Source organism: Chelonoidis abingdonii, chromosome 10 (genome assembly GCF_003597395.2).
Source record: "Chelonoidis abingdonii isolate Lonesome George chromosome 10, CheloAbing_2.0, whole genome shotgun sequence".
In the NCBI taxonomy this organism is placed as follows: Eukaryota; Metazoa; Chordata; order Testudines; family Testudinidae; genus Chelonoidis; species Chelonoidis abingdonii.
In genome coordinates, this window is record NC_133778.1 from 49,507,390 (window position 1) to 49,579,478 (window position 72,089).

A 72,089-nucleotide genomic window follows, 5' to 3' on the forward strand; every position below is an offset into this window, starting at 1 on the left:
AGTTTTATAAAGTTGTTTTTGCTGGTTTCTAAAGCACCATTCTACCTATAGTATGTTCTATATGAGAAATAGAACCAATTATTAGTTGCCTTGTATAAAATAAAATCATCTTAACAGCATATTGCAAGCTATATATTTGTGATTTGAAATACTGTGGTAAGGATCATTTCTTGAGACAGATTTGTCTTCATGAAGTTTTTAGAAAGATGTAAACGTCCCTTTTATTAGACTGTACCAGTACAGGGAAATAAGCGTTAAAAAGTACAAAATATTTCTACAGTAGGAGACATTCAATAAATTGTATCCAAAGGCTTTGAATGTATTTTGTGGATAAATGGACTGAATGCATTTTAGTGACTAACTTCTCTTTGGGGACTGAGCTCCATAAAATGTATAGTGTTTGTCAATGTACAAGTCTCTGTATAAGCTGTGCATTTTATAGAAATATTAATATTTTATCTAGAGATAACAGAATATTTTAGAACTTGGTAAAGTACCTAAAAGTGATTAAATCAACCTTCATACTGTAAAATATCTAACTTAGCATATACTGTAGCAAGTAAAAAATATTTATTTTTTAAAAAATGGTTAATATTCTTGCTTAATATTGCAGCTGCCTCTGGATGTAAATAGTTTGTTTAAATGTTGTATTTTATATGCATAATTCACATATTAGATTTTCAGAAACTGGCAATTGTAATAAATTAAGTAGTTCACCATTGTTTCTGTGAAGCCTAAAATTCTATTTTAAATTAATTAAAAAAACAAGAGTTGTATTGTCTGGAGCTTGGATAATGCTTTCTGCATTGTTGCATTCTCTTTCAATAATGGGTCCTGGAAACCCCTTTCTATAGAAAAGGGCTTAGGAGTTTGAGCATACTGGGTTACATCTTCCCTGGCATGCAAAACTTAAATTAAAATGTTTGCGTAAGATGCAATGTCACCTGTCTCTCTGCCACAACTTCCTCTCTAATAGGGGAGACTGTGTAGTGGGCCCCACACACCTCACTTTGCTGGATCCTAAAGCTCATGCTCTGTGCATACCCATAGATTTTAGGCTCTCAATGGGGATGCTCCACTCTTCCCCAGAATCCAGTGACAGATTGGCTAAAAAGGCTGCTAAATTGCCACTGGCTGCCTTTCTGCCCATTCTCTATGGTTTCTGAATGCTGGGTATGGGGGATGTTTACTGATGCCCTGAGCAGCAGTGACTTATCATTTGCATCCTCTGTTCCAGAGCCCCGAGTAGTCTGCTTTCCCTAAAGCATCACCCATGAGTTTTGCACATTGTTTGGGCTTCAGTATGAAGCTGATGAGACAAATTTTCTTCTCAGTTATAACAGTGTAAATCCGGAGTACTCCATTGATTTCACTGGAGTTGGTCTGGAGTAAGAGTCTGTTTAGCAGAAATTAGCCTGCACTTAAGTAGCACTTTTTAAAGTCTATGCATATGAGTCCCTATTGGACTCTGTCACTATTGTCCCTGGATTTTAGTAACACATTTAAATACATATAGAAATGTATATTGTCAGCATATGAGCCTGAGAAAATGGTTTGGACTAGGAAGAAGAAGCAGAGAAGGGGCCCATAGGTGGGAAAGGAGAGGACCCCGAGTAGAAAAGATTAAAGAAGGTGTGACAAAGTCAGGCTGTATGGCTGCAAGAGGGTGCTGGAAGGCCAGTATGTTAGCCCTAGAACGTTAAAGGCCCTTTTCCCCTACAAGCTGAGAAGTGGTTACCTCAGGTCAATTAGGGACACCTGAATCTAATTAAGGGCTGCCTGAGACCTTTTAAATCCCAACCCCCTCCAGCGAAAGGAGAGGGAGAGAGACAAGCTGCTGCCAGGCTAGTTGCAGCAGGGAAATATGCTTCTTCAGGCAGGGCCGGCTTTAGGAAGTGTGGGGCCCAATTCGAACATTTTCGGTGGGGCCCCGACAGGGATGACTGGAAAAAAAAAAGGTAAAAAAAAAAAAGAAGCCTTTCATTTCTTAGCAACTGGTTCCCTATAAAAAGTTCTGATTTAAGGGATGTTCCACAGTATGTATTTTTTGTACCAATAGGGTTACCGTATGTCCATATTTTCCTCCCGGATGGCGATTTAAGAATCAAAAAGCCTGACATGTCTGGGAAAATACGGATGTGTGTTAACCCTACCTAAAGTTCTTTTTTAAAAAGATGGGCCTGAACTAGAAATTAGCTCCGTTTTACATGTGTGGGTCCCCACCACTCCCTGGGGGTGTGCTAGGGTGACCAGATGTCCCAATTTTATTGGGACAGTCCTGATTTTTTGGGTCTTTTTCTTATATAGGATCCTATCACCCCCCACCCCATCCCGATTTTTCACACTTGCTGTCTGGTCACCTTAGGTTGTGCAAATATATGGGTCCCAGCTGTTCCCTGCCCCCCTCATTGAAGCAGGTGTGCAAGGTTACTGCCCTGGGAACTGCACTGCACCAGTGGACATGGGGCTGGCTGGAGGCAAGGCAGGGGCTGACTGGAAGGGTCTGGCTGCAGGCAGGGCAAGGGGTGCAGGGCTGGCTGGAGACAGGGGGCTGTGAGGTGAAGTGGGCTGGCTAGCTTCAGGCAGGGCCACAAGGGGGTGAGGTGGGGTTGGCAGGGCTGGAGACAGAGAAGTGCAGGACTGGCTGGCTTCAGGCAGGGGTGTGTGGCAGGGGTTGGCTGGAGACAGGGCAGGGGGTGCGTCAAGGGTTGGCTGGAGACAGGGCAGGGGGTGCGTCAGGGGCTGGCTGTGGGCAGTGGGTGCGGGGCTGGATGGAGACGGGCTGGTGCGGGCAGGGCAGGGGGTGTGTGGTAAGGGCTGGCTAGAGATGGGCTGGCTGCGGGCAGGGGGTGTGGGGCTGGCTGGAGACGGGCTGGTGCAGAGCTTCAGGCAGGGGCTGGTGTGGGCAGGGCAGGGGGTGCTGGTACAGGGAGTACAGCCCACCCTGTACGGTGAGTGCCCCCTTCTCCTCCCTCCCCCACCGCGGTAGCAGCAGCAGCCCAAGGCTCAGGGGTTGTTTAAAGGGACTGGGGCTCCCCTGCTTCTACCACCCTGACCCTTTAAATAGCCGCGGGAGCCCTGGGGAAGCGCTGGGCTTTGGCGGCTGTTTAAAGGGCCGGGGCAGTAGAAGCAACGGGAGCCCTAGACTTTTTAAATAGCCACCAGAGCCTTGCAGCCCTACCCCAGGGCTCCAGCAGTGGAACTCTGGTGGCAATTTAAAGGGCCGGGGGAAGCCGGGTCACCCCGGTACGCCGTACTGGGGCTTGGGCGCGGGCCCTCTTAGGGCCGGGGCCTGATTCAGGGGAATTGGTTGAATTGGCCTAAACCCGGCCCTGTCTTCAGGGTGAGAGGCTGTGATCCCTCTCATAGGGAAAAAGCCAACTCTGAGTGTCTGCTAGGAGAAGGACTGACACTCCAGGGGCAAACAGGACAACACCCTGCGCCAGTGAGGAGACAGGGAAAAAGGTATCCTGCTGTGTGTCTGTTTGTAAGACTGTTTCCTTTTTGTTTGGTGGAGGATTGCCCCTTAGGCTAGGGTTGCCAACCTTCTACTTGCACAAAACCAAACACCTCTGTCCCATGTGCTGCCCCTACCCCCCACTCACTCCATCCTCCCCCCTTCCCTCTCTTGCTCACTCTTTCCACCCTCACTTTCACTGGGCTGGGGAAGAGGGTTGGGGTGCGGGAGGGGGTGAGGATTCTGGCTGGGGATGTGGGCTCTGGGGTGGGACCAGAAATGAGGAGTTCAGAGTATGGGAGGGGGCTCCAGGCTGAGGCAGTGGGTTGGGATGAGAGAGGTGATGAGGGTTCTGGCTGGGGATCTGGGCTCTGGAGTGGGGCCAGGGATGAGGAGTTTGGGGTGCAGGAGGGGGCTCGGGTGGAGTGGAGGTGTTTGGAATATGAGAGGGGAGCTCTCGGCTGAGGCAGGGGGTTGGGGTGTGGGAGGAGGTATGGGCTTTGGGCTGGGGGTGCAGGTTTTGGGGTGGGGCCAGAAATGAGGTGTTTGGAGGGTGGGAGGAAGAACATGGCTCGGGACGGGGGTTGAGGCATGGGGAGAGTGAGGGATCTGGCTTGGAGTGTGGGCTCTGATGTGAGGCTGGGGCTGAGGGATTTGGAGTGTCTGAGGGGGCTCTGGACTGGGGCTGAGGGGTTCAGAATGCAGGAGGGGGCTCTGGGCTGAGACAGGAGGTTGAGGGACGGAGATGTTTGAGGGGTTTCTAGCTCGGAGTGTGGGCTCTGGGGTGGGGCAGGGGATGAAGGGTTTGGGGTACAGTAGGGGGCTCCAGGCTGGGACTGAGGAGTTTGGAGGGCAGCAGGGAGGATCAGGGCAGGGGGTTGGGGCTTGGGAGGGGATCAGGGGTGTAAACTCCATGTGGCGCTTACCTCAAGCAGCACCTGGAAGCAGTGGCATGTCCCCTCTCCGGCTCCTATGCAGAGGCTTGGTCAGGCGGCTTTTCATGCTGCCCTGTCTGCAGGTGCTCTTCTGTGGCTCTGTGTGCTACGCCATCCACAGGTGCTGCCCCTGCAGCTCCCATTGGCTGTAGTTCCCGGCCAATGGGAGCTGTGGGGGTGGTGCCTGGGACGGGGGCAGAGTGCAGGGCCCCCTGGCTGCATGTATCTTAGGAGACGGAGACGGGACATGCTGGCTGCTTCCTGGGAGTTGCACGGTGTGGGAGGCTAGCAGAGTGCCTGCCAGCCCCGCTGCGCAGCACTGCCAACCGGACATTCAACAGCCTGGTCAGCGGTGCTGACCTGAGTCACCAGGATCCCTTTTTGACAGGTGTTCTGGTTGAAAACTGAACACCTGGTCACCCTAACTTAGGCCGACCCTGATGCCTACCCTGAAAATATGGTCAAAGGGGGAGAGGCAAATGCTGCCCAGAGTTGGGCTGATTTATCCCAGGCCCGCCACTGACAGAGGGAGAAATGCTAAGTCTGGTGGGATGAAGGAGGTACCTTGCCACAAAGGGAATTGATGTCCTGACAGTGGTGGCAGTGCCTATGAGTGTGAGTGACACTGATGAGGCATGAAATCACCCAAAACAAAATGCAGAACATTTAGCATGGAATTCAGTGAAATCATCATCCTTCTTCTCATGCTTCTGAAGACTAGGTACAATAATCACAATTCCCAAGTGATAACATAATATAATGGAACTTCATAATTGCTTGCAAACATGAACTAAGCAACATTAAAGAGGCAACTGGTGTCAGAACATTTAAGGCAAAGATTTCCAAAAATAGCCACAGAATTTAGGAGCACATGTCCAATTGACTTTCAGTAAGATTTGTGCTCCTCAGCCCCTTAGGTACTTTTGAAAATTTTTCCCTAAATAACTGTTGTGGTTGCAATTATCCATGATTTTAAAAAGGCCTAATTCAAATGTGTAGAGCTTGTATGTATGTATGTTTACCAGCTCTACAAATTTATATGTATATAAAAACAAAAAGGTAGGACATAGCTCTTTCTGATATCTGGAAAATGCCAACCTCACTCTGGGCACTCTCCACACAATCATACTAATAATCACACCCTACATATTCTAGGGAACTCTTTGCTTGCCGCATATGCCTCTGTTTTAAAAACAGGTTTTTAAGTTCTTAAATTGAACTAGGAGTTCTGAACAGTGTCTAATCTTTGGTTGTTTCACTAGCAAGGCGCTCGCTGTCTGCTGCTTGTTAGTGAGAGCAGTCTGCCATCTGCTGGAGTACAGTAAGATGTCATCCCATCTCTTTTCAGACAGCTGTTGGGTTAATGATGGATGAAAAAATCTTGTGTGTAAAGGAAATCAAGTTTTGCCCTTTGGCTGCGTGAGTAAATTTTCTCTTTCAGATTTTTTTTTTTTACCATGAAGGAAAAAGAGCAGCTTTGCTGTTTGGTGAAAGGAAGCCCTATGTTGTTGTAGTGTATGTATGTACGTACAGAGTGTTTTTGATGAGTATAGCTCCTCAAACAAAATAATCTATACAGGAAAACCCATTTTTGGTGGGATAATTGCATCTACAATGAGGGCTTTTGCCTACATAAAAATGTCATAAAACCCATCATACACCTAGAGATATTACTACGCCAGCAAAAGATTTAAGTATGGACTTGGCCTTAGTGGTTCAGCATATAATACGTCATGTGTTTGTGATGAAAGGTGTTAGAGAAATGTAAGGTATTGGAGAGAGTTTTTTAAGCAGCCGAAGGGCTGTGCACAATTGTGTGCCCTACGTAGTGTCTGTAGTTCTCACTTTTGCAACCACAAATCAGGAATGTATTTGTCAGCAACCCTGAGGTTTTTAAATCTGGCTCTTGTTAATGCCATTTTTGTTTTCTTTTAATTTGTATGGTTTATTTATTAGGGTTTTTGAGGGGCTGATGGATAGTGGTATTTAGGGAAGTGTGTGAGCTTAAGAGTGCCGGCGAAAGTATGAAGTAAAAGCCTTCAAAGAAAATAAAAAGAGACAAAAGAGCAGAACTAAAGCAAGAATTATCCAGAACCAATGGGTCTGTACCACATCTTTATTATGTTCTGGATATGGACTCAATTTCTTTCCTCAATTTATTTCACTTGCTTTTAAATGAATTGTAGCATTTCACTATGGCCTCTGTAAATACCTCTGTATCCTTTGCTGAATGTAGCTTATATTCCAGCAATGGAAATCACAAGACAGCAACTTACGAATTTTTCTCTTAGGCAGTGCACTCTACAATGCCTTTGGAAGTTAGAGGTGCGAGACTACATTTTAAGGTTCTGTCACTTACTAACAGAGTTCAGGGATAGGACCAGATCCTGCGCTCACTTATACTGTGTGAATAGGAGCAGGATGTGGCCCATAGTTGTTCCGTGTTTGGAACCAGAAGAAATAAAAACTAACTCTAAAGAGAAGGCAGGAATTTTCTTTAAAATCATTCTACGCTTGTGCTTTTCAAAAGCGTAATATTCATTTCTTCCAGAGGTTTAAGTGAATTTGTAATAACTTAATTAACTCAATGTTCCACATATTGTATATTAACTTGCAAAGATGTTCTTTTGATATGTCACAACCTACCTTTTAATAAAATAAGCTCCCAAGGGCAGGTTTCTGAGCACATGGTTGGCACTCAATAAATAATGAAGGTACGACTAAGTTGAAAAATTCAGAGCTGAATCCAGATCCAGCCTTAGGGAATGGGGCAGTGTCTGAAGTTAGATTTGGTTCAAGCCAGTCTGAGAAAATGAGGGATAGTCTATTGAAAACTGCTCTCGTGGCACAGGTGTGTTGCAGTATCAACAACAGCATTACATTTCCTGTTTTAGAAATTTATTTCTAGAGACATAAAGATTAAAAACATAGTAGGAAAAAAGTAGGGTTAGATAGTTGTAGGCCATCTGGTGGATTGACCAAGACATTGCAGTAGTGTTGTATACAGGGAAGTTTGAAGAGTTTACCTTAATCTAGCTTCAGCAGGGAAAGAAGTGAGATGAGACAGGCAAGGCTTGTGCAAGGTCATGCTCATTATAGATTTTTGTAATGATATTAACATTCTTTGAATACCCACAATAATATCAGCAGACTGGACTGTAATGTGGTTTTTCATTTCAACCCCACAGGGAAAGGAATAGAGGTAATGGTTGAATAAGCAAAGCAAACACCTTTTGGTACTAAGCCAGAATTGCTGAGTCTGATTCACTAGCAGCAGAAAAGAACATTAACAGGTACACTACAGCAAGTAAAGAAATACTAAACAGCATATGCAAAACATTTTGTTGGCCTTTTCCCATGAATACAAAGCTATTTCTTCCTTCAGCTGACCCCTAATAATATGGTGAAATCTTCAATTCCAGATCCTGTTTTATATACCAAGTTCCTTCTTGCAAATCTGGTTGGTATTTGCTAAGACACAAATATAAACTTTCCTGCTGTGGAAGTGAAACTTCAAATGACTAGGAGACAAAATGCAAGGCGATATTTTTTTTTTTTTTTAGAGTGCTTCACTAAGTAATGAAATGAGTATCTGCATTTTTTCTGTTCTTAATATTGTGTTATGTAGCAGGTGCTAGAACATAAAACTACAGGAGAGGAAACAGCTACAAAATTTGTATGGGAAGTGAAAGATGGGGTGCAGAAAAGTTACATGAAATTTCTGGGGTTGGTATGAAATTCAAGTTCAGACGGACTTTCATAGCAGGGAAAAATTCAAATATATTGAGTTTAAAATAAATCTACCTTTCAGATGTTTCATGATTTTTTTTTTTATTTTGGGGGGGGGCATAATTTTCATGGCCCACATCTTATTACCACCTCAGCACTCAGCTTCTCCTGTTTTCTTCTTCAATCAAGTCACAATGCTGAGTTATTAGATTATATTTTTACATCAAACTAATATGTCAGTGATACAGGGCTGTGACAACACTGCAAGAACAAATAGGAGAAGGTGGACACTAGAGGAAAATATTTTTATTGAAACATTAATGTAATACAGGTACTATAACAGCAATACTGAAACTGGCTCATGACAGTCATCTTGTGTAAACATTGCAATGAACTAATGTGTGTGTGGAGGGTGTGCATGTGTACACATGCTCTTGCCTGCTGGTGGGTGGAATCAGAACTGTTAAGCCATGTGTCATTAGGTCTATACTGTCAACAGCTAACACAGATTCTGGTAGGGAGCTGTGCTTTTAAACCAGGATCTAAGTTCTGTCCCTGCTGTTAACAAAATGGCTATAAACTTTCGTCCTTTCTGTTGAAGTTCCATGTAGCCATGGCATGCAGGAAAGTGATGACAATCATGATGTTCCTATGTGTCCATAGATTTGTTACAGTATTAGTTTGCTCCACTTTGGAAACCTTTTTTTAGCTTTATACATATTTTGCTTGGCAATTTCAATGAGATGTTCTAAAAATCATTTATAAATTGTGAAATCATGATACACTGATCAAGCTTTCACTGCAGCATTGGTCTAAATCAGGGGTGAGCAAAGTCTTTGGCCCGAGGGCCACATCTGGGTGTGGAAATTGTGTGGGCCATGAATGCTCACAAAATTGGGGGTTGGGGTGTGGGAGGAGGTGAGGGCTCCAGCTGGGGTGCAGGCTCTGGGATGGGGCTAGGGATGAGGGGTTGGGGGTGCAGGAGGGTGCTCCAGGCTGGGACCTGAGGGGTTTAGAGGGCAGGAGGGTGATCAGGGCTGGAACAGGGGGTTGGGGTGTGGAAGGGAGTCAGAGGTGCAGGCTCCAAGCAACACTTACTTCAAGCAGCTCCCAGAAGCAGTGGCATGTCTCCACCTTGGCTCCTATGTGGAGGCACAGCCAAGCAGCTCTGCGCTCTGCCCTGTCTGCAGACGCTGTTCCTGCAGTTCCCATCGGCCATCGTTCCAGCCAATGGGAGCTGGGGGGGGGGCAGTGCTTGGGGCAGGGGCAGTGTGCGGAGCACCCTGGCTGCCCCTACACATACAAGCTGGAGAGGGGACATGCTGCTACTTCTGGGAGCCAAGCAGAGCCATGGCACATGTGGAGTGGGGCAAGCCCCCAACCCTGCTCCCCGGCTGGAGCGCGCGAACAGGGCAAGCCCCAGACCTCACTTCCTAGCGAGAGCTCAAGGGCCGGGGAATATAAAAACTTCTGAAGGGCTGTAGTTTTCCCACCCCGGTCTAGATTTTCAGTTGGGGTAGCTCCATTGACTTCAGTGACATGACAGCAATTTATACCAGCAGGGGATTTGGCTGATTGGTTTTTGATGCAGTGTTTGCCTCTGGATGATTTACACCCACAAGTTTAATTATTTCCCTAAGCTGTGCGGCACTTGAGTTGGTTTGTATTAGTTTAAAACTGCATTACACGGGTTGTGTGAATTGCTGCTGAAGCCCTCGATAAAACACTTGCTTATTAGATTTATTTTGAAATGACACGGTTCTTTCCTTCTAAATGTAAAGCTCTGTTTAAAATTCACTTACCATAAAAGACCTGACCAAAACATCTTGTACTTTTTTAGATATTTGCAAATCTGAGATGTAAACATAAACTAGAGTTACGTGGAGACTAGTGACCTGATTTTCAGAGCATCTGCAACTCTCATTTAAGTTAATAAGATTGAGAGTGTTCTGGGCCTCTTGAAAATCTGGCTATTTGTCTCATAATAAAATCTATTGTGTAAAAGTTCTAAACTTGATTGGGAAAGCAGATATAGCTGCATATGTTAAATTTGGGTTGTAGAATTAGTTGGCATGCTAGGAACTGAACTGAATGCCACTTGACTTACTCATTTAGGTACTCAAACCGTTATTCTGAGTCATTGCATGGTTCATATGTTACTTATGAGATGGAAATTTTTGTGGTCCAAGAGACAAGGCGCCACTTTCTGTAAAATGTGCTTCCGAAGCTGAAATATGACAGTTTGAGTTTAGATTTTATGTATAAACAAAACCTTATAGGACACTTCTGTGGGTTTTTCTACGTTTAGAACATGATACATGGAGCATAGATACCTTTTTGATGTTACACAGCAGTTTTCAGCATCTATCCACTGCAGTAAAACTAGACTGTTTCACAATGTATGGAAATTTTCAGACTAGACCGACTGAGACATTTTTATTTTACCTTTCCAATAAGATCACTTAGGGGCTGAATTCTTCTTTCAGTTACAGGGTACAACTCATGTTGATGTCAGTGGGAGTTGCACCCAAGAAGTTTAATGCAGAATCTGGCCTCTAATGTCCCAATATTTCTCAGCTTTGTTGTAGAACAACTAGAAATAAGGCTCAGTAAATAAGACGAAGGACACTAGGGAAAGCAAAGTATTTTCCCAGTAAGAAAAGGATGACTGAGAAATTGAATATGGATGGGACAATACAGGCAGCTGATATAGAAATAATGGTACTGAGAAAGAAAATGATAGTTCTTTTGATATACTTGCAATAGAGCAGCAACTGGTTGCAGTTGGCTGCTGGTCAATATCAGATTATTTAAAAGGTTTCACAGATTGCATAGTTTACCAGGATAATATTTGTCCCCTACCCATCCCAAAATAGGGCTGGCTACAGAAATCAGAGCTGGCCCTACAACTGACTGGACTTTCTGACCTCTGGCACTGCAGAGTCTGCAGGATTTAAAGCTACAGACTATCTGGAGGGCCCAGCATGTGTCAGATGCCAGAAATTGCTTTAAAGTCCATAAAGTACACTCCTCTAGGGCAGACATTCTGCTGCTGAGGGCCTAGAGTTCATGTTCAGCTCGGGCCTAATATCTTCATGTTACAGGTGGGAAACTGAGGAGGAAAGTTTTAAGTGACTTTCCATGGTCACAGAGTAAAAGGATGGTGGAGCAAGGATTAGCACTGCCTCCAGCTGGCTGAAACTCAGGATTTCCAGTTTGCGAGAAATTTAGGCATTTAAAAATTTGGTTTTGTTCCAATTTGGAACAAAAACTACTACATTTTTCAAAATTTCTTGCAAACCAAAAATCCTCTACCTTTTGTTCCGGAAGCACTAACACATGGTGTTTCTGAAATGAAATATGCTCCTGGGACTGACTGCTGCTGACTGAAATTGGCATTCTATTGCAGCGCTGAAAATGATAATGCCAATTGCACTCTGCAGCTGCCAGGGCTCCCAGGATCTGCTGTCCCAGGGACCCCAGGGCTTCCAGACTCCTGGGCTAGCTGGGTATTTGGGCTGCCTGACTCTTGACACAGCTGGCCTAGGAGTCCTGAACCTCTGGGGTCCTCAGACTGCCTTGGAGCCATGGATTCTGGAAAGCCGGGGCTCTGACAGGTGAGGTGGCAAGGAACCCAAACTTGCAAAGAATTTTGGGTTTGTCGAACTGGCAGGAGACTTGTTGGTTCTGATTAGCTCTGTTCCTGTCTGCTGACCTTCTGCTGATTCCTCTGGTCCACGCTGTCTCCTAAATTAATCATGGTTCTAGGTATCAGGACTTTGACAGCCAGGCAGTGTAGGAACGAGAGCTCATATATTAAAGACAGAGACCATAAACCGACAGCATGCTGTGCTTATTCATATGATGTACTGTTTAGTAAGGACTCAAGTTTGTGAGAAGAGAAGGCACAGCATATTTTTTAAGTGCACAAATATTCAGCTCAGTCTGACTCTGCTCAACCTTCTGGAATCATCTAGTTCACATTGAACTGAATCCAACATATTAGCATAGTTACGCCCACATTAATATTACATCATCTTACTTGTATAATCCCATTCTGGTAACATTATACACCCTGACATACATCAGCGGCAGCAACACAACTAAATGATCCTGAAAATCTTCATGTTTGTACGTTTGTGTTGCTTAGTTACTGGGCACTTTGTTGTCTCCTGTTAATACTCAGTTGCCAGAGTTGCAAGTTGACTAAATTTGTGTGTTTATTTTCTGGTGGGAGATCTTATTTTTTTTCTCCAGTGTGTCAGGAGATGAGTCACTTGATTTTAAAAAAGGTAAAATGAAACAAAATCACTCAAGGAACTGAAATGCACAGTTTATTTGCAGAGATAATTAGCAAAATAATAGCAAATAGGAAAGATATAATAGGGATTGAGTCACAGAGGAACTGTACCTTACTCATCTTGTGTTAGCAAGTAAAGAGATGTCACTGCTGAGATAACTATCTAGTTTGTATTAAGAGAAATAGGCTCTTTCTGGTCTATCATAATTTGTTTCCTTTTACTTTAGCTGCATTCATGTAATCAAGTGGTGTGGAGGAGGAAGACTGGAAGATGTGTAAACTGCTCTTAATAAATGTAAGTGGAATGAGTGCTGAAAGGAGCTAGGATGAAGAACTCTATTTACCACAGAATAGGGCCAGCATGGACAGTGGCAATGAAAGCTGTTTCACCCCTTCTACTCCAATTTTGATCCAGAGAAACTATTTCCTGTCTCTGAAGTTATTTCAGCTTTTATGTGCACTCTAATACCTGTCACCTCCCTTTTCTGAGGTGAGGGGCCTGAACCTGATGATTTTGTTTTGATTTTTATGTATAATGTGCACACTTGTCCACTAGAAAAAGGACAGAGACCACCGTGAGTCGTTATACATCAGCCATCCAGATGCATTTATACAGTGCTTTTCACTTGGAATGATCTCAAACACTTTATAGCCTATTGATATACAATAAAATGCAGCAACCTCTAGGGTTGAACACAGCCACTACCTAATTGTAAATCTGTTTGAAAATATTCCATTGGCACTGCTTTGGGACAACAAATGGGTTTAGACTAAATTAATTTTTTGTATGTGGAAAGTGTCTGCCTTCCATAGAAAAAAAATAGGTATTTTTGGCTGAAAAATTGAATACCTGAAAAACAAAATATTTAAATTTGGAAATGCAGATGAGGTGGCTCATAGGAGTTTCTTTGGCTGCCTTATGTCCCCCTTCTCCTTTTTGGGCTGGGCTGCATCTTCCACCATGCACCATGATCGGGGTCTCCAAGGTGCATCATTTCCACTCTCCAAAGGGGAGCCCATAGTGCTTCATGGGAGATGTAGTTTGACCAACAACCCTGGTATATAAAGGAGAACAGGAATTAAGGCATCTGAACTATAACTCCCACTAGGCCTTGCAACAGCATTTCCAAACTGAAATATTTTGGGTTTTGAAAAAAGTGTTTAGGTTTTCAGTTGAATTTTTTGGTGTTTGAATTTCTGCCAAAATTCAAAATCTTCCATTGGAAACAAACCATATTTCTGGCCACTTCAACTTACTAATGTACACGAATACTACACAAACCTTTAAGAAGAGACATGAAGAAAATGATATCCAATAGGAGCTGCAGGGGGTTTTAGACAGGCAAAATTACCCAAACTAAGACTTGATCAGTAGACTAAGGCTAACTTCCCTGCTATTGGGAAAAGAATTTATAGGATGATTAATGCCCACAAGTGATCAGGACTTCAATTTTATTTCTCATTAGAGAGATGGGACTTCCTTCAACACACAGCCTCCATGCACCAATCTGGAATGTTATTTTGGTAATGACTTAGAGGGAAGAGTTCTGTTTCCATCTAGTGAATCACCAACACTGCTTTCTTTAAAACCAGGGTTTTCCTTCGGCCCTGTCCTTACTAGAATTTTGATCATGTTTTATCTCCAGTTAACTGATTTCCAGTTAACTAGCACTATTGTAGACAGTCTATAAACATTAGTTCCATGACATGCAGATTTGTTCTGGGTCCAGGGCCAGTGCAACCATTTAGGCGACCTAGGTTCTCGCCTAGGGCACTGGCATTTGGGGGGCGCCATTTTCTTCAGCAGCGACCGTGGCAGACGGATCTTTGGCTCCCCCGGTAGCCGCAGGCATTTAGACGGAGGGAGCTGGGGCAGGGGAGCGCGGGGAGGGCCGCCTGCATCAAGTAAGGGGGGGGGCAGCACAGAGGGGAACTCCCCGCCCCAGCTCACCCCTGCTCTGCCTCCTCCCCAAGCCACGGCATGCTCGGGGAGGAGGCGGGGCAGGGGTGAGCTGCTTCACTTCTCCCGCCTCCCAGACTTCCGGAGCCAATCAGCTTAGGCGCCGCAAGCCTGGAAAGCGGGAGAAGTGAAGCGGCCAGGCCTTCTCGGGGTGCTTGTGCTCATGTGCGGAGCAGGGGTGAGCTGGGGCGCTCGGGGGTGCCTAAGGGTGGAGGGGAGGGAGCTGCCGCGGGGGGGCACAAGGTGGAAGCTTCGCCTAGGGCGCGAAACATACTTGCACCATCTCTGTCTGGATCCTTGGTTCATGTGGCCCTAGCCAAGCACGAGGGTGATCCTCAACTAGGAACAAATCTTTGTGGAGTGTTACATTTGCATATTGAATCAAATTAGTTATTTAATGGTCAATAAATTAACGCAATTAACTAATATAAAATCAAGGGGACTCATACAAGAAGAAGGGGACATTCAATAACATCGAAAGGCAGCAAATTCAAAACCAAAATGTAGAAATTCTTTTATGCACAATGAACAATTAGATTCTGGAACTCATTGCCATAGGATGTTGCTGAAGCTTGCGCTTAGCAAGATTCAAAGTGATATTGGACATTTATATTGATAATAAGAATATCCAGAGTTATGTTAGTAAATAAATAAAAAATAAAAGGAATAAAACCCCATATGCTTCAGGTTTTAAACCAATCTCTAACTGTTAGGGGTTAAGTGGAGACTCTGCTGGAGAGCAGATTATTCCAAATCTGTTTATAGCATGTTATCTTGCACTTTCCTTTGAAGCATTTGATGCTGGCCACTGTTAGTGTCAGGATACTGAACTGATACTAGCTGGATCTCAGATCTGAGTCAGTAAGGGAATTCTTATGTTCCTATGAGTTAGTCATTAACACAAAATGTAGGTTAGACAGAACCTTAAAAATTTCCCAAGTAATGAGTTGTTTTAACTCTGCTTCACTTGTGAAATCTGACTAGGTTGCATAGGAAAACTGTGGCAGAGCAAGGAACAGATCTCAGTTCCTTCTGCATTCAAGTGCTATATCTTAACTACAAAGGTATCCTTTATCTCCATCTTGTTTTCAGAGTCTAGTCAGGGAAAGGTCATGTCTGCGTTAGAATATTACCAGCTAAATTACGGAATGGGTTTTAAACCGAATGAAATATTTATACTCTAATCAGGGTTTGTTAGTTAGATCAGTTTGCTGCCATTCATGGACCTATAGTTCCACTAGTTTTTGCCTGGTTCTTTCAGTGTTTTTCCATTTACTGTTTGTATTAAGATAACATATAGGAGCCCTGTCACAGATCAGGACCCTATTGTGTTAGGTGCTGTACAAACACAGAACAAAAAGAGAGTCCCTGCCCCAAAGATATTAGTCTAGAGAACTGTAGAATCCAGCACTACTGAGAGAACAGCGTTCATTCAAATCCATCCTATCATTGATTTTTGTTGGTCCACGGGCAAGGACTGAGCACTGAAAGGACTGATTTGTTAGACTGCTAGAATCTCTCTAATCTGAAACTATTAATGCCATGCTAAGACCTATAGAAGACACCTGGAATGCCAGCACCAGCACTTTCTTTGGAAGATCCTCTATATAAAGTGGCACTAATGTCAGTTTCCTCACAGAGGCCAACCTCTTCAGTGTTGAAGCCTTGATTATCCAGCACCAGCTGAGGTGTAGTGGGCACCATGTGTGTACGTCTGATGTACGCCCAACTCACCAAAGGAGAAAAGAAACAGGGAGGCCAAAAGAAAAGCTTTAAAGACACCCTCAAGATAAACATCAAGAGATGTGGCATTGACGCCACACACTGGGAGACAGCTGCCCAGGATAGAGATAACCAGCGAAGACTTGTCAGAGAAGAAATGTCCGCTTTTGAGGAAAATCACCTCAAATGGCCTTGCTCTGGTCACAGAAAAATGTCAGAAAAGAAAGGACAGACTACTGTCACGCAACAATCATGGCCCAACCTGGCCTTCCAACACTACCTGCAATGTCTGCCAACGAGCTTGTGGCTCAAGGATCGGACTCCTCAGTCATCAAAAGATCCATGAAAAATAAAACTGTGAAAGAGATCATCCTCGACCTCGAGGGATCGCCGATGATGTGAAAAGCAGTTTTATCATATGTTGGGTTTTTAGTCAGTCTACTTCTTGGGAACTCATATACTGGGCAGTTAAAATTGTAGTTCAGGTCGGTTCTTTTCTTTATCATCTCTACTGGTCTGATTTGCCAGAATGTTTACATTTTGGTCTTGCTAAGCAGACTACAGCATGCAATGGTTCTAACGTTCACCCTCTGGGGATATTGATGGAACTAGGAGACTGGTTTGTAAATTCTCAGTTTTCTGCATTCCATGGGGCTTGTTTGCAGAGAGAATTTAGCTGCATGAAAAAAGCCTGATGGCAATGATTTGGACTACAAGAAATGAAAATACAAATCTTTGTTTTTTTTCTGGCATAGTTACATCCTTCAATTGCAGAGGGGATGTATTCCGTTCTTTAAGATTTGTCTGGATCTTCTGCAATTGGAAGATAATTTAGGTGGAATAAATTCTTTGTAGATGTGAGACATTGCCTCCAAGTTTATGAGATGGCTGCACAATTTTTAGGGGCGTTTCTTCCAATTAAAATCCAGTGTTTGCTTTTCTTTTTATTCACCGTAGCATATTCAGATAGCTAACCCTAATCTGTAATCCCTGACAGTACTCCTGGGAAAGTGGAGAGATGGTCATGAAGGCTCCATTCCTACAAACACTTGCACACATATTTAACTTCACTATGATAGTAGTCCCATTGATTCAAGAGTTGCAGGGGTGGGGCCTAAGGTATACCAGGATGTAGTTATTGTGAAGGATGGTTGAATCCCCTCTATTTAAATCTAGAAGGGAACAGCAATGGTCCTGAATGGAAAAATTGTAGCCTGGTTTTCTTCTGTGTTATTAGTAGGAGTAGTGTATCCAGGGTAAACCCAGGTAAGTGGAATTTACCCACTTCTCATTTGGTGAATATGGTGTGTAGGTTAGGTTAATTTACTTGCTTCTTCTTTTACCACAACACTACTGAGTAGTAGGTATTTCGGTAGAGCCTGGAAGCTCTAAACAAAATTAGGATACCATTGTTCTAGTCACTGTGCAAGTAAGAAACAGTCCATATCCCAAAGACCTGTCAATCTAATTATATGAGCCAGACAATGGATGGGAGAATGAAGTAGTTATTATCTGGGTCTGGTTCTTTTAGAGCCAGGAGTCAGTATGGCCCATTATGGAGATAAGGGTTAGCTACAAAGCTCAATCCAATCTGGATCCAGCTTGTAACCCCACCAAAGTTCTATGTTCTGCTCTGGGCTATCATTTGGGCCCATCTCTATCCACATTATACACAAAGGGAAAATAATCCATCTGTGCCAAGTACAGGAAAATAACTGCATCAATGCCAAGGTTAGAACATCATGAAGAAACTTAAATCTGCCGATAGGGTTTCTGTGACAGATAGTCACCCTTTGGTAATGCTGCGAGAGCAGGAACTTGTAGAAGACAGGGAAGAAATGGCTGAAACAAATGAGCTGTATCGGGTACCTGGGGAATATCTGATTTGCTTTACCGATTTTTCTGAATTAAAACTGCAAACTTGGGCAAAATTTTGTGAAACTGGTTAAAAAACAAAACAACCCCCCACAAGTAATTGGTGGGATTTCACCACTGTGCAGATCCAGCATCTGGGCTTGTGCAGGAAACTTAAGGCCTGGGAAAGTCTGTGGAAAAATTCAGTGACCGTAAAAGACATTGGATTTGGATGATGGAGTTCAACCCCCAACTCATGGGCAGTTCATGATACTACAGTACAGTTATTCTATGGTCACTGTTTTAACCTAGGGGTTGGAACATCAGGGTCTGTGTGGAGAATCTGGGTCAAGAGCAAATTCATTATCATTATTTTTATGTTCATTTGGCAGTGCTAGAGACCAGCCAAGATCCAGACTTCACTGTACTAGGCACCATATAAACATAGAGTAGCAGATGGACACAGAACGGGGGAAGGGGTATATAACACAAGCAGAGTGAACAATATGATAGCAGCAAATGTCACGATAATGCCACCGTTTAAAAACAAATTTGGGGTAGTGTTTGGAGCCAGCATAAAGACTTCTTCCATGGCACGTAAGCATCTGCTTTGTAGCTGCTATGCAGACCCTGCATAGGACTTTAAATGGTGTGGAAAGTCTTGTGTAGGCTATCAGTGCTTAGGAAATTTCACCCTTTTAGAAATCTTACACTGGTTTAAATAAACAAGTCAATTTGTGAGGATTCTGACACCTTTCTCCGAAGCATCAAGAAGTGGCCACTTGTAGCCCATTGGTAATTTTGCCAGTCTGGAAATTCCTATCGGTCTTAAATCTGATTTTACATTTTTGTGACTTTTTTTGATTTTGGTGATTTGACCCCCTGCCTTTCAAAAACTTTTTGTGCTACTGAAACTTGTCTTCGTTGGTGTTCATTTTGAACAGCACCAGTATACAAGCACCACAGGAAAGGATTTGTGAATGTGAAGGACTTCAGAATAATGTCTGGGAAATGGCTGGATGAGGCTTCAAATCTCTTCAGTATGTAAAATGAATGCTAGGTAGTTCAGGTCATACTTCAAGCCATTTGAGGTTTCCTTCCTAGCACAAAAGATTGTGTGCTCTACATTGCTGCAAACTTTTAAAACAATACAGTAATTGTCCAAAGCATATAACAACACACTTGTAACCTGCCATGTTTTGTACTGCTATTGCAGAACACTGTGGGTTTGTCCTGAAGTCACTGGGAATTTTTCTTGAGAAGGAATGCAAGATCAGGCCCTATATTATTTTTTAAAAAATTGAATAAGGGAATTCCCTAGCAACTCTAATGATGATTATGTGAAGTAGATGTTTCCCTGGCTATCCAGTAGAGCAGTGGTTCTCAATCTTTTTTCATTTGCAGACCCCTACAAAATTTCAAATGGAGATCCGGACCCCTTTGAAAATCTACTGTCTGTAGAGTTGAATTCTGTTCAGTCAGTTTTCAGTCTGTCTTTCACAGACCCCTTAGATACAGTCCATAGACTCCTGGGGGGTCCGCAGACCACAGGTTGGGAACCACTACGTTAGAGTAGCTTGCAGAATTCACATATGTGCTGCAGTGCAAAGAACATCTTGAAGGCGGCTTTACTGGTCTTCACACTCTGGTGCTTGTGGCCGGTTTTCAGTTGATTCACAGTTGCACAGGAAACTAGAGCTAAGGCAAATCTCCTTTTGAGCTAGACACTGGAAACAGTTGAGTTCAGATCAGACAGGGGGAAAATAGACTTACTACAGCTGAAAAGAGATTAACAGCAGCTAAGAAAATGAATTCTGCTAGCAATTACATTCTACTTGCTTTATATTTTTGAAAGGGGGCCCTCATTCACTGCTTCCCAAATACATTGTTACTGACTTAAAGCTTCTGTTTTGCCTTTCTAATTTTCAGGGTGATAAAGGGATCAGAGCTCTGCTTTAAAATGAATATATAGCTGCTGTGTCCTCCACAATGCATCATTTAGAGCCAGTAATCTTTTTGAGAGATTCCACTCTCTCCCCCAGGGCGTTTTACTAAAACTGAACAAGTAAAAGGGAAGTACAAACCAGATTTAAATCAAACGTTGTATCAGATTCCACCCTGCATAATATGGATACTAAAAAGAATGCATTGAAAATCCATATGGCTAGCAGAAGATGAGGAATTAGAATCTGTAACTTCTGCCCTAGTCTGAAGTTTTGGCAGAGTTCTCTACCCTTCTTGTACTTAGCTCACCACTATCCATATTCTGTGTGATCCATGACCCCGTGATTTTATGTGCTGGAATTTCCTTTTGGTGGTTGGGAATTCAAGACACATGTAGTTTTTTAAAGGTACATAGGAAGGACGTGTTGAGAAAAAATAAGGTAACTTCTGAGATTCTGTGATAGTCTGAAGCCCTAGATCTTCTGTTCAAGATCTCAAGAACCTGGTAGTACTAATCACTATAAATGACAAATGCTGATGACTTTAATGTTCGTTTCACAGACATCCATGAGTCTCAAGTGTTCATCTTCATACATTGAACAAAAATGAAAGTTAATTTCAGAGAACTTCCATCAGACCGTTCAGATTCCCCCAGAGGCTGGTTTTGGCCATCAGAAAATGGCATTCTTGGCAGAGCAGCAGTTCTGGGCTGGCAGGCTAGACAGGATTTCTTGCATTAATCAGCTTCAGAACTCTGGTGAAGCATAGGTAATTCCTTGTTTTCTCTCACACATGTTTTCGGCTGTTAGGTTCAAAGGAGGTAAGGCTGATGGATCTGGCAAGCATCTCAGGCTTGTATTATACTTGTATTGACATCTTCACACTCCATCTTTCTGCTTTGTTGATGACTGAAAGTGGTAATGTCAACTTTTATACAGGAGCTATAAGAAACACAAAGAGCTGATTTTATGTGTGTGTGTGTGTGTGGTGTTTGGAAAGTTCCTTATTTTATCCTCTTTCTCTTCTTGAACTGTTTAACTGTAGCTAATTGGTAGCTGGGCTCTCTCAAATTTGGGTTTATGAAATGTTATTTGCCCCTTTTCTATTTGTGACGTACTTCTGAAATTGTGGTCTATGGACTTCTTTGTTTCCCCATAAATAAAATATTTTGAGAACCAAGCAGTGAAGAGGCTGCGCTAGACAGTTTAAAAAAACCCAACCAAACAAAAAACAGAATAAAAAAACCCCAAACAAAACAACCCCAATCAACTGTGACCAATTCACATGTACCAGCAGCAAGTGGAAACAATACCAGCAAAAATGTGCAAGGAAAAGGAACCAGTTATAAAATTCCATCTTCAAGCTATGATATTTACAAAAATCAACCATCTGTGTGGCAGACTATGTAAAAGTGAATGGTGGTTCCAGTCCTGCTCTGACTTAACACTAGGTGAGAGATCCTCTCTATCTGGCCACATACAACCTGTAACATGCCCTTTTGTATCACGAGAGAGGTATAAAGGAGTCCGATCAGGGGAGAGAGTCTGAGCCATTGTTTGCAATGTGGTGCTCAATATCTTGTGAGTATGCAGTGTGATGGGTGATATGTGTGGTAGAGCCTCCTCAGAGGTGCTAAAACTAGGGGAGATGGAGTTGCTGTTATGCCCCATGGCTTGAAGTGGTTTCCATAATATACAGGGTTTATAGATTGGTCCAGTGGCACTCAGCACCCCGACTATACAAATTGTTCCAGCACCCCTGCCTCTGGGACCTTGGGGTGCCTTTAGGTAGCACTGTAGCTGATACCCATTTGAGCCCACTTGATGAGGGACCAATTTGGAAGGGACAGTTTTCTGATTTCCTTGTCTGTCTGTGGCTTGCCTGGTGTCACCATCCTTCTCAGGACCCACCTACCAGCAAACTGACCATCAGCTGTGAAATACCTAACTTTATCCTCATGCCATGGCCCTCTCTGACTGTGAACTGACTGGCATGCTCCTCTTCCCCTCATGGGTCTGTCTATGGGTTACCTGGTATCGCCTTCCTGCTTGCCTGGAATTACATACATTTTTCTTTTTGGAACAGAATTGATAATTAACAGAAAAATGCAGTTTCTCTTTTAAGAGCACCACTGTGCAGGAATAGTGCTTTCTTGCAATGAATACTTTCTGAGAAGTCCTTTTAATTCTTTCTGATGTCCCTAACTCTTCACTGAAGTCATTATTTGCAAAAACATTAATTATTTTATGTCAATGATATTTTGAGGGACATGAAGGGACATGGAGCAAATGTAAGAATGAATATGTCAAATTCAGGGACATTTTTAAAGCAAGATGGTCTTTTAAACACAAACCATCATAGAACATAAAAACTACATGATGGGAGTTCTGCTTGTATCCAGGAGTGGAAAAACAAGCAGATTTCTTTAGTTGCAAAACACATCTCCTAGCTCTCCAATGAGCTTAAAAAAACCATTCAGTAATGTTGGCGATCTGCGAGACGTGATTTATGTAATATGCACCTAAACCACAAGTCACATGGGCTCTTTCTGTTTGCTACTTTTGATTGCTTGCAGAGGAGGTTATAGTTTTAGTTTCCTCAGCCAAGCAATGTTCTTTAGCAATGCCAGTCTAAGTGCTCTTCGTCCAACATGTCCTTAAGAAAGCTCATTCAGCAAAACCGCAATGCCAATTTTGTGGGCTACTGTGTTAGTCCAAGTTACACACCTTACTTAGATCCGATGTGCAGTCCCCAGATGGATAATAGAAGAATTCAGAGTCTGGCAAACACAGTGGGGACGTTACCAAGGGGACGCAAACAGGTACGTTTTCAGTTTTTGACATTGTGGAAGGTCCAATTTTTGCAGGACAGATAACTTGTTTTTCTGTGTGGTTTCTTTTTTAATTTCTAAGTATGAGCTACAAGGTTATCAACGTGATTTTTAATGCTTTGTTGTAGAATGTAGCAGGCCACATTCTACCTTGGTTTAACTTTAATACAGTCAGTGGAATTACACCAGGGGGAATTTGTTTTCTTGGATTATGTTTAAAACCTTTAAAACAAAACGCTAATATGGTAAGTTTCTAGGGCAACTCGGAACATAAAGTTCTTTTGCAGCTAAGTCACTAGCCGTGCTGCATTAGGGTTTATTCTGTTTACAGCTGTGTTGAGAAAACTCTCTTGATTTCTGGGTTTTTCTGATCATTTAATTTACTTTGCTCCGGTATTTGGGCTTTTGGTTCCCTCATGAACTGCCTTCTAAATCTATGATTGAAAGCACCTCTCATTAGTTGTGTCCATCTGGTGTGAAGTATTTTGCTAGAAGTGATTCTGATTTGAATTGTTTCTCAATACAGTATTCTTTGTTTTTCTTTCTTTTTCTTTCAGAGCATGATAGATTTCTGTTGGCAATTGGCTTCTAAGAGAGCCCATTTCTATTCTTGCTAATGCTGTGAATTGGCAAATAAGCACTTATAGGATATATCTAACAATCTAATGTAAAGCAGTCTAAATTGAAAGTACATAAAACATATTAACACAAATTATCAAAGAATATGTACATACTGATTGTGCACTTAAGCATTCACTTTGTATAACAATATAAGTGCACTTAATCCTTCTCTTTGTACTATCCTGGAGAAGATAAAGCAGAACCAGACCTAAAGAGATTAATGTATTTCTGTGGAATGCTGTTGATGATTCTTTGTTAAGTTACAACTGTTTGTGATAGGCACAGTTTTCTATGGTTTTCTGTGGCAATCATGACTGATTTAGAGATAATATCTACGGTAATGGTTGTGACGTGACCATGTTTGTTAAAAATAAATTGCAACACATGTATTTGCTATGAGAACCACCCTATGCAAAGAAGATGGATACTTTAGAGAAGTAGATCAGTTTAAAGTTATGTGCCTATTTAACTCTCACAAACAACTGCATCTAACACTCTTCCTCAACGTACATCTAACACTCTTCCCCAAAAACAAATACATGTTTCTGAAATAAGATTTGAACAGAGATGGTTGTTTTATGATGAGGCACAGTTTTATCGCTCTGAAGTCTGTCATATGTTTTATTATTTTAGCTTGCAGTCCATAGACATTTTTGTGATACAGGCCAGTAGTTCCTCATGTGTAATTTATATTTTGGCAAGAATCTTTGCTTAAAATTAATGTTAGCCTTTTCAGAATCCTTCTGATTTCTTAAATACTTTTCTATTTGGCTGAAATATCAAGTTATGTTTTTCTGGCATCGTGAATATGTGTAAGCTGTTGGACTCCACCATGCATGGAGATGAGAGTATTCCTGTAACAATGAGTGGTGTCACACAGACACTCCGATACCCGTTCACACATGGGGATTTAGTCACTCCAATAACTCTCGGTGAAACCTAGATCTGCTTTTAGAAATGCTGAAATTAGCATTAGCAAATCAGCATTTCCCTTGCTGTCACAGCATTTCTGGAAGTACTGCTGTGTGGATGCAATACTCCTATTGTGGGGTTTTCAAAAGTGCTCTGCATTGGCCTAATCCTACTCCAATTGAAGAAAATGGAAAATGGACTTCAGTGGGCGCGGAGTTAGGCCAAAACTGTGGGCTTCTGAATCCCAACCCAGGTGGTCTGTTCTTTTGATATATCTCTATTTCTCATTAGTATCAGTAGAGAAGGTAATAGGCCCATTTGGCTACTCGTGGATGAATGCTGGTAGAGATAAGAGTGGCTTTGTGGTAAAAGCACAAGAGTGGGAGTCAAAAACATTTGAGTCCTACTGCTGGTTCTTGTGTGATCTTGGTCAATTAATTATCTTTGCCTCAGTTTCCCAATTTGTAAAACAGGGATCATTCTACTTGAGTTTCTCATGGGGCGAGATATGGTGGGTGATGTAATATCTTTTACTGGACCAACTTGTGTTGGTGAGAGAGGCACACTTTGAGCTTACAAAGAGCTTTTCTTCTTTTCATGGGGTGTCAAGTATTAATGTTTGTAAAAGGCTTTCAAGTCCTCTGCTGGAAGGTGCCAGAGAGGTATAAAAAGTATTCGTGCTATTAAAATACACTGTTGGCACGATAAAAATATTAACTCTGATTAGAACTACCTACACCCAGGAGCAGCCCTACCTGTTTTGCTGAACAGGATGGAAAATATTTTTAGCACTTGCCCCCCTTGGAGGAAAAGGAAAATAAGAACTGAGTGGCACAGCAGTTCAGCATGCCCTTGAAGATGACTGCCTTGCTCTCCTGCCCCTAGAACCAGCCTTGCCCATGTCCTTTACTGGCCTTGGAGCTCCACATATTTCAGACTGCATTTGGACGGGTTCCCAAATGTTTTGAAAAACACACTGCATGATTCATGTACATTGTATGCCTCCCAACATCACTCCAAATAATGCATTTGTGATACACCTACAGTCCCCTAGTAAGATAGCATGTCTAGGGCCTGTGGATTCCAGCCATGTGTAGGCTAGGCTGTGCCTGATTGCAGAGAGCAGGTCTTCAGACCTGCACGGCTCAGACTTTGATCAGGTTGTACATTTTCCACAGTGCACAGCAGTGTAGTTTCCACAATATCAGTCAGGGCTTTGGAGCTGTACTCTGGCTCCACTCCAGCTCCAGGCAAAAACCTGCAGCTCCACTGCTCCGGAGGTACTCCGGGCTCCTCTCCAAAGCCCTGATATCGGTGAACATTAAGTGTCATTCCTTCTATCTGAAAGTTCCACAAAATACTGTCTCTTGGCGTTCCTACATTATGCAAAATAGGTTCTAGAATCATAGGAAACAGTTCAGCTACTTGACCAGCGCAGGGTTTCCCCCTACAGAGTTTGGCCTATTGTCCTTTCCAGTTTAAAATGTCCCAAGCAATTAAACTCCCAGCACTTCAATTGTGGGGTGGAATCCACAGTCGAACCAGTCTCATTCTCAAAAAGATTTTCTTATTATTCAGCTTAAATTTTCCGTCTTCATAGTTTCAGCCCATTACTTTTAATTACAACTGCTTTCATTACGCTAAACAACCCCTTCCATTATGTTTACAGCCTTCAAACTCTTTAGCAGATATCCTAGTCATTGTTTAACCAAGTTACATACCCCTCCAGGGCTTTGGTTTTGAGGGCACCTGTTCCTGAGCTTTTGAAAGCTGATCACAAAGGTCCTAGGTGGCCATTGCCAGTACAAAAGTGTGCTGTGAGTTACTTCACACTTCTATTGGCCAGTGGTAACACGATATATCAATGGATTTCATCTTTATCCTATTGGCAGCAGGATCATGCCTGACATTTGGCTATAGAGATATTGGAGAGTTTTTCAAATAAGGCTTCATTCATTGCAGTTTTCCAGTGGAGGACTGTTGCAGATTTTACAGTGGCATAACACTGGAGTCACATAATGGTATATCATGTCTAAAATGTTTTCACATGGTAGATTCAGAAACTGCAGTATTTCCACTTTGTATTAAAGAGTCTGGAAAGATCATATTAAGTGACTTTCACACCCATTTGGAAATGTTGCTCCGACTGGTGACTTTCTGTATCATAACAATACTGAAACAATGTATGATGAATGACCTGTAAAAGCACTGAGTGTTACACATGAAATGGTAAGTCAGCCCTAGAAAGCAGATAGGTTTATATACTGACGGTTATTAATTAGAATTAGCCAGCCAGCTTTAAAAAAATGGCTATGAAGAGGAATGGAAATTTGTTTGCAATCTTTATATTTAGCTTCTAAAACTGAGGTTCTACAGTTGTCATTTTCATCAGGTTGATCAGATTTACTGTTTTAATTAAAACTTTTATTTCAAATTAAATCCAGTTTGTTCATAGTTTACCTTTCTGTTATTCAGCGCCATTGCTATGGACCTAGAGACAGCTTAACAAAATGAAATCTCTTCTCTCTTCTGTCTGACCTGCTCCTACTTGCCACTGTGTGTTTATTACTGAGGGATGTAGCGTCAGAAGTGCCTTTGTTATTGACTGGTACAGCACTATGCAATCTACCAAACTTCCCAGAGACATGTCTTTTCCCTCATCATTCCATTTGGAAATGAAACAGAGACTGGGAATGGTATGGAAGATCAGAAAGATTTTGTTTATAGCAGATCTATGGAGAATACTGAACCTTGCTGTTGAATTCATGCATGACGAACAGACCACCCAAGTGCCAACCATTGGATGGTGGTACCAAGGCCTTGAATGGGACCTCTCTATTCTGGTCTTCCCTTACCCAGTATAGTTTAGGACTAGATTAATTTCAGGCTTATATTGTTTTTTTAGGCATTACCTAAGGTACAGTACCCACAAGATGAAAACTGCCGGGGAGAGGTTGCAAAGTGGCTACAAACTCTCACCTCTACTGAGGAACTTGTGTGCAGCCAATGCTATCCCTAAAGTGGCCAGGAATGACTGGAGAGAGTGGATGTGAGATGCCCTGATTCAGCACATCCCTTAAGCACTCTGCACCTGCTCCTACACCAGGGGGAGCACCAAGGGAGGCTAGGCAGCAGTAACACCTTCTGTGCTCCTGTAGGGTACAGAGTGTAGTTTTTCTATTAACTTGTTGATTTTTATTCATTGTATACGTAAAGTTAAATGTATGGACATATTGACAATGGCAAACTTTATTTCTGTTTCCAGCTTGCTTTAACCAGATCAAGTTCCTTAGGTGACTCTTCTGGGCCACAAAGGTAAAGAGATTTGCTTTTTACTGTAATACTTGCTCTGATTTATATTGCGCTATAGATGTATGGATAGTAAAAATATAAAACAGAAAATGAAATAAAGGCCATTCCCTGAAGAGCTTACAATCTAACAGCAAGAGTAGGTTCAGCACAGATACCAGACAGAGAATGGTGGTTCATTCATACACAGTAGCTAGCAAGCAATGTAGAGCAGGTGGGTTTTAAAAAGTAATTTGAATATTGAGAGGAAGGGCTCCTAAGATTTATGACTGTCTGAAAACGTGCATGCCATGAATCCAGACTGTTGATAGGGCTGATATGTCACAGTTGGATAAATAGCAGCATTTTGCATTTCTTAGTAATAAATAAACCCTCCAAATGGGGTGCTGTGTTCTTTATATGCAGATTTATGTATTTTTCTTACAGACGGCTTCTTGCTATTGTCAAAGAAGATAATGAAACATTTGGATTTGAAATTGAGGTGAGACTTCAGCACTGTGAATATAGGATATCTATTTCACTGACAATGATAGGTCTGTGTTCATGATGAATTAAAGTGATGGACCCGGAATGTGATGGATTTCAGAGGGTTTGCAAACAGAGGACACAGACCAAATCTTCTGATCACCAGCCATTACACCTGAACTTCAGAGAGATTCAGATCTGAATCCAGATCCCAAATTTGCAGGTGGCTCTATCTTTATTATGGGCCAAAACAAAACTCTAGATCCAGCTACCCTCAACTTCCGTGGCTCTTCCTATTCCATGACATGGTTATTTTAATCCTCCTTCTGAATCCACAATATGCTTCTTGTTGCCAAAAGCAGGGAGTGTCGTCAGCTGATTAGAATAGAGGGCTAGAAAGCAAGAGGACTCCCGATATCAATTCCCACCCCTGTCACAAACTTCTTGAGTAACTTTAGACAAGTCATATAACTTATGTTGGCCTAAGTATACCCATCTGAAAAATAGGTAATGATGGTGCTTACCTGCCTCATAGAGGAGATGTGAGAATTAATAGTTTTAAAGTGCTTTAGATTAATGCTGCTATATAAGTATTCTAGACACTTATGTTACCCAATTCAGGGATCACTTCTCTGTAGCCTCAATGCGTGTATCTAACTTGTATGGGATTTCCTCATGAACATTGAGGGGAAACAGCAAAATGTCCTTTATACAGAGCCCAGTGCAAACTTGGAAGGGGTAAAGAAAAAGTATAGAATATAGATATTTGATCCATTATGGGAAAATAACACACACATACTCTCTTCTGAAAACACTGTACTATCTTTTTAAAATCTCTTTTTAAACTTTAAATAGATGTGTTTTTGGAAGTAAGTGTACAGAGGAACTACAGTAAGAATTTTTTAAATAATAATAATGAGCATATTTTACTTTTCATGCAATTTACTTAAAAATAACTGTGTGTGTATATATATATACACATATTTATATTTGTAATGTATGCATGTGTGTATCTTTCTTTTTCTCTCTCTCTCTGTTTATATGTATAGAGGGAGACAAAGACACACATACAAGAGTCAATAAAACACATCAAATAATAAAAATAAAATAAAATTACTTATGGTTCATAATAAGTTGAGAGTTTGATCCTGTAGCCTTTACTCACAGAGGTAATCTAGGATTACAGGAGCAGGCCTTTGCAGATTTCTTATATATTTTGGGAGATATAAATCTTTGCTATTCCTCTTTCAGCGGACTACTTTAATACTTTGACCTGGATCACTAGAAAGACAAAACTGATGCAGTTTTCAAAGCAGTTGTCTAACACAAGTATTATAGAATACCTCCTCATACTGTATTTCTAATCTATACGCACACACATTTGTTCAGTGTTTGTTTATATACTGGTAGTCTTTATCTGCACCCATTTATCATTTTGCATAATTACTGTGGGTGGAATGGTTGTAGCTTTAAAAGAGATCACTGATGTTAACGATGTGCGATAAATAAGATAGATATTTAGCAGACTATATAAATAATAAAATTAGAAATGTTCTCAAGGAAGCATCAGGCATTTAGGATCTGTTTCCCCACTTGCAATACATAGGAATGAAACCATCCATTTATTTACAGTGCTGTTGTTGTACATCTTTGAAGCGTTTTCCATATTTATGCACAGAGAATAAATAATTTTTCAGCCAACTTAGTGTATTAGGAGAAGCATAACTTTTTTTTCTGATTTAGTTCTGTGACTAATGAGTGTGTAAGTATTCGGGTCGGAAATAGTGGAGAGCTTTTAGAAGTGAAGATAATTGAGTCAATTACTGTGCTTTTGTATGAATTGACAGGGCAGATTTTCATTATTTGTGGCATTCAGATTAAAAATCATTATTCTTGGCATATCTTCCTGAATGTACATTGTCTGTGAGCCTCTCACTTGCTAGCCTGGTCTATAAAAAGCCAGTATCTGTTTGGTACTGAAATAGGTTGATTTAGCTCCAGATTTTGAAGGTATTTAGGTGTTACTCCACTTGCCATTGCACCACGTAAGTCCCATTTTCAGAACTGATTTAGGCTCTTAGGAAGCCTAAATCCTATCGACTTTCAGTAACACATAGGTTCCTAAAAGCCTAAATCACTTCTGCACACAAGAATTAGGCTCCTAAGCAGTGGCGGTGGAAGCTCCCTACAAGTGTGTGGGGGACCACTGGCACCCGAGCTGTGGCCCTCCCCTATGCTGCCCCTTCCCCCAAGGCCCCACCCCACGCTCACTCCTCTCTGCCCCCCCACTGTCCCAGCACCCCTGCTCCTATGTTAGCTAGGGTATGTCTGAACTTGAGCTGGAGGTGTAACTTCCAGCTCAGGTAGACACACCCTTGCTAGAACTAGCTCTGATTAAACTAGCATGCTAAAAATAAAAGTATAGCTGTGGTGGCATGAGCTGCAGGATAGACTAGCCGCCCCAGTACGTATCCAGGGTGTCAGATGGGATTGTACTCAGGGTAGCTTGTCCATCCTGCCACTGCAGCTACACTTTCAGTGCGATAGCTTGATTAGAGCTAGCATGGGTTTTTCTGGCTGAACTGAAAATGACACCTCCAGCTACAGTGTGGACATACTCTTAGGCTTTGCAATGCTGACTGGAGCAACACCTAAGCATCTTTTTTTAAAAAAAAATCTGGCCTGAAGGCTTTACATTGTGTAGATGTGATTATTTCATTATTACAGTAGGAGTTTAGGCACCCCCGAATAGGACTGTATGAATCTCGATGCTACCATTTGCAGGTGGTTTATGAGAATTACATTGAAAGTTTTGCATTTGAAAGTTTCTGCCCATTTGAACAATTCTACCAGTACTTTCCATTTATGGCCTCAGTCTGTTGTAATCTGATTATGGCAATCAGTACTGTTGTAATGGGACCATGCATGTGTCTAAAAAGTTACTAATGTACATACATGTGTGTGCAAGATTGAGGCCTAAATAGCTAATAATATTACTCAGGCTGGTATAAACTTTCAGTCTGGCAGGACAATGTTAAATGGCATATACTGATGTGATTCTGAATTCTCTGAATATGGGATTTAACTGAAAGCATTAAGTTGTGCCTAATGTTGAAATCACTGAATTGCGTAGTTTCTTTGTGAATAAGTAACTCAGGCCAGGTGTGCTCACCATTTGATCCATGTTGTGATTAGAAAGATTTGTGAACCTGCCGAGGATTTTAGGGTTGTAATGAAATTCAGAATTGTGTGGGTTTTGGCTGTCTTAGTTTCACTATTAGAGAGACAAGGCGGGTGAGGTAATATCTTTTATTGGACCAACTTCTATTGATGAGGGAGACAAGCTGGCACACAAGCTTTCAAGCCACACAGAGCTCCTCTTCAGGTCTGAGAGAAGTACTCTGAGACTGAGTGCAGTGCTTAATTTGTGCCAGGGCTTGCCAGTACTGAGCCCCAGAACCTCTAGACTTGGCAGTTCACAGCCCCAGCACCTCTGGGCTTGCTGCATCAGTTATGAATGTAAAAAAAAAAAAAAATAATAATGCTTAAGCCTTAGTACCTAATTTCATTACAAATTAAGCACTGTCTGTGACAGCTAAATGCAAAGTGGAACACATTGTTTAGCATAAGGAGTTAGCACATATTGTAAGGGACCATTCAAGACAAGGTGGCCCGTTAACGCCTCTGAGTCATAGGACAAAAAGAGGGGGTTAGTAGGTTACAGATTGTTGTAATAAGCCACAGATCCAGTGCCTCTCTTCAGTCCATGTTTGTTATTGTCTAGCAGGATATGAATTTAAGCTCCCACACTCATCTTTTGAAAGTGTTGTGCAGGTTTCCTTTGAAAATGAGGACTGATCGCTTTGTTGGGTGTTACATGTTTATTTTATCATTTTCTGGGTGAGTTCATTTGAGAGCATATTGATTGTCTGGTTTAACCCACATTGTTGTTAATGGATTTAGTGCACTGGATGGGGCACACCAGATGTTGTGATAGGCATGTATAGGACCCAGGGGTCTTGAAAGTTGTGTTGTGGGGACTGTTGATAATCACAGCAGAGGAGATATGTCTGCAGGTTTTGCATTTGTTGTTCTGGCAGGGTCTGATGATGCTTTGAATTGGTGTATCCTGGTCTGTGGGGAAATTGCTTTTGATGATGATCTTGGAGAGGTTAGGGGCTTGTTTGAAGGTCAGAAGTAGAAGATCAGGAAATATTTCTTTCAGGATGGGGTCCCCATTGTGTATGGGTTGTAATTGTTTCATGATACCCCGGTTGGGTTCCAGCGTAGGGTGGCAGGTGACAACTAGGGGTATTTGGTCAGAGAGGGTTTTATTTCTGTAATGAAGCAGGTTCTCTTGCGACATTTGGGTGGCCTGTTCCATGATGTGATCTACTTGTCTGGTGGAGTGTCCTTGTTTGGTGAAGACAGTTTTAAATGTGTTAAGGTATATATCCTGGGCTTTCTCCTCAGAGCACAGTGTGTTGTATCTGAGTGCTTGGCTGTAGATAAGATTTCTTGTGTGTTTGAGATGGTTACTGGATCTACGAAGGTAGGTGTGATGATCTGTGGGTTTCTTGTATATGGTTGTCTCTAGGATTCCATTGTTGAAGCTGGTTGTGGTCCAGAAAGTTGACCTTAGTGTGGGAGTGTTCCAGAGAGAGTTTAGTGGATGGATGGTGGTTGATGAATTTGTGGTGGAAGTCTATGAGGGAGTTTAAACAGTCTGTACAAAAGATGAAAATATCAGGAATATCACTGGTTTTGTGCTGTTTGTCCAAAAATTCTTCTTCAAAGTGGCCCATGAAGAGGTTGGCATATTGGGGACCATCCTAGTACCCATGGCTGTTTCCCTGGTTTGGACAAAGTGTTTGTTGTTGAATGTAAAATTGTTATGGGTGAGGATGAAATCAATGAGTTTGCTGATGTCTTTGGGGTGGATATCTGAGGGTAGTCCATTATCTTGTAAATATTTTGAGGCAGACAATGATGCTGATGTTGTGAGGCATGTTGGTGTATAAGGAAGTGACATCTATGGTGGTAAGGATGATATTCTGAGGGAGGTTGTTAATGTTGCAGAGTTTGTGAAGGAAGTCAGTTGTGCCCTTTGTGTGGTGAGTGGTTAGAGAATGGTTTCCTATGAGTCTCAGTATTCCTTCAGTAAGAGTGCTGTGGCCAGAGAGGATGAGTCTGCCTGTGTTCCCTTGTTTGTGTATCTTGGGAAGCATGTAGGAGGCCCTTGGGATGAGTTTGTGGGGAATGAGTTTGTAGAGTTACTCTTGGAATTGTTTGGGGAAGGATTTGATGATATCCTGGGTAAATTGTGGTGTGGGATCTTCTTTGAGATCTTTATAGTAGGTGATGTTGGAGAGTTGTCAGTTGGCCTAATTAACGTCTGCCTGCACCCTCCCCCCTGCAGCCAGACTCCTGAGACCCCCTGCTCCTCGCCTGTGGCCAGGGCCACGAGACCCTGACCCACTCAGAGGAATATCGAGCACACTCCCATCCTCCCCACTCCCCTTGGCCAGAGGGGCCTCACACAGGCCAGAAGCCGGAGCGCCCTCCCCCTTGGCTGGAGGAGTCCTGGGCCAGCCAAAGCCCTGAGCCTTCCTCCGTCCCCAGCTGCCTGGAGATGCCCCAAGCCCCCTCCACCTGCCCAGAGGAGCCCCAGCCCAGCCACAGCGAAATGTCTCATTGTCATTTGAAGAAGCTTTTCAGATGCCCCATGCAGGTTCCAGGCTGGCTGGCTGAGGAGGTGGTATTTGCTGCTCAACTTCCTGGGTTCATCAGTTGAGGGAGTCCAGGGAGATTACTGATGAACCCAGGAAGCTGAATAGCACATGCCACCTCCTCAGCTGCCTCAGAACCTGCATGGGGCATAATAAAGCAAAAACTTCCCCCCAAAACCCCGCAACTGGGCATCTGACACCCATGGCAGAGCCTCCCCGGCCTATTATATTCGCCACTCATGACAATGGTGTCCCCTTTGTCTACTAGGTTGATCACTCTCTGGTGGTTAGATTTCAGGGACTGTATGGCGGTGGAGAGATCATGATAGATGTGATGTTTGTTATGGATTTCACAGTCAATTTTCTTCCTGAAGCGTGCATGGTAATTGTGAGTGGTGGTGGTGTTGTTTCACTATTAATGTTTTGCACAGCTCCAGTCCTGTATTGTGGTAGGAAGAGGTGGTTAAATATTGATATTACCAGGCAACCAACAGGGCTGATTATTTCTTATGTCTTTGCAAGATAACAGAGATTTTGATTAGGTATTTACAGTTACATGACCTGTCTGGCTATTTTTCAAAGTACATGTGATACAGATGATGGATTTTGCTTGATTTTTTTTTAATAATTTAATAAATGTTCATTTCAAAATAAAAAAGAGGCAGCTATTTTTTTCTTGGAGCAGGTGTGGACACAATGTTGCTTTTTGGGACTCAGAGCTTTTACAGCTTAAAGAATGACTTAGGACAAGAGTAGGTTCAATTTTCCTTGCTTCTCAGTTATCTCATAATAACCTGTTGTCCCATCTAATATTACCCGATGGTTAAAGTGACATTTGAAATATGGTAGCATAGATGGGGACAACATTTTTAAAACCATGTTCCCAGGCTATGTCAGACTCTACACTGTTAAAACTGGATCCTACAAGATGGTAGCTTTTTGTAGTGTAAGCAAGAGAATAATCTATGTCCAGGTTGTCTAGAACCAGAAAACTGTTCTTGTCTACATTTAAAGACAAGTTGTTCTTGTCTATAAATAGGCCTAAACTATTCTTTTTACTGTTTAATAGCCAACTTGGTTTAAAACTATGTTGTGTAGGAATGGTACATATTGTAAATAAAATAAACAAGGATAATTTATTAATTGTTTTTCTGTTTCCACGCATTTCTCTCCTAAGAAGGAAATATCCTATTCCTATTGTCCCAGGCTTCCTGACGTCTCATTTGTGATAACAACAAAAATAATAAAACATTATGCAATACAAAAAATAAGAAAACTGAAAATAAGATGAACACTTACTGTGCACTGATGGGGTTGTAAGACAAAGTTTAATTTTTTACATCGATTTTGAGGTTTTAATATTGGTAACACTGTCAATTTGATATTTATAGACACGTAGATTACAACACCAAAATGCTTGCTCCCTGCAAATATGCACTTATGTCTGCAAAATACAAGAAGAAAGTCCTGCCCATCTTTCTGGTCTGCAAACAGGTAACTATTCGTGTTTTCCTATGGTTTGCGGCTCTGGTTCTTTTCCCATTTGTTTCTGTATCATTTAGTTTTTGTTTTAGAGACTGTGGAAAGAATGGTGAGTACCTGAGATGTTCATTTTACTTGTGTTTAAATTTACCAGGTGATATTCTAACCAATATCAATGGAGTGAACACTGAAGGTTTTAGTCACAAGCAAATGGTGGACTTGATAAAATCTTCAGGGAATTATTTAAGGTAATTAAGTGTTTTTTCAAGCATTTTTGTTTAATCCCTTCTCACACTATGAGCCTAAGAAGAAATGTTTACTTGTTTCCTGATGCTCCATTTGCTGTTTCTGATGCTAAGGCAAAAAGGATTAAATCAAATTCTGCTGATGAAATAAGATCCACAATTCTGCCTGTAGACAGAAACACAGTAGCAAGTTCAAAATCATAAAGCCACACTACATGACAGTTTAGGACAAGAAATGCAGAGTTACCGTAGCCCAACAAATATGCAGAATATAATTGCCCAAATTAAATTGAACCCTGCTCTTCCATAGGGTGACCATATTTCCCTATGGTGAATATAGGACATCTGGTAAAATTATTCGTATTCAAGTGAGTTCAGCGGCAGTCAATCAGAACTATGCAGAACAAACATTCAAATTAATATCAAGTTGACTGAGTCCCTATTAAAGAGAAATACTGAGCAGTTGGATTCTTCTTATCTTTAAGACTTTAGGGTTCACACAGGGAGGAGTCTCACTCTCTCACACACACACACACACACACACCCCTCTCCTCCCCTCCCCCCCACACGAGGAGAGGTGATGCACGCACACTCCCATACACCTCTTTTATATGAGGGGGTGACCAACTGACCTGACCCTCCCTGCCTGGCGCACACTGCCCTCCATGCCTGACTGGACCCTTGAGACAGACCTGCCTCTCTTGGTACCTGGCACCACATCTTCCTGAGGCAACACGGGTGGTGGTGGTGGTGGTGGTTTGGGTACTCAAGGTCACATGCCCCTCTTCCCCCCCACCTTGTTCTGCCAGGGTTCCTACCAGAATGTGGCCAGCAGCAGCCTTTTGGCACTGTGCGGGAGGGAAGGGATGAGAGCTGCCTCCTTACCTCCCACCCCCCCACTCCTCCTCCCCTGCTGCTGGGATGATCTGGCCTGTCTCTTTGCAGAGCTCATCTCAGTGGCTGGAAATAGCTTGTCCCTTCCTCCCACACAGTGTAGAAAGGCAGCTAATGCCTCCAGGCTGCTGCTGGCCACTGACATAACCCAGCCGCCTCCTGTCCTCTGGCTATAGTGTGGGCAGGAAGGGGTTAAGCCCTAGGATGCATTGTGCACGAGGGCCCAGGGAATCTGACTGCAGGGGTTTCAGCAGCTGTGGAGCCTGGCCAGAGAGGTGGGGCAGCAGGGGAAGGTGCCTAGGGACCACAGCAGCCCTGGCCCCCTGGGGACAGGACCCAAGGCAGGAGAGTCTTGGATTTTCCTGGGGTGCTAGCCCAACCAGAGACAGTGGGGGAAGGAAGGAGCCTGCCAGCCAGGCTGCTGGTGAGCTGAGCGCTCTGACCAGGGGCTGGTTCTCCTCACAGCGCTGGGAGTGGGACACACCCTGCCAGGGGGGATATGGAGGAGCAGAGAGGTTGGGGGGAGGGAGAAGGGGCAAAACAGGAAGAGAACAGTGGGAAGGGGAACATGTAAAGGGCCAATGGGTGGGCAGCACAGGTGACACGTAACCAGGTGCTGCCTGGCACCTGCCAGCACCCGCTGGCTGCCACAGCTCGCAGCCAGCGCTGGTCAGAAATGAAACAGGGGGCAGGGCCTTGCTGGCCAAGAGCCATCATGCAATGGGGGCTGTGCTGACAGACCACTGGGGAGCAACCAGCCCCACGTAGTGCAATCACCTCCCCACCAGCCTTGCACACCCACCCCCATCGTCAGCCACAGGACCCCTCCACTTACTACTGGTGGGCGGGTGGCTGGCAAGGAGGGCTCGGCCAGCAGCAGGACCTGCCAGTACTGATGAGGGGAGGCAGAAAATATGGGACAATCTGCCCGTTTTTAAGAAAAACTCGGGACACCTGCAGGAGGGCTTAAATATGGGACAGTCCCTTTAAAAATGGGATATCGTCACCCTACTCTTGCAAGCACTATTGAGCATGAGGCAGGTTCTCGCAGTGGATCAGCACAAAGCTGTTTGTCACAGGCACTTATCAAATGATCCATTGGAAGAATTCCCAGGCCATTACAAGACCCCCCTCAATCTCACACTCACATACTTGGATCTTTGTGGTAAGTAGTGTTAGTTCTCTCACTGCTTGCTGACATAAAACATGTAGGAAGACTAACTGGTCAAGACTGTTACACGTACCTCCTTGTCCCCATTGGCCCTAGGATCCCCTTTTTTATATTTACTGTTCTTTGTGTTGGCCCAATACTCTCTCCTCACCCTCTCCTGCTTCTCCACACTCCTGTGTTCGGAATTTTCCAAAGTGGCTCGATTCCTCTGTAACACAGGAAACACGTCACTCCTTAAAATAGCTGATTTGAGAGAGAGAACATATCCTAACTGCATCCCTCTCCCCAGCCCTCCATATTCCACTTGCTTTTTAGATTGTGAGCTCTTTAGGGTATTAACTGTGCCTACTGACTCCTCTGTGTGCTACTGCAGTGTGAACATTAATTACTAGTAGTAATGTACTACACAGACATGCTTCAATGGTCTTTGTACATTTCAGTCGTGAAAACAATTGTTCTTTACAGGTTAGAGACTGTTAATGGAGCCAGGATTGTTAGGAGAATGGAACTTGAAACCAAGCTGCAGTTATTGAAGGTAATTTAATATGTGGTAAATATGTTACGTGTAAAAAGTGCCAGATTGATTACCTGAAGACCGAAGTCATCTATTTATCTGCAGACAAAGAAGGAACAGGCATTGGAAATCCAACCTCTCGCATTGCCCTGCCAATATGCATCAGCACCTCCTGCCTCAAGTGCTGAGAGGCTAGTTCATTTCCTAGGTCTTTGACCTTGCTAGTTCTACACCAGTGAGGATACCAAGTGTGTTGGCAATCTTTGTGAAGAGGGTGTTTCTTCACAAGAGGAACCCCAAAATACCCAAGGCCCTCATTTCATCATCTGCTTAAGGTCATCTAGCTTGGGACATTGTTCATAAGTAGCATGTATGAGGAGTAGCGTTAAGGCATGTTTGCTGATTCAGGATAGCCCAAAGCTGCTGGATGGTATTTTCCAGACTGATTGAGAGGAAGGATTGTACTGCAGTTAGGGCACTAGCCTGCCACTTGGGGAATTGGGGTTCAGTACTCTGCTTTGCCACAGACATCCTGTGTACCTTGGGCAAGTCACTTAGTCTCTCTGTCTCAGTTGCCTACCTAAAAAACGGGGAAAATAGCACTTCCCTACATCACAGGCTTTTGTAAGACTCTCAAATACTATGGTGATAGGGGGCATATAAGCACCTAAAATATCTAGATGATAGAATTACTTCTACTTCTGTAAACCTATAATAATCTCTGCCATGTCAGTGTCAGTAACAGGCAAGAGCTAAGTATTATGACACAAACCTTGATTCATTCTTTATTAACAGAGTTCGTATGATTTTTAATTTGATTTGTATTTAGCAAATACCACCAGCAGTTTTGTACCATGCCATGGAATTCACAGAGTTTAAAAAAAAAACAAAAAAACCCAACCCCCTCCCCCCCCCCATCCTGAACATCTACACTGCCATTAAATAGCCCCAAGGCCCATGCCCCGGAAGCCTGAGTCAACTGACATGGGCCAGCTGCAGGTTTTTAATTTCAGTGTAGACATACCCTATGTGTACAAGTTAAGTCATCAAGTTGATCCAATTAACATACCTGTCTGATGTAATCAAACCATTCACTAGTGTCTGCATATCTGGAGTTGGTGTAGTTGAAAGCAGAATCTGACCCATCCTCTTTCCTGTTTTACTTTTCTTTTAAATAATGCTGGGCCTGATTCACCTCTCACTAGTGACACTAATGATTTCAGTGGAGTGTAACTGAGACCACAGTGGTGCCCACTTACTCTCTCATTACAAGTAAAGTACTTGGCCTTTAAAGTGTTTGTAATTTAAACAGATTAATTTTCGTCAAGAATTTAAGTTTTTGAAGTGTCCCAGAAGTAGTAAGTAGAAAGCACCTGTTTAAAACTATTAAAATACATCTGATCTCCCAATGAATTACAGCAAAGTTGGGTTTTCTTTGGGTTTCTCAGAGCAGGATGATCTAGTGGATAGGGTACTGGATAGGAAGTCAGAAGACCTGGGCTCTGTTCCCTGTTCTGCCGCTGGCCTGCTGTGTCTTCTTGGGCAGGTCTCTGTGCTCCAGTTTCTCCATTATTGTCTTCATTTAGAATATAAAGGCAGGGACTCTCTCTGACTCTCCTTTGGGGCCTCTGGATGCTATGTAATGCAGCTACTCTAATAATAATATTTCCCGGGCAGGGCCCAGTAAAGTGCGGGGCCCAATTCGAACATTTTCGGCGGGGCCCCGGCAGGGATGACTAAAAAAATAAAAGCCTTTCATTTCTTAGCAACTGGTTCCCTATAAAAAGTTCTAATTTAAGGGATGTGCCACAGTGTGTATTTTTTTTGTACCAGTAGGGTTACCATGCGTCTGTATTTTTAAAAATTTCTCCCGGATGGCAATTTAAGAACCAAAAAGCAGGACATGTCTGGGAAAATACGGATGTATGTTAACTCTATCTAAAGTTCTTTTTTAAAAAGATGGGCCTGAACTAGAACTGAGCTCCGTTTCACGTATGGGTCCCAACCACTCCCTGTGGGTGTGCTAGGGTGACCAGATGTCCCGATTTTTATAGGGACAATCCTGATTTTTGGGCTTTTTCTTATATAGGATCCTATTACCCCCTACCCCCGTCCCAATTTTTCACACTTGCTGTCTGGTCACCCTAGGGTGTGCACATGTGTGGGTCCCAGCTGCTCCCTGCCCCTCTCATTGAAGCAGGTGAGCAGGGTTACTGCCCTGGGAACTGCAGGGCACCAGTGGACATGGGGCTGGCTGGAGGCAGGGTCTGGCTGCAGGCAGGGCAAGGGGTGCGGGGCTGGCTGAAGACAGGGGGCAGTGGGGAGGGGTGGGCTGGCTAGCTTCAGGCAGGGCTACAGGGGGTTGCGGCATGGGTTGGCAGAGCTGGAGACAGAAGTGCGGGACTGGCTGGCTTCAGGAAGGGGGGTGCGGCAGGGGTTGGCTGGAGACAGGGCAGGGGGTGCGGGGCTGGTGCGAGCAGGGCAGCGGGTGCAGGGCTTGTGCGGGAAGGCAGGGGATGTGGCAGGGGCTGGTTGCAGGCAGGGGGTTTGGGGCTGGCTGGAGATGGGCTGGCTGTGGGCAGTGGGTGCGGGGTTGGCTGCAGGTAGGGGCTGGTGCAGGGAGGGCAGGGGATGTGGGGCTGGTGCGTGCAGGGGCTGCAGCAGGAGCTGGCTGTGGGCAGGGGGTGTGGGTACAGGGGATACAGCCCACCCTGTAGGGTAAGTGCCCCCTCCTTCTCCCTCCTCCATCAGGGTACCAGCAGCAGCTTGGGGTTCGGGGATATTTAAAGGGACCAGGACTCCCCTGCTTCCACTGCCTCGGCCCTTTAAATAGCTGTGGGAGCCCTGGGGAAGTGGCAGGGCTCCGGGGGCTATTTAAAGGACGAGGGCCGCAGAGGCAGCTGGAGCCCCTGCACTACTCCAGGGCTCTGGGAGCTATTTAAAGGGCCCAGGGCTCCCCTGCTTCTACCGCCCTGGCCCTTTAAATAACTGCTGGAGCCCCGTTGCTTCCCCAGGGCTCTCACAGCTATTTAAAGGGCCGGGGTGGTAGAAGCAAGGGGAGCCCCGGACTTTTTAAATAGCCCCAGAGCCCCGCACCCTACCCCAGTGCTCCAGCAGTGGGGCTCTGGTGGCAATTTAAAAGGCCTGAGGCTCCAGTCCCTGCCCCTTAAATTGCCCCCTGGGAAAGCTGGGACACCCTGCTACAGCGCAGTGGCGGGGCTTGGGTGTGGGGCCCTCCTAGGCGCGGGGCCCGATTCAGGGGAATTGGTTGAATTGGCCTAAAGCCGGCCCCGTTACCGGGTGCTCCTTTGTAACGCTGACTCTGAGGCAAAGCTCCTTCATATACAGTGCTGCTTTTATGCAATCTACCATGTTCTGCCCTGTCCCTTGGTGTTAGGAGATTTAGGGAGGTAGGGGAACTACACATGCCCAGCACGTTGCTTACATCACATGGGGCCACCACCTCAGTTTGACCTCCAAATGACCCTGATGTTGGAATGGTAACCCCAACTTTGATTAAATCATCTAAGTATGCAAGCAGCCACCACCACCTAATCCAGAAAGAACTAGAAATAAGACAAGTCATAGAGCCAGACATTTCATTGCTGTGATTAATGAGACCACAACAGTTGATTATTATGTCGGCAGGATCCGTTATAGAGTCCATTACTGTTAGTTGTACAGGCTGGGATAAACTGCCTGACAATTGATCTCTCTTTCTCTGCCTCTCAGATAAAAGCTTTGAAAAGCATCTGAGCCTAAGAAAAACATCATAAAGTTACTGTGCTTTGTGATATACCCATGTGCATTTTGATCTGACAAACAGCAGGTGGGACAGAGCTACTTACTTTACAATGATGGATTTAAAATATCCCCAACCTGTTTCTTAGCAGCCGAACTCTAGCCCTGCTAAGTGGAGTTGTTAAATATGAAATTCATCTCCCTCCTTTCCTCTTCCAGATTCAGAATCTAACCCCATCCCCCTCTTTCTGCCCTTGTTTAGGATTTAATTAAAGCCGTTAGCTGCTTCCAAAATGGCTAGTCCTCTTACTGCTGTGCAGACCACATTGTAATGCTCCATGATGGTACTAATAGGGCCGGTCATTTTGAACATCCTGTGACCTCACAGCAGAGACCACAGCATCTCTAAGCTTAAGTCACTGATAAAGCAAAACTGCTGCATCTTTTAACTATATGCCCTGTTATCAAGAAGGGGGTTAATTTGCCAACTATAGTTTCCCAGAAGTGCAAAACCACTACCTCACAAAATAGTTGTCATATATCAAAGTATTGTGGGGCTGTGGGCCTGGGCCCACTGGTTTCATATCAGTGTGGTTACAATGGTAAGAAACCTATTTTTTGTTTATAAAAGATCAGTCCTGAAAAAGGCTTCTATAACTGAGACTCTACTAAAGTATGTGATAAGTAACCATAAGTACAAAGAGTCATTATAAACCGAATTAGAGAGAGAAAGTGGGTGAGGGAATATCTTTTATTACTTCACCCATCTTGTCTCTCTAATATCCTGGGACCAACACGGCTACAACTACACTGCAAACAGAATAAGCACATTTAGAGTTTAAGAATTGTTTTGGTTTTTGACATAACCTGCCAGATTGATACAAATAACCTTTTTACAGAACTAGGGACTGAACATGTAAGCGCGTTGTCATAGAGATGTGTTCTAAACTTTTGGGCCAACAAACTGAAGAGAAGTCTGGCTAGCATCTTGGCAGCAACAGATGGATGCATTTATTTGAGAGTCCAAGTGCTCCCAGATTTCAGTTAGGTGCCAGAAACCATAATTAGGGGATAGCTGGGACTCTGATGTGGTGATGATGAGAATAAGGAAAATCTTGGATATTCTGAATAATCAATAAAAGGTGTCTTGCTGCCCTCATGAGAATTCACCCAGATTTGGCCAAATTATAGGCCTCTGAAAAGTTCAGTAGTGCTTATTAGAAGCTTGCTGCTAACATTTCCAAACATTTTTTTCTCACGGTTTTTCACTGCAGCAAGAAAGAAAATTTTTAGTTTGTTTTGTGTCAACTTGGAACTAATTTTATTTGGGGTGTGTTTTTTGGTTCCAAACCAAACCAAAAATCAGTTATCCACTTACTTCTAGTCATTAAGAAGGGAGGTGGTAGTCTAATGTAACTGCACTTGAAACAACAGTCCACACAAATGTCTGTACACACATGGTATTAGCAAAAATTTGCATTTGTATCCAACATCAAGCTTTTGCCTATGTAATCAGGAAACAGTGTGTCTAGCTACCTATTTATAGGTGCACTGAGTTCATTTACATCATTGCAGATGGCCCTATTGCATCCATCTTAAAGCAAAATGTTACAGGTTTTATAGTTTTAATTAAAATCTGTAACCGCATTTGAGATGTCTAGAGAAGCATGCAGCAGGGAGGAAGCAAAATTGTTGAGCAACATCAGGCTAGATCATCCTTTATAGGCATCAGTCTGAAAGTGCTGTTGCTAACCATGACATCAGAACATTTGCTCATGGCAAAACAAGCAAGAGAAGCACATGTGCCTTGTTTTCAAGAGCTTAGCACCCACGACTGGGGACAGATTTCCAGAGGAGATCAATTCCCACTTGCACGCTTAACAGGGCAACATTTTCAAAAGTGTTGGGCTCCTGATGTGCTGAGCTTTTTTGAAAAATCTGGTCATTCAGTTTGGTGACTAAATGGTAGCTGAGCATTTTTCAATATCCAGACCACAGTGCCTAACAACCCATGATGCTGGCATCACAGTGGGATGACTGGCAATTTTAATACAGCAACCAGTGTTGGAAATTCTGAAGATCTTCTTATTCCAAATAACTAGACAATCTTTCTCCCAGCCTTTCTTTTGGCAAATGAGTTTCACTAGATACTGTCCTTGCTGGTGATTATTATATAGTTATTGCACTACAGTTATGGCTTTTGCTTCAAAGATGCTATCTGCTTCTGTTATGGGATGTGCAGATAGTGTTAAAAGGCTGTTGGTACAGGTAGTTACAGTATCATGCCTCTGAACTTTTGCATTCTCTTCTTTTAGGAGGTGAACCTGGCTTCAAATAGCTAGTGTTATCATATCTATGGGTAATAAAAGAACCCAGAGAATACTCCATAATTGCATGTGTTAGATGCATCAGCAAAAGTCAAACAAAAATTAACAGAATAATTTGTTTCTGGGAGAAACTTACTAATTTTCAAGCAGGCTCTCTTAATACGACTGATAAGAGAACATATACTTTATTGAAAGTACCTGCTTCCTAGAACTAAGCTGCAGTTTTTCTGAATACACCATTTCTCTAAACAAGCTTGACATTGTGAAAGTTAGTGCTAATCATCATTCACAATTTACCTTTCACAGCAAACTTTGCAGGAAAAATGGGTGGAGTTTCGATCTCTGCAATTACAGGAACAATGCTTGCTGCATGGTAAGTTTTGATTTCCTGTTAGGAAACCACAGTACGTTTCATGACCGTCACAGCTTCTTTGGCAGAAATTCTGTGTGCTCAGTCGAAAGCAGGTGTTTGCTTGGGTCTGATTTTCATTTGGCTTATTTTTCCCTGTTAATGAGGGTACTGGGTGGAAAAACTGTTTCAGGGATTAATGAATGGGGATGTCTGTCTCCTTGGCTGGTGCAGAACAAAAGGCCATTTGTATAAATTCTAGAAAACAGAAGTTGACATTGATTACACACTTTTCTCCTCCTTTCCCTTACTGACTGACTCAGGGAATGACCTTCATTTTGTTTATCTAGGGGGAAGCGCGAGGTACACAGCTAATACACCTTCCTCTAAAGTATCAGTTATCGGTCACTGCCTGAGGCAGGACACTGGACTTGGTAGATCAATGTTCTAAACTGGCATGATAAATCCATGGGCCTTTCCCCATCTCCCTGGCTGGAAAAAAGCTGATACCATGACAGTAAGGAAGAACAGAGAAATCTAGGAGAGAGAAAATAAAACTGTTGACGTGCCTTGTGCAGCTCTCTTCAACCAGCCAAACATGTAGGCGTGAATTGCCAGTAACATATCTCTCTAATGACACTTTGGGAAATTCAGATTGCGATGTTGTAGATTATCTTTGATACACAAACTTCCTGTGCTCTGGTCTTTACCGTAATTTACATTGTATAATGTCACTGTTTTTATACCTTTTTTCATAGGGGAGGTGAATGACAACAATTTTGACACCCTGGAATTGGAGTCCAATTTATTTGGTAGTTGTGCTTCACCAAGGCCTGCCTTCCCAATTAAACCCCGATTCTCCAGCGAAAGCAGCTGTAAAAGCCGGCTGAGCTCAATGACAGTGGACAGTGAGGATAGCTTCTACCAGACCTCTGTTTTTGAGGATTCTGCTCATGAGACTCTGAGCCAGCAGTCGAGCACAGATGACGATTGCTTCTTTTCGAGGGACAATGACACTGAAGTAGGGAAATATTCACTGAGGAGGAACAGAAGCATCAGTCTGGCTAGCAGTGGATCAATGTCGCCCTCATGGGAGGGAGGCAGTTTTTCAAATATTTTTGGAACACTCCCACGGAAAAATAGGAGAGGAAGTGTCCGAAAGCAGCTTTTAAAATTCATCCCAGGTCTTCACCGAGCAGTTGAAGAGGAGGAAAGTCGTGTCTGACATCTTAAGTATCGTCTTCAGTAGCCAGGACAGTGTTAGTATCCATAGGCAGAAACTGCAGCAGTAAAACCACATAGTGCCCAGGATTCATACTAACTACTCAGCCACGCATTTTCTCCTGACATAACCTTATGACAGGACTGACATTATTTAAAGTGCTGATTTTTTTTGTTATTCTTGAATGCAGCTAGCATGCTGTGGACCCAGCTTTGTTAGTATAGAACAGATTTTCAGGGACTAACTTTGGTTTGTGGAAAAGCTTTGCAGCACCTCCCCATTGACCCTTTTGTTACCAATGTTGTCCTCTCTGTGTGAGAGTTACAGCTATTTATTTCCTATGTTAGTGAGCCAAATATTATATTCTTCAAAGAACTTTATTAAAGGGCCTGCTGCTGCTGCAATAATTGGCAGAAGTCCCAGTGTGAGCAGGATCAGGCCCCATGTATACAAGTGTGCACACCACAGAAGAACAAAATTGTGAAAAGAAGTGCAGTAACTAGATGTCTGAAGGATTTACTTGTATGTTTGTTAACCTTGTTGCCTGTGCTGTGGCTCAGACTAGGGTATATTTGAGTTTCTGAAGCAGAGACTAGGGACTTTTATTTAAATGCAGTTGTCATTCCAGTCAGTAAGCTAGAGACCACATTTCTTCAGTCATTCACACCCATAGGACAGCATGCACACGCTGCAGGACCCATAGCAGTAACTCCTAGGATATCACTGGGATTTTTCTTGTCTCTTCATACTAATATTTTAACACAAATCATAACCTATGGCCCACCACTTTCAGACCTGTCTGGTCCTGATGATTGAAATCACTGATATATCATGCTAAGTCTTTACCATCACAGGGAATTTGAAATCTAGGGTCACTCACAAACTTACATGATTCCTCAGATAATAACCCAAAGCTTTTGTCATATGGCAGCTCATTCAGTACCATTGTCTATTGTTTTTACACTAGACTGGCCACAATAGCTGAGTTACTGAGCTTTTTAAACATGGTGTGTGTGTATGTGTGTGTTTCATTCATCTGGGTGTGGGGGACAAACTGGGACCATTGAACGTAAATGAACTTGGGAGTCAAAACATTTCAGTTTTCTAAAAACTGGTGGAGAAAAGCATAAAGGGTTATTGGCTTAAAAATGGCGGGGGTATCTGAAATATGAGACAACTGCAGAGCCACACTCCTTGGACTATGATTGAGTATGTTTGGGGGAGGTATTCAACTGAGGTATGTTGTTTGATCTGCAGCTGCACGGTAGTATAGAAAGAGAGAGGAAGTGGCTTTCTGGTGCTGCTGGTATCGGACTGACATTAGCTTCAGTGACATGAATTGACCTTGTACTTAGCAGCAGTGTTGACAAAGATCATTGAAATGGTGAACACCAAAGAAATACTGGACAGATGTGTACAGATCAAAATAACATCCATTGCAGTAGTTTGGTAACAAACAGTTTGGTAGATTTCAGTAGTTTGGAATGAGATGCCAGAAAAGGAGTCTTCCAGGGTGAACTGATTGAAAATAGAAAGAAAAGGAAAACCAAATGACAGCACAAGGTTCTGGAAAACTAGTGATATAGTCTGACGGCTTTTGTGTTTTCTCTGCTTCAAGACCCTGCTATGACAGCTCAGGTGGGCCCATTATCCTTGCTTATAGTGACATGTCTCTAACTCCTGTCACTTGTTTCTGAAATTCTAATCAGGCTTATTGAAAACATATTTCCCTGTACTGTACATATGTCAGGCTCAGTAACAAGTAATTTAAAGGTTATGCTTCTTCACTGTCACCAGTTGAGATTGTTGCAGTCAAAGAAGCATATCAGAATTTCAGCAGTCTTGAGAAAATATTGATCAGCGAACAATGACCTAAATACAGTACATCAAATGAATTCTCCTTCTTCAAGTTTCCATAGAAATAAGTACATCCCTTCCTATGCCATTCTCCTGGGATGTTCTGCAGTTACCAATGGGATTTTGTTTTGTTTCTGAATGGAATGTGAGATTTCAGTCTCACCTTCAAAAACTCAGTGTCAGGGAAGTGTGCCTTTTGGGATTCAAACCCCATAAACAAGCTTGCACTCTTAAGACTTCATGGAACTCTCTATACAGTATTTTGGTGTTTTACTGCTGCTGAAACAAAAGGGTCAGCAATTGTCTAGGTTTTTTTTAGGACTAAAGATTTCTATAGTGTATGGAATGAAGATGGAAGGGATAGTTTACCCAAGATTATAGGAAATTATTTAATAAGTTTGGATATAGAATGGGAAGGAAAGGAGACACTTTATGTATATATCAGGCATTATGTGTGCATAACACTTATAATAGATTAAGCACAAATTAAGTCCTCTAAACTGTGGCAAAACTTTTCAAAACATAGCATAGGTGGAAGAAGTGTTAATGTAATTATCTATAAGAATATCTTTCGTTTACATGACTCACTTGGTTTTAACTGACGACAAAAAAAAAATAGAGCATTAAGAGGTAATTTATGCTTCAGACATTTCTCTAACAAGATGTCAGTTATGTTTAAAACATCAGAGTCAAACCAGCAAGTTTCACCACCACAAACAAACAAAAAGTCAAAGAAATATCCTCCATTGTACCCAATATTCCTTTAGTTGATAAATTTGTTTCAAAGGCACATCTTCCAAGGTGATTTAGCCACCTACCACTTGTTAAACCAACAAGAGCCATGAACCAACATTTTAAATAGTTTTTATATTTTTTTCTAAGAGGATTAAAAAGATTGTAGTACAGCAATTCTCCATGTGAAGTTGAGGGAAGGGAAACATTACATGAACATGGGGAAAGCTTCATTGCTCTGTTTATTATGAGAACCACATTTGTTTGTTTATTCAGTTTAACATATATGTTTATTATTATGCTAAAAATTGAACTTGTGCTTTAACCCCTAAATTCCCATGTCTCTGGTAGTTCAAAGTCCAACCCTTGATCCAGCTGAGCTCTGAATTCCCTGGCTGGCCCTTAACCTGAGCAAAACCAAAGCCCTTGATTCAAATAACCCCACACCTGGATCCAATCTAATTTTTGCATCTGAAGTCCATTTCTGAGTCAACACAGTAAATCCCAGGCAAAAAGTTAAGATAAATCACATGTATTTTCAGAAATTGCTTTCTTGTTTTGTTTTTGTTTTTTGCCCACAGTTATTTTTAGATGCAATGTCACTAGGATGTCTTGTGGGAAAAATTAGATGCTTAGATGTCCAAGTGAAAGTGACTACAGGCACAGTGATGCTCTAGTGAAGGCTGGATTGAAAATTATGCCCATAATACCGCTCTGAGAACATATAGGGCCTAACGCTTCAACCTCAATCCCAAATATTCAGGTGCAATTCTGCAAATGCAAATAATTGGGCCCACATCTTGCACATGCAAATAACTGCAGTTGCACATGGTAGCACCTAGACATGTAACAATCCAACATATAGGTACAAATAATGAGGCAGAGTTATTTGTGCATGCAAAATTGCACCTGCCAAGTTAGAAGCCATCTCTGAAAATCAGGCCTTTTAAGTATAGGAAGTTTCTAATTGAAAATCCTGCATTAAAATAAATATTTTCTTTCTTAGCATGTCTACCGTACATGTAGGTTAGAATCCTGGTCCTACTGAAGTACATTGATTTCAACAGGGCCAGGATTTCATCATATTTAGGAACAGGAATTCCATAGCTGTGTTAAAATTTTACTCACAAGTAAAAAATACCATTTCATATTAAAACTGTAGAATATTGTTGCAGGAAAAGGGTCTCTGATTTGTGCTGAAGTACACACAAATTGGGAGATAATGAATATGCAACTGATGCGTGCAAAGGTGGGCTTTGTATAAAATGGTTTGCAAGTACATGGATCAGGGGCCCTTCGAACATATGACCCCATGTAGCTAAATCCTTTCTCCCCTTTAAGGGATTTACCTACATCCTTGGTGGTTATATATCAGAGCAATGAAAATGGCTGGAGTCAGTCTTTTAATTTGAGCTTGATCAGTTTAACAGAACATATGGATCTGAATTCTGTGCTGCACTTTAACAGCAGTGAGGAACTAGAGATAGGCCAGAACCACAAATTTCAGATCCAAATATGGATTTCAAGTCCTTTAGTGTTCAAGAGGTTGTTCCACATGGAGCAACCCAACCTTCATCAGACCACCTCCTCTCCAAGGTAAGAGGGTGTTTGGAACCAGGGTTTTGGTCTGAGACCATCTCCACAAGCAACATATGTTCTCAGACTTTCCCGTTGGACCTGAACGTGAAAGTTTGTACCCTTGCACCGTCAATAATGTGAGTAGCTAAAGGCTGACTGTGTGCACTTGGTAAGAACCCCCTCATAAGTCAACATGACAAAATATTGGTTAAGTACCAAGTTATTAACCAACCAGCCAGGGAATTCAGCTGGTCAGGCGACGATGGTTAAAAGAGAGACAGGAGGGAAAGGGGCAGGCAGGGCAAAGGAGCCCATTATCTTAGAGAGGTGAGATCTCTCCCTCTCTTCTGCACTTTGCCTTGGTATTAGGTAAAGACCTGAGGAAAAGTCGTATGCTGTAGGGAACAAATATTTATAAAGCACTTGGTATTGAACTTGCTACTAGTGTGTATGAGGACTATTTGCAGTAAGGATCCAGGATAAGGGAACCCTGTCCTGTGACAATAAACAGACATTTTATTTGTGTTGAGTCAAATGCAACCTCAAAGTCTAAACTGTAGCTCTTTGTATTGAAAGAACATAGACTAGATAGTAAACTCATGGAAATTGTTTAAAATAAAAATATTTTTGTTTCTCTTCTTCAGAATTCTTTTATAAATAATATTTTGAATGAAAATCTCTCTGACTGTATTTACAAAGACCAGAATGGTTTGGACTGGAGGGGGAGGGGCGAAGGAGAGGCTTGGTGTTTTGCTTAAGCATTATGTCAGCATGATGTTAAACTTTTTTTTTTTAAATAAATTATTTAAAATATTCTATAGACATAAACATTAAAGTCCAGATCCTCAGGTGCTGTAAACTGGCATATCTCCATGGCCCATAATATTTACATGCATTTGAATGTCAACTAAGCAAGGTTAATTGCACGTCTTTTAGATGCAACAGAGGAGATATTATTGTGCAGGCTTAACTATTGACTACCTTTTATGTGGCCAACCCAAGCCTTATCGAGGAAATCCAACATGCTGAAGAAAAAGAAAATTCTGTTACAAACGCCCAAGCATATAGTGAGCAAACTTTGGTCATTATTTTCACCACAATCTGACACTTACACCAAGCTCTTCAGGGCCACAAGATGTGCAGCTGATCAAAAACAGGATGTGGGTGATAGAGACTCATGTGAGGCTGCCTACATGTGTTTGCTGAAGCTCAAAGATGGCTTGACAATTATGAGAAAAAAGAGTCTCTATGTAACCTAAATATCATCTAAAACAAAGAAACTAAGGATGTTTTCTAGACTACATTTCTCCATGTAGAATGCATTTTAGACCATGTCTTGCACCTGCAGAGGTTTACAAACTGAAATGGCTCTTTGCACTCAATAGCAGGGGTTAGGTGCATGAAGATGATGACCTGGGAACATGGCCGGGGTGCACACACTCATGAACAAAGAAAGGAGCAGCCCATGATCACTACTGCCCTTGTACTCTGCAGTACTTGCCACACAGCAACTGGCTATTGCTCAGTTGTTCAGGATTCAGCCCCATACACGTATAAGTGCAGCCTCTATCCATGGGCTGTGAGCTCTTTATGAGGCTGTCCCTATTCATGGGAAACCCTGTATTGCTATTTATTGTTTATTCCCACACAAACATAAATGTACATGGCATCTGGAAGGAGTTTGTAGCCTATATTATGTAAATGATGTGCCAGTAGAATACATTATTGAAATTATGATAAGCATAACACTTCTGTAATGGACTATTCCATTACTTCCTATTGAGCCACTTGGGATTCCCCAGCAATCCGAGTTAGATTGGGCATCGTTCTGTGGAGAGCGTGTACAATGTACCTTCCTCTCTCCTGCACAGTGCCAGTCCTTGCACTCCAGGCTTGTACCTCCTGTAGCAGCAGTTTTGCCATAGGGGCAGGACAGGGAGGAGTCAGGGCAGAGCTATGACCTGCTCCCCTTTGCAGCAGCTAGCAGAGTTGTCCTTGTACAGTCTAGCCTCCCAGAAAACTTCATGTCCTGTACAATCCCCACATCTCATCTATTAAAAATATGGCTGTTAAAATTGCTCTCCTGCCCCACTGACGTGGCCACATCACCCCACACTTTGAATCTCTACTTGGAATCCCTCCCCATCCCTCTTGACCCTCCACTTCAAGGGCTTGCATAGTTCCTCCTCTCTACCTCTCTGGTCTTTCTCCTTGACTCCCCCCACTCCTTTTGCTCCACTAGCGATGCTATTCTTAACACCCAAATCATCTGTTCCCCCTGCAAGCCTCTCCATGCTGACCCCTATGCATGGAATTCCCTTCTTGACCTAGCTCGCAATGGTACCACCCTTTCCTCACTGACCGTTAGAAACAAACATGGTTTTATTTGTAAACTGAGCTCATTTTATAAGAAGTCATTCAGAGACAATAAGCAGCGAGCCTCTCAGAGTCATCACTTTTCAGAGTGCAACCATACTTTAAGCTGAGGTCACTCCAGAGATAGAAGTTAAAGATCCTGTGGTGTGTGTTTTAAAAGAGGAGGGGACTACACAAGTAAATTTACAAACATTCCCCTTCTTCCTAATGTGTCTGACTAATCTGTAAATAAATGATTGCTGAGAGAGCGATGGTTGCTTTGTTGACCTACAAGGTAACTATATTACCAGACTGAGTTTAAGTGATCTGACATATCTTGAATATGGAAGAATCTATATGGGCATTCTGTTCTCTACTCTGGGTGGTGTCACATCAGTGTGGGTAAGGTCCAGTCCAGGGAATTTTTCAAGGTTAATTAATGTTCTGCAAGAAGTGTTGCAATTCTACATGTGCAGCTCTGTTACTTGGTAATGACAATCACTGTTGACTTGCATTTATAGTACACAGTGGTGACTTTCATTCACTAGGATACTAAAGCATTTAAGAAAATGATCGATATACCATACATCATATAGGAAGCACATCAGCTACTACTAAAGTACAGTCACCTCGGGGTGGGATACAGACATTGTCAACAGTGCCTAGCAACATCAGACATCAGTGTAGGATAGGAAGTGAAACCTGCCTGATTTATTCTATTTAAATTGAGGAGAAAAAGGTAGAAAGTATAATAATCACCCAAACTGGTATTAGCTTGGGGCACTAGAGCTAACTGGCAAAAAGTATCATGAGATCATTGTGGTGAAACTCTTGGGTTTAAGTTTTATTTGGAAAAAAACGCAAAACCCTCCAGCAGCACTGTGCCCCCTAACACTATTCATATGGACTCGCAGAACAGAATGCCATTGTACCCTTACTATTTGCAACATGTTGGATGTTCCTTGAAGGTCTCCTGCCCAAGTCCTAAGCAGGCATAACCCTCCTCAGTTATATGAGATTTTGCATAATCACTGTCCAAGACTGAATGGCCACACATTCACATGGGGTACAGTAACATAGTATACTAACTTTAGTTTAGGAAGCTGTAATTTGGGTAACTTAGTTCTGAGTTTATTTGTAATGCATTTTAGACAATTCCTGTTTAGCTTTTCAGTATCATTTGCCCTAGTGTTTGAAAAGAGCAGCTTGTTAGAAAACATAGTGGAGAAATAGCACATTTGAATTTGCCAGAACACACAAAAAACAGTAGTTATCCATCTGTTCAAAAACAGCTTTCACCTATGGCTGTAGTTTGGACAAACTAGCTTTGTAGATACCATGTAAGAATTACGGCATATGAAAGACAAAACGCTATAGAGCATAACTAAAAATAGTGTTAGTAGTTTCAAAGTAGAGAGCTAGGTAGGAGAAGTCCAGCAATGATTTATGAAAACTTATTCTGAAGTTCCCCAAAACAGCTTGTAATGATGACAACACCTCAAAAGCAATTTTCCAATTTAGAAACACAAAGCCGTAGGGACATCAATAGAAAAGTACACTGTCCCATTGTTTTCTCCCACCAGTAAGACTTTCTCACCATGGACTCTATATTCTGTCCCAGCACTGCTACTAAGGGTATGTCTATACTACCCGCCAGATCGGCAGGTAGTATTCGATGTATTGGGGATCGATTTATCACGTCTTGTCTGGATGCGATAAATTGATCCACTAATTGACGCCCGTACTCCACCTTGGCAGGAGGAATAAGTGAAGTTGACGGGGGAGCCGCGGCAGTCGATTCGCTGCCGTGAGGATGGCCAGATAAGTTGAACTAAGATACTTCGACTTCAGCTACGTGAATTGCGTAGCTGAAGTTGCATATCTTAGTTCGAACCCCTCCCCCCCCCCCCCCCCCGCGGCTAGTGTAGCGCAGGCCTAAATGCTCCCTAGCAAATGCAAAAAAGGGGCACGCATGCCAGTGTGTCAGGGATGTGAATACCCAGCTGAAGTGGTTGATGCTGTAAAAAGGGGATATTCATCCAGCAAATGAACCCCCAGACTGAAAACTTTCTTCGTGTTAAGCATTAAAGGCTAGGGTGAAGGTTTTAACTTCCTGAATCACAGGAGAAAACCATAGAGTATGCCATAGAAACAGCTTGTATGAACTGCCCTATAATTCACTGCAAGAGATTTAAGCTGGTTGATTAATGTTTTGTGGCATGCGGGTTGGCTATAGATTTGTAGAACACATAGCCCTGAGTGATTCTTTACTTGGCTTTTGGGGTAAGAATTAAGACCATGCAGTTCAGAGGGTCAGCAGGAGGCTGTCATTGTATGAAAGGCACACTGTGTCTCTTCAGAAAAGGAGACACTTTAACTGATTATAGGTTTTAATGGCTAGCTTGATTTCCTAAGAGTTAAGGGATTACTTTATACTCTGCTTATCCTCTGCAGATAAAGAGGGCAACTTGAGGTTCCTAAAGAAGGAAATAAGAGCTGCTGTTCTGAAAGAATGAAATTCCCTTTAAAACAGAAAACTTGTTTGTTTTATTTGCTCGTTGCTACTATGCCTGACCCTATAAGAGGCCCTCAGCTAAGCCATCATTTACTTTACTTTGTGAACCTGGTGTAAAACTGAGACAGAATCATAGGCTATGGCCTCTGATTTCAGTTACTTGGTGGCAACTAGGCTGAAGAAGGCTTCTGCTAACATCCAAAACCCACTGAAGTCAATGGGAGTCTTTAAATTTTGTGTAATGGACATCAATCGATTTACAGGACAAAGCCTACAGTAAGAGCATTTTCTGATGCCTTCCAAGCCCATGTGATCCATTATAAGACTGGTCCCCAAGTTTTTTTCACTCAGCAATAGCCTCTTTCTCTCTAGCTAGTGTGGATGTTCCTCATGACCCTCATAGTCCCCTTGGATCCTGTTGGTCTGTTTCAATCTACTGTCTCCATTACTGAAGTTTGTCCATAGCTCTCTAATGGACTCAGGCTTCTGATGGGGACATTTGAGGATGCAACCAGAAAATGATTCTGGCTCCATGTACATGATGATCTAAAAAAAATGTATTTCTCTTCCCACAATTAAGACCCAATTGTGATGGGACAAGGCCAGATGGCTACAGTAAAGTACTGAGGAACAGGTATGTTAGCCCCAGGCTAAACAAATCCCTAGTACCCTAGTAACCAAATGGCAGTTGATCCAGGTTAATCAAGGCACCTGGAGCCAATTAAGATCTTTCTAGAAGGCAGTAGAGATAGCTACTTTAATTAGAACAGCTGCAGCCAATCAAGGCAGGCTAATCAGGCCACCTGGGTTTAAAAAGGAGCTCATTCCAGTCAGGCAGGGAGGAGCCAGAGGAGAAGGAGCGTGTGTGAGGAGCTGGGAGCAAGAAGGCAAGGAGCTGAGAGTGAGAGAGTGTACTGCTGGAGGATTGAGGAGGACAAGCGTTATCAGACACCAGGAGGAAGGTCCTGTGGTGAGGATAAAGAAGGTGTTTGGAGGAGGCCATGGGGAAGTAGCCCAGGGAGTTGTAGCTGTCATGCAGCTGTTACAGGAGGCACTATAGACAGCTGTGATCCACAGGGCCCTGGGCTGGAACCCGGAGTAGAGGGCAGGCCTGGGTTCCCCCCAAACCTCCCAACTCCTGATCAGACACAGGAGGAGCTGACCCAGACTGTGGGTTCTGCAAGAGGGGAAGATCACTGAGGTGAACAAATCCACCAAAAAGTGCAGGACCCACCAAGGTAGAGGAGGAACTTTGTCACACAATCCTATGAGGTGCTGAAGAACTTGAGTATATTTCTTTCTAGATTTCTTGTTGCTACTTCATATCATTTTTCCACTGGTTGTGCTGCTGTCATTTTGCAGTGAACATATAAATGCATCCCTCTCATGGATTGCTGTATCTTTTCTACCTTAATGCTTTCACTTCTGTTTTTTTTTATTTTTGCCTTTAATACCAGACATTTCCTTCCTCATATTGATGTTTTACAAGTACCACACCCAGTCATCTACCACTTGGCAGGGGACGGTCTTCAGTCAATGGTGTGTGTGTATGTATATATGTATCTATACAAATTCACAAGCATTAGATATAGTAATTCTCATGTAGAGATTATTTTGGAATTCACCATATTCACCGCTCACAAATTAGTGGATTACAATGCTTTAATATGTCTGCAACACTTACTCTAATTCTGCATTTTCTAGGAATAAAACCAGTTGTTGCTGCAACATAAAATGTTGCAATCACACTGGCCAGCAACCTGCTTGAATTGTATCTTCACAGTAATAGCCAAAAAAGAAGAGAAATTATTTCCAGTGTAGTTGTGCGATGAATCATTCATTCAAAATGTTCATCCACCATCAAGGAGAATGCAGAAAACATTCTGATGTGCACTTTGGAAAGAATTTGGGGTAAGTATAATTTGAAATGGCCCAAGAAACCACCCCAAAATGACACAGTAATGAATCACATGGAGCAGTGACCATTCTAATGTGCACATGTCCTTTCACTTCTGATAGGCGCTTTAGTCTTTCTGTGATCATGATGTGTGCATAGCAGAGAGCAGGCAGCATGGTCCACCTAAGCCCACAAAATGGAGCTGAAGAAATCCCAAGATGCACGTGGCACATTAGAAAAATTCAGACCCATAGTTCACCATCAATGAAGTGGCATGGTGAAATACCAATGCAGAATGGGCTCATACACTTTTACCACCATGTCTTCTAGCTCTGAGCAAAATGACCAGAACTCCACTCAAACAAGCTCTCAGATTCACAGAGATAATCAGCAGGTCTTTTGACAAAACAGCATGTGACCTATGCTATGGAAAGGAATATATCTATCTGGTAAGAAATGAGTAGTTTTCCAGCTTTGTAGCAAGTGTTTTTCCCACTAGTCAACAAGTGATAGAAAAGTTAAGGACATTCTTTCCCATGTTGGCATTCCAGAAGAAATAGTCACTGATGATGGGCCACTAATTTGCCAGCTCTGAATTCTAAGCATTTGGGATACACTAAAATTTCACGTACATTACTTTCAGCACCCACCATCTGTCACAGGATGGACTACATGGATTGCTAAGCATTGTCAGTAACCGAATGCTCCCATTCCAGCTCTGCTTGTTAGAAAGCACCCATCACGTGTGTCATCACAGTATGCCCGTTTCTGCTGATTGTGGGTTGAAAGTTCAGAACAAACTTGGCGGTTAATCTTTGCCCTAAGTGACCCTGTCTAAAGAAGGCTGAGATATGCCAAACCTACAAAGTCTCAGGTGTCCTCCTTAAACCATCAGGCTACACCTAGGTGAAACCAGGTGACCCAGTCTTGATAAACCTATAGGGCCAGACTTACAAAGGTGTGTAGGTGTCTAAAGTTGCAGACAGGCACCTCGTGGTGCTCACAAAAGTGCCTAAACAGGTTAGGTGCCCAGCTCCCACTGACTTTCAATGAGTGTTAGGTGCCTAGCCTGCTTAGGTGACTACGTGTACCTTTGGGCACCTATACACCTGTGTAAATCTGGCCCCTAAACTACTTGCAATGCTATGCTATTCATAGATCTGATATACAGCCTTTAACATTATATATCAATACTTTTGGTGGAAGACCTCAAATCTACTTCTTCTGTGAGTTTAATAATGCTATGAATATTTAGGGACTAACATAACTTTCCTACTGCTTGTCACCATGACACCTAAAACCCAGCTGATGGACAGTTAATCAGTTCCTGTGCAAAGTTACTTTGAAGGGCTAAAGAACATAAACCACAAAGACAAATAGCTCAAAATAAACAACTACTGTACTTTTCACATTAGCAGCCACATGGAAACCTACAACAATGATTTCCAGGAGGAATGTTGTGTTTTTCTGGTTCCTTTTGCTGTCAAAGATTTATCTACCCAGTATATTTAGGCATTGTAGCCTAATATATCCCTGAATTTATCACCCTAAACTGATTTTTTTTTTTTAATTTGCAGATTGAAATTCTTCTCCGTGCTATAACTGAAGTTGCCAGCCGGTAAGTACTAACCCCCAGGTGTTTCACAGGCAGTTCTTCTTCCCAAAACATGATTTACCTACACTGGATGGAATGACAGTGGGAATGGTGGTTGTGCCTCTCTCTCAGGCTGAAACCAGAAGTACTATCCTATGGAGCTCTTTAACAGTGGCTCTGATCTTTTTTTGCCTTTTTTCATTATTTTTAATAGTTTAAAAGGAAAATTGTTCTGCCTAGCAATCTGAAAGGAATTGTTAGCCCTATAGCATAGCCAGTGCTATTGCTATCATGGATTTCCTGTTTCTGCAAAGTAAGTGGCAGATAAATCAGGCAAAAGGTGGACAAAACCCTATGTAGAACAAGCGCAGACATCAGGCCCAAAATTTGCATAAGAGTTTATCCAAACAAAGGGTAGGAATAAATGGTCAGTTTTCAGACTGGAGAAAGGTAAATAGTGGTGTCCCCCACAGGTCTGTACTGAGACCAGTCCTATTCAGCATTCATAAATCATCTGGAAAAGGGGGTAAACAGTGAGGTGGCAAAGTTTGCAGATGATACAAAACTACTCAAGATAGTTCTGTCCCAGGCCGAATGCAAAGAGCTACAAAAGGATCTCGCAAAACTGGGTGACTGGGCAACAAAACGGCAGATGAAATTAAATGTTGATAAATGCAAAGTAATGTACATTAAAATATAATTCCAACTATACATATCAAACAGTGGAGTCTAAATTAGCTCTTACCACTCAAGCAAGAGATCTTGGAGTCATTGTGGATAGTTCTCTGAAAACATCCACTCATTGTGCAACGGCAGTTAAAAGGTGAACAGAATGTTGGAAATCATTAAGAAAGGGATAGATAATAAGACAGAAAATATCATATTTCTTCTATATAAATCTATAGTCTGCATGCAATATTCAAGATGTGGGCATATGTGATCGTCTCAACTCAAAAAAGATATATTGGAATTGGAAAAGGTTCAGAAAAGGGCAACAAAAATGACTAGGGGTATGGAATAGCTCCTGTATGAGGAGAGATTAATAAGACTAGGACTTTTCATCTTGGAAAAGAGATGACTAAGGGGGGATATGATAGAGGTCTATAAAATCATGACGCGTGGAAAAAGTAAATAAGGAAGTGTTATTTACTTCTCATAACACAAGAAGTAGAGGTTACCAAATGAAATGAATAGGCAGAAGGTTTAAAACAAACAAAAGGGAGTGTTTTCTCACACAATGCACGATCAACCTGTGGAACTCCTTGCCAGAAGATGTTGTGAAGGCCAAGACTATAACAGGATTCAAAAAAGAATTAGATAAGTTCATGGAGGATACGTCCATCAATGGCTATTAGCCAGGATGGGCAGGGCTGGTGTCCCTAGCCTCTGTTTGCCAGAAGATGGGAATGGGTGGCAGGGTCGATCACTTGATGATTATCTGTTCTGTTCATTCTCTCTGGGGCACCTGGCACTGGCCATAGTCGGAAGGATACTGGGCTAGATGGACCTTTATGTTCTTAAATCTCATAACTTTTTAAATGGTACATCTGCATTTCAAGATGGAGGTATAGATACCAGCTCGAGGAGATGCCCTTGCACTAGCTCAATCAGATCTGGGGTGTTAAAAATAATATGTAGCAACAGGAGTGCAAGCAGCAGGGGGGATAACCACCCTGAGTATGTACTTATCTGAGACACTCGTCGCATCCTTGGGGTGGCTAGCACATCCTGCTGCTTGTGCCCCCACCGGTATCAATCACTGGTGTGCTAGCTCGATCAGAGGTAGTGCAGGTATGTCTGCTTGGGCTGGAATTTACAGATCAAAGTGTAGCTGAGCCCATGGACTATCCCGTATTACTGCTCCACCAGCTCACTCCTCCCGCCTTGGACTCTCTGCTTACAGGGGGTAGATTCACAAAGGGGATTTAGTTAAGGCAATGCCTAACTCCTAGCCAGGAGTGAAATGCAGAGGATAGGGTTGGGGCTTAGGAGCCAGATCCACAAAGGTGTTAGGTGGCTAGCCCTGATCAATTGGAGCATTAGGTGAGGATCTCAACTCCTGAAGTTAGGTACCTAACCCAGATCAGCCCTGTGACATTGCACCCCATAAGGCTTTATGGAAATATGCTAATGAACGTACATATGACATAACTGGAATATGTTTTATGCTACATATGCCATGTAACATATCTCTATAAAGGTTATGATCTACTGAATCTATTCCTGTTATTTGTATGCATGTATCATTTTTGTGTTCGAAGTTATGAATATTGGCTGTGTACTTGCTTGATTTCTAAGGGTATGGCTACACTTGAAATCTCAAAGCGCTGCTGTGGCAGCGCTTTGAAGTGTGAGTGTGGTCGGAGCGCCAGAGCTGGGAGAGATCTCTCCCAGTGCTGAACGTAAACCACATCCTCTACGGGTGTAGCTTGCAGCGCTGCGGCACTGATTACACTGAGGCTTTACAGCGCTTTATCTTGCAGCACTCGGGGGTGCTTTTTCACAACCCTGAGCGCGAAAGTTGCAGCACTGTAAAGTGCCAGTGTAGCCATACCCTAAGTAGCCTTAGTAAAGCATTTGGTCAGCTTCTTGAAAAAGGAATGTGCAAGTTAAGTGCCCAATCAAGAAACACTTAATGGACAATGGATCTTGGAAGTCTCCAATCCATGTAAGAAGTCTACTTGAGGATGTTCAAGGTAGCATGTGGGCAATGACTGCTACCTGTAAGTTCTGTGTCATGCATGGACATGTGACTTGCCCATGTGACTCCAAAACTCCAGCTTGTAGATGGGATTCTAGATAGGGGGAGGGAGGGATGTCCACCCACAAGTGAAAGTCTGTTTAAACCCCTGTGAGACCCCTTCATTTTGTTTTCAGCTGGCTCAAGAGGTAGCCTCTCCACCCCAAAGGATACATGAAAGAAACTGGAACAAAGGACAGTAACTACATGGGTGTGAGTGATTGCTAGACCCAGACTAGAAGGAGACTAGTCTGTAAAAGGAAGCTTACTGGAACACCTCTGAGGGTGAGATTTTATCTGTATTCAGTTTTCTTACTGTAGTAAGCATAGACTTGCATGTTTTATTTATTTTGCTTGGTAATTCACTTTGTTCTGTCTGCTATTACTTGGAACCACTTAAATCCTATTTTCTGTATTTAATAAAATCACTCTTTACTTATTATTTAACCCAGAGAATGTATTAATATTGTGTCCTTGCTTAAATAGCACTAATGAGCAGCAGAAGGCTTTGTTCAGAGCCAACCCTAGACCAAATGAGGCCCCAGGTGAGGAGTGTCTTCGGTGCCTCCCTCCATTTGTTAAGTGTTTGACTAGTTATTTTTTTATTGCATTTGTAGCCTATTCCATGACTTTGATGTGCAATTTGCATGCATGACTTATCCCTGTCATATAAGACTATAAATTTGCATGATGGGATCTGTAAATCTGTATTTATTCATGTCATATATAAACAAAAAATTCATTTCCTTAAGCTTATAGAAACTTTTTAATTTTAAGAATAACTGGAATGTACTAACATCAAGAATTGGCACTGTGGACCAGTATTAAATAGTATTACAGTCTGTGATGGCCTTAGAATGTTAACCCTTGTCCTTTCATTCAAAAGGTTGCTTTTCTTGCCTTTGCCCTTGTGAACTGAAGCTGTGTCAGAAAAATCCAAAGATTGGCCAATGGCATTTTCAAGTGATAAAATAGCAAGCGTTGTCACTCCCTGATCAGCCATTGTTGATGGAAGATATGTTTTAATGAATCTGAGCTTTGAAAAGCTATACTCCCCACTCGTGACTGTGACCAGCAGCGTGAGCAGAATCCTCAAAGCTATTTCCCATATTAGGAATAACGTCCTTCAGCTCTGCATCATGAATCATCAATGGCTATTTGTCAGGATGGGCAGGGATGTGTCCCTACCCTCTGCTAGAAGCTAGGAATGAGTGACAGGGTGGATCACTTGATGATTACCTGTTCTGTTCATTCCCTCTGGGGCACCTGGTGTTGGTCACTGTCAGAAGACAAGATACTGGGCTAGATGGACCTTTGGTCTGATCCAATATGGCCATTCTTATGGCACTAAATCGATCTCATTGATTGCTATTAATGCATAAGAATTGTTTCAGAGCAATCAATTATGCCTCAAATGGAGGATTATGAAGCCTTTTAAGTGGGTACCAGGAACAGCTAAACAGTATGCCCCAAGTCAGTCTATGCCATTATGATGGGGAAATCCAGAATCCTAAGGATTACACCAGAGTGGAGGAATCCCTGGGTGAGACAAGGCTGATGCAGTGGTAATGTGCCACCACTTCTCTTGGCCTTTGGCCTAATGAGCAAAGCTAGAGAAAAGGGCAGGGTATCACTGCACTCTGGCAATCTCTGCCTGAGTTACAATTTAAAGCATCAGAGGGGTAGCCGTGTTAGTTTGGATCTGTAAAAGCAGCAGAGAATCCTATGGCACCTTATAAACTAACAGACATTTTGGAGCATGAGCTTTCGTGGGTGAATACATGCATCTGACGAAGTGGGTATTCACCCACGAAAGCTCATGCTCCAAAACGTCTGTTAGTCTATAAGGTGCCACAGGATTCTATGCTGCTTTTACAGATCCAGACTAACAGACGTTTTGGAGCATGAGCTTTCGTGGGTGAATACATGCATCTGACGAAGTGGGTATTCACCCACGAAAGCTCATGCTCCAAAACGTCTGTTAGTCTATAAGGTGCCACAGGATTCTATGCTGCTTTTACAGATCCAGACTAACAGACGTTTTGGAGCATGAGCTTTCGTGGGTGAATACATGCATCTGACGAAGTGGGTATTCACCCACGAAAGCTCATGCTCCAAAACGTCTGTTAGTCTATAAGGTGCCACAGGCTTCTTTGCTACTTTAAAGCATGTTGCAGCAGACGAAAAAGAAATGTGGTGAACAGGTGGCACTGGAGAAGGAAAGCTTTAAAATCTGACACAAAGAAAGAAAAGGAATAACCAAAATGGAGAAAACAGAGTGAAAAGGGAGTAGAAGATTTTCAAAACTATGGGGGGATGGAAAGAGTGAGGAGAGGACATTAAACACAGGCCAGATATCCCCTGAATGGCCATGGCCTCCTGCAGAAACTGCGAGGGACGATGGAATTTCCAGCCCATAATTCTGAAGAAGGCACTTTGAGGTAAGGGAAAGCCTGGGCCTATTGTGACCCAGTGGAGAGACTTGGCCCAGTCTTTATCGCCTGGGACTCTTTGAGCATAAGGGAGCAGAGCTGGTTAAGGTCTCTCTGCCTTCCTGAGGCTAGAGCAGGGACATGCTACTTGATATCAGTGAAACTCTGCTTTGAGTTTCTGAATTCACCCAAACTGAAACTCAAAGTAAAACTTCATGGGTGGATATCTGCAGGACTGCCCAGATGATTCACAAGGGCTAGGGTCTTTGGCAGCGGGGGGACCCCGCCGCCAAAGACCCACCCTGGGACCCGCTGATGAAGTGCTGGAAGGACCAGTGGTGAGCTGGAGCCGGTTCCCACCGGTTCGCTGGAACCGGTTCTTAAATTTAGAAGCCCTTTTAGAACCAAGGGCAGGAAACGGGGATTGAATGGGGGCAAGGGTCCTGGGGGGACAGTCATAAAGGAGCAGGATTTGGATGGGGTGGCAGGGGGCAGTCAGGGGTAGGGATTCCAGGGACAGTCAGAGGACAGAGAAGAGGTGATTGGATGGGGCAGGGGTCCTGGGTCCCATCAGGAATGAGAGGAGGGGTTGGCTGGGGCAGCAGGGGGCAGTCGGGACAGGCTAGGGGGTTGGATGGGGCAAGGGACCCATGGGAGCTGTCACGGAACGTAGGGTGTTGGATGGGGCAGGAGTCCCGGGGGGGGGGCACGACTCCCTTGTGGGGTGAGGAGGAGGGAACTGGTTGTTAATATTTTGGCAGCTCATCACTGGGAAGGGGTCCCCCGCCATGGGTCTTCGGGGCATTTCGGCAGCAGGTCCTGGAGCGGAAGGAACCCCCACCACCAAATTGCCGACGATGACCTGGAGTGGAAGAAGCTCCGGGGGCCTGAGCCCCATGAGAGTTTTCCAGGGCCCCTAGAGTGAATGAAGGACCCTGCTCCCCCTCTCCCCCACCCCGGGCAACCCTGCATATCTGTGAGAACCCAAAATCACCCTTACTTTTGCTATAGATGTCTGCAGAAATGCACTAATAGTTCATTTCAAAAGCCTACTGTATATCTGTAGGAATTGTAAAAAAGTTAATATGAGGAGGCTGGGATAACTTATTAATCCTTTGAGTAAATTAAGATACAAGAACATTTTGTATTTTAGAGGAAACAATCAGCTCTTCAAAGCCAAATTTATTAGCTGCTCAGTGCCATGGCAAAAGCACATTAGTGACACAGAGTGAGATGTCCCACTTAGAGGAGTTGCAATGAAATATTGATTCTCCTCTACTTTTATTATTGTGATAGTCTCCAGAACACACAGTTTAGAGGAATTAAATAAAGCAGCTGAATCCATAGAACTCAAAGGCAGTCTGTGATTTCATGTAGAGACAGGCTGGATGAAGGTGAATGTGGATCAGCAATCTAAATGTAATCTTTTCTGTTCTAATATGGCTGGAGATTTATTTTTCCATTGAGTATGAGTGAATTTTCCTTCCTTCACTTTGATGAATTGCATCTTAGTTACATTATTAAAGGTAGGCTAAAAGAAGCTACATCTCTTTCCCACCATTCAGAAGCCAGGGGTCACCCAATGAAATTAATAGACACCAGGTTTAATACAAACAAGAGGAAGAATTTTTTCACATAATGCACAGTAACCTGTGGAACTCACTGCCAGGGGATGTTGTGATGGCCAAAAGTATAACTACATTCAAAAAAGAATTTGACAAGTTCATGGAGGATAAGTCCATTAATGACTATTACCTAAGATGGTCAGGGATGCAATCTCATGCTCAGGAGACCCTAAACTTCTGACTGCCACAAGCTGGGCAGTCAGAAGACTGGGTAGATCACTTCTACTGCCTTATTCTGTACACTCATCTCCCTGAAGCTCTGTTATTAGCTGCTGTTGGAGACAGGCTACTGGGCTAGATGGACCATTGGTCTGACCCGGTATGGCAGTTCTTATATTTTTACATCACAGTCTCTCAGAGAGGAAGACTCCAAGCGCAGGGTTTCCATAGACAAATATCTTTACACTTGGAAAACTGAGTAGTTTGCAGGGATATGATGTGTAGAAAGTTGCTGTTTTCCAAATGTATGGCCTGATCCAACCTCCATTAAAATTAACAGAAAACTTTCCATTGACACCTATGAGTTGGGTCATTAGGAGACAAGTCTTGGAGCACCAATCTAGATCCTGGGGTGAAGCCAGGTATGGCGAGTTCTAACAGCTGAGAGATGGGGTAGGACTCTTGCCTGGTGTTAGTGTCATTTCAGCAGTCCCTGCCTCCCTGCTGCTCAAAACTCTTCCCAATTCTCTGGTCATTCACTCCCACTGCCAGTTCCCAGCCACACTCTCAGCTTCTGACCAGAAGTTGCAGGCCAGTGTCATGGTAGGAAGTAGGGGAATGAAGTACTCATCAGACCCCAGAAAATGACTAACGGTTGGAGCTGGTGAGGCTGTAGATTGGGCACTTCTGATGGGAGGTGGGCAGATACAAGTAGATCTCTTCTGGATTAGTGAGTGAATTGGCAAGGGATGGGCCGCAGGGCAGGTTGGGGAGTTGAAAGAAAATAAGGATTAAACTGGGAGACTGGTGGGTCTCTTGTTGAGGGACGGATGAAGAGCTAAGGATGACTATCTGATGTACGCTGTCCATTGTTATTTCCTAATATTTGGGCTTTGTGGAGCCAAGATGAGGGATCAGTGAACCAAGATAGGAAAATAGCTAGAATCCCCTGAACACAAACTAAACCCATGGACATGCAGATAGAGATAATACAATAGATGTCCCTGATACACTTAAAAAGTGGTGCTGTTTCTCTTTGCCTCATTTTCTCAGGGTATATTCAGCAAACACAGATGAGGCTTGTGTGGTAACATGCAGGATCTTTAAAACCTAGAGAGATTCACAGAAGAGCTGTTTTTAAGAACCTATCATTAAAAAGAGAAATTGGGCTGGGGGGGGGAATTATCAAAATCAGGTATCAAAGAATTAGTCAAAATTTCCTTCTGCTTAGTTTGAATATCCCTGAAAGGAGTTTGGATTAATACCACTCTAAGGATTGGCTTTATGTTAGTACCTGAAGGAGTATCACTTTCAGATTCCATAAGGTTCCTAAAAAAAGAACAGGAGTACTTGTGGGACCTTAAAGACTAACACATTTATTTCAGCATGAGCTTTCGTGAGCTACAGCTCACTTCTTTGGATGCATAGAATGGAACACACACACAGGAGATATTTAATACATACAGAGACATGAAAAAGGTGGAAGTATGCCTAACCAACAGGAAGAGGTCTAATTTCAATTGGGATGAGCTATCATCAGTAAGAGAAACAAAACTTTTGAAGTGATAATAAAGTGTTGAGATGACCTTCAGATTCGCAAGATTAGTGTAATGACCCCACTCTCCAGTTCCTCATTTCAGGCCTGAGTTAATTGTATCTAATTTGCATATTAATTCGAGTTCAGCAGTCTCTCTTTGGAGTCTGTTTTTGAAGTTTTTTTTGTTGCAAAATTGCTACCTTGAAGTTTGTCACTGAGTGGTTAGAGAGGTTGAAGTGTTCTCCCACTGGTTTTTGAATGTTAAGATTCCTGGTGTCAGATTTGTGTCCATTTATTCTTTTTCGTAGAGACTGTCCGGTTTGGCCAATGTACATGGCAGAGGGGCATTGCTGGCACATGCCTGACATAGTGTGGGGACTATTTCTGAAGTAAACAAATAGATTCAAAATACACCTATGGTAAAAACTCCCAGGAGAAAATGATGGGTGTAAAAAGATTTAGATGTAAACAGAGATCATCCAAGCAGGATTTTCCAACACTACGCTAATTTGCGGAAATGTGAATAAGAAGGAATTAATTTAGCCACCAACAGGTAGCACTAGTAAATATCTAAATTTGCTACCATATCCTTTTGCAAAAACAGAAAGGGAAAATGGGATCCCTATTGCTTGGGACCTTTAAACCCAGGCTGAACTAACCACTAGGGAATGTACTGTAGGGAATAATCCTGCATAAGCTCGGAGAAAGGAGGGTCTTTTCTATTTCAAATGTCATTGACTGGAAAAGAAATATTTATGAGCAAAGAAAGCAGATTGGTTTAAAGGTGGAGAATGGATCCCTCATTACATAAAATTTCCAGCATAAGTACTGGATCTGAGGCAAGCTTACCACAGATCCTGCTAGCTCAGCCAGAGGCCAGCTTCTTTAGGCTCACCTTGATAGATGAAAGGAAACTGAAGAGAGACAAGGTCTGTAAGGTGTGGTAATATCTTTTATTGGACTGACTTCTTTTGATGGGCGTACAAGCTTTTGAGCTACACAGAGCTCTTCAAGAGTTTTGAAGAGCTTGTACTGTCCACCAACAGAAGTTCGTTCAATAAAAGATAATCTCTCATCCACCTTGTGTGTCTCATATCCTGGGACCAACATGGCTACAATAACACTGCAAAGGAAAGTGAAGAGCTCTTAGCTTACCTTGGTGTTCACCTTATACACACACCTTTTGTACCAGTATAACTATGTCAGTTTGAGGTGTGATTTCTTACCAAAATAGTTATACTAGCAGAACCCCTAATGTGGCTATAGCTATGCCAGTATAAAGGTGCCTCATGCCAGTGTGACTTATTCCCCTTTCCATACAAGAATAAACAACCAGTATAAGGCACCTTTATACCAGTATGACTGGCTATCCTCATATGTGTGTGTGAGAGAGAAGGGGGGCATTGTGCGGCTTTAAATATACAGGAAAACTTTGGGATGTAGATAAGCTCTTGGGGACTATCCCTTTAAAGTTCTGAGAGCTTCCTGGATTGTGCTGTGTTCCCCACAGTCTTCACTGATGTCCATAGGACCAGAGAGGGACGAGCACCTTGTCAGAATGGGCCCTCAATGCTGCAATAAATGCTTTAGCTGGGAAGGTTAAAATATGATCTTGTCATTGCTTTGCCTGGGAGGACAGGAAAGAGGAAGCTGAAAAATTTGTTCTTAGAATGAGAACAGTGTCTTCCTGTCACAAATTCAGGATAATGGTGTGTGATAGTATCCTTTTGCTGTTAGTCAGACTGGTGACAAGTAGTGATGGGTGAACTTTCCAGTGGTTTTGGACATTTAACAAGACAAGCCCCACTGAACTTTGGGTTCATTCGTTCGTTGTTTCTTTCCTTCACTTGTTTTATAATTAAGGAAATGCATACACTGTATGAATTGTCCATAGTGAACACTCAGATACTCACTCTTTCATTGAACACATAGCAAGGATACAGCTGCAAAGTGACTCTGTGGTAGTGTAGTGTTGCATACTGTAAAGTCTAACATGGTTCTGGGCCAAAGACAGAATTATAAATTTCCTCCTGGATTTTGGAGTATGTGAGTGCTTGACAAACATCAAAGCATATATCTTCGTCACAACACTGTGCAGTAAAATGGTATTATTATCCACATTTTAGAGATGAGGAACAGAGAGATTAGGAGAAAATTGCCGTCAATAATCCATAATCTTCGGTGCCCAACTGGAGACACCTAAGGTCTAATTTTTCAGTGTACCATGCATTTTTATAGGCACTTTGTTTAAAGTATACACCTTTGACTTCATTTGCAGTAGTAGTCATTCCTCAGCACTTCTGCAAATCAGGTCCCAAGTGTCTCAAATTGGGCACTGCTATTTCTTTGTATCATTAAGAATATGAGGAAACTAAAGTTGCGTTCCAAATAACTATGTTTACTTACTATATCCAACATTCAAGGCCTAGCTATGGTCACGGTGTCCTCTGCTAGGATCTGATGGCTTCTGTAATGAAAGACAGGGAGGCCCACTAGAGGGCTCCCAAACTATTTGCAGGGATATTATCTAATTCCTATACACTACAGGCACCCAGAGAATAAGGAACACGGTGGCCACTTGTGAAAATTTTGGTGTAAGGCAATTTCCAAGCATCACATAGGAACTCTGTGGCAGAGGCAGGGACAGAGTCCAATTCTCCAGAGTGGCATTCATGTCTTAACCACATGATCATCCTTTCCGTGTCTCATTCACTGCATACCTTCCAATTTTTGCAACAAATGAGGCAGGGGTCCTACAGAAACCACCCTCTTTCACTACACAACCCTGAGTTATTTCTTGAGCTCCACCCAGCATGCACTGACTGAGGAAGGCAGCCAGCGGAAAAAACAGTATATGATTATGTAATTAAACACTGTATGCATGCATACAAGGGGGACAAATTAAGGCTGCATGGGCAACTTTAATTCTAGCACTTCCAAAGTTTTGAGTGGTGACAGGTTTCAGAGTGGTAGCTGTGTTAGCTGTTGTGGCAAGTACTCCTTGTTCTTTAATTTTGAGTGCTCAACTTTGCAACTTAACATTCTTTTAAAGTAGTTGTAAAATGTAATTCCCTATTTTTAAAAAAAGCTAACAGAACAAACAGAAAGTAGAAGGGGAAGAAACACACATTTTTTCATTGAGTTTCACAGTTAGTTATTTTCTGACAGCAGAAGAATGTTGAGATTCAGGACTTCTGGGTTCAATTCCAAGTTATGGAGAGAAGTTATGGAGACCCTCCTGTTCATATTTCCCCTCTCACCCATCTCCTGTCCCTGTTCTGTCATTGCTCCTATTTCCCCTCCACAGCTCCTGTTCCTTTCCTACTGTGCCTCTGTCACCCCCTGCCTATCCTTGGCTCCCCTACCTCCATCCTCTCTACATTTGAGTCAGGCTACTGGGGTTCCAGCACGATTTCCGTGCTTGCAGTTCTGGTGTCCACTACCCCAGCAGCCTCTGGCACCTGGGAGCAGCAATTGCAGGGGAGAGCTTGGTAGGCCCCTAAAGGTCTTGAGTGGAGTAGGCTCATTCGTTCTGTGGTGATGTGCATATACATATGGTTGGCATAATGGAGGTGTGTGGCGAGAGGGTATACTCAATGCAGGTGGAATTTTTGGAGAATTTATCTGCCAGCTTCTAATACACCTTTTCTGAGCATGGGCAAACTGTTAATTTTTTTTTTTTTTGAGACTTATAATTTGGTTACATTTGGGACAGAAAAAGACACATTCTAGACAATAGGGTGATTCCCATGACAAATTTCACGTCCCTGTTCCAAATCATGGTGTTGCTAAAGCGTCTCAGTGAAATGATTGTAAGCTTTGGGCAAAACAATATATTTCCCCCTAACCTCATTCTTGGAAAAGGCTAACCTATTTTTGCTGAAACTTAAAAAAATCAGCCTGGGCCAGACAGCCAGCATAGGAAAATTTCAGCCCAAACAGCTAAAGTTTGCAAAGATCTGAGCAAGCAAAAAATGGCTGTATAATGGCAAGTGTTAGGCAACCTTAACTACAGATATCACTACCAGCACTGATGAAAATAATAATAATAAAAATAATTGATAATAAAAATGTGCAGGAAATACTAAGCCATGATGTTGGATTTCAATAGGATAGGAGTTTAGCAGTCAGGTAGAGGAGGAGTAAAAGGGCTCCCTAGAACATTTAGGAACCTAGAAAAAGCTTTTTGGTTTTTGTTGAAAACTGGGACAAAAGTTTGGGTCAATTCTTGTTGAATCAGATCTGGGTGCTCATTCCTAATATCAAGGCCGTCACCCTAATAAAAAATGTAGGATACTACAAAGATGCCAGTCGTGTTTCAAATGAAATGGCACATGGTGCTGCTGGACTGGCCATTATTTCTATCAGACACAAAACTGAAGTCCTCTGACCAGTTGTGGGTATTCTAGATACCCTGGCTCTCTTGGCAATGGAAGTAATGCTAAATACCCTGGTGACTGGCATCCTAGAGAGAGAGTAGATTAGTGCTTCTTAACTTTTCCCATATTGGGACCTCCCTTCCCGATACTCCCTCCCATTTAACAATATGGGAAAGGTGATTGTAAACTTCTGACACCCGTTTGTGACCCCAGGGTGAAAACCCATGTTATAACACAGCTCTGGTTAGAAGCATTTGGAGCAAGCTGATACTGGTCAAGCAAGCATTCTGCCAGGGGGCATGGGAGAGCCACAGTGAGCCAGGAAAAGTCTCACCTCTTCTCTGAGCTCAAGCACATGATTCAAAACTTTGCCATGTGGAAGCCACTGAACTTTAGTGTGGAAAAGGAGGTGATGATGTCAAGTCCCCATTTCTTCAAATAAAATAGGGAAGACGTTATGCACTTAGCTTCCCTTTTATAAAGTTTGCAACTTTTACAGCCCCATCAAATATTTTTCTCACTTCCACCAGGATCCTCTTTTCTGCCAACTATTCCCAGCAAATTGAACAAGGTGGCCAGTGTCTTGAGGTGAAAAAGGCTGGATTCTAGTGACAAGGCCACTGTGTTTCCTATCATAGCTCAGGCATCATCCATACTAATACAGCGATACCAGTGCAACCCACCTGCAAGAAATGATAGCTGTATGGCTTTGAAGATATATGTTTTTTCTTGTAGCATGTCCTGTAAGAGAACAGAGACAGAGAAAGGCCTCATCTATAGGCCTTATCATATACAGTGGACAAATTTTAAAAGGTGGGCAGAAAAAGACATGCCTGTAGTTTCATCCATTAGTATAGAGAAGTACTGCTCTCCTGAACTCTTCTAAACAGCTTTCCCAGACATCTGAAACTATGATGCATGTGTGGTCTTCAAATGGCTCAGTGTTTTCTCCTTTTAATGGCTATTTGCAAGCCTCA

At 42.7% G+C, this 72,089-nt stretch overlaps 1 protein-coding gene across 1 annotated transcript; it reads left to right on the top strand.

The window, feature by feature from the left end:
* Positions 1 to 22,484: 22,484 nt before the first annotated feature.
* CYTIP (cytohesin 1 interacting protein) lies at positions 22,485 to 50,525 on the top strand. The gene is made up of 9 exons (XM_075070220.1): positions 22,485 to 22,722; positions 27,530 to 27,579; positions 28,000 to 28,054; positions 35,159 to 35,261; positions 35,404 to 35,497; positions 38,025 to 38,094; positions 44,448 to 44,514; positions 45,249 to 47,965; positions 49,551 to 50,525. The coding sequence occupies exons 1-8, from the start codon at positions 22,552 to 22,554 to the stop codon at positions 45,713 to 45,715; spliced, it is 1,077 nt and encodes a 358-aa protein (XP_074926321.1). The 5' UTR covers positions 22,485 to 22,551; the 3' UTR covers positions 45,716 to 47,965; positions 49,551 to 50,525.
* Positions 50,526 to 72,089: the final 21,564 nt, after the last annotated feature.

Excerpts from the sequence above, each read along its gene's own strand:
- CYTIP (XM_075070220.1), top strand. The coding sequence starts at position 22,552 with ATGTCCTTAAGAAAGCTCATTCAGCAAAACCGCAATGCCAATTTTGTG. Across the intron at positions 27,580-27,999 it reads GACTCTTCTGGGCCACAAAG|ACGGCTTCTTGCTATTGTCA; the intron begins GTAAAGAGATTT and ends TTTTTCTTACAG. Across the intron at positions 35,498-38,024 it reads TCTTCAGGGAATTATTTAAG|GTTAGAGACTGTTAATGGAG; the intron begins GTAATTAAGTGT and ends TGTTCTTTACAG.